Below are 71867 nucleotides of genomic sequence, written 5' to 3'. Positions count from 1 at the left end.
GAAATGGACACCCTGCTGTGACATCCATGACTCATCATGGGACACAGACTTGGCAGAAAGGGCAGAGCTCTGGCGCACCCAAGTGGAGATGAACTGTGACTGCAAAGACAAGTGCACCACAAAACCTGCTGGTTTCCATTTCTGTTGCGTGAGATACGCTCACTTATGCATGCATATGTCACAAATATTCATATATAAGTCATGCAAAAAAGCCTCACATAGCATGTTTGAGGCCTTCTATAAATCCTAACTCTAAGCACAACATAATACTGTGTAGCTTCTGGCATGTGAGCGCAGCAAAGAGGGCCCGAAATGTAAATGCACACACGCATGGAGACACTCTGCTGGGCTGTGTGCTTGGGTAGTAGAAAGCTCTGATGACGTTCATTAATCACGGTGTTGAGGTTTTGATGCCACAGCAGGAACGGCTCATGGATAAACTATACTGCCTTCATCAGCTTCACTCCAGCCCAGAGCTGGAAGAACACTCAGCCACGAGTAAGACGAGTCTTTTGCAGAAGGACTGAAGCATTGTGTTTGTTTTTCTGGAACATACCACCCAGTGTGATAGTGTTATTGGTGTTTTAGCTGCTGTTAAACAGCAATGGTGATCTTACGAGAAATAATATATGCTTTATATACAGGTTTTAGCTGAACAGGCAGTAGTGGGATCCGTTTATCTGTATAGAATAGATATCAGCTTGTCCTTCATTGATAACACATGGCTTATTGTTTGTATTGGGCTTCAAGACTGAAGGGAGGATACAGGGTAAAGTGTAATTACACATCTTGAGCAAATTTAAAAAAAAAAAAATTAAATTTAAAAATCAAGGAGGAACTGAAGGAAATTATTTAGATTGTTGCACCTGTTTCGCTGTCTCAACAGGTTGGACTCACAGCTTAGTGGTTCTTGTCGTATTCACGTATCCTTATTTGTGCTGTTTAGCCTGTATTTTTATTATTTGCATAATAGGAATCCCTCTCATGAGAAACACAACAGAATTTATTCTTTAATTTTTCATAAAGCACCATGAAATATCTTATGAAAATGATTGTGGCTGCCTGCCAAGTGCGATTTCTAACTCAGGTAGAGGGGTAAATTGTACGTAAAATGCTGCTTGTGGAACCAACGCTATATTTTTGTAAATGATGCGTGAAATTAAGTCCATCTGATGATTTGCTGCTTATAAAAATATTGATTACACCTTTTTGGCTTCATCTCTCTTTGACTGTGTGACTATCCAAGATGTAAATGAAGATGTAAATTTACACAAATTTCATTTACGAGAGCGCGGGTGGAAAAGAGACTCAAACTTTAGTACCACATTCAAGCTAGTTTTAATAGGCACATTATGAAAAGTAACTGGGTCAATGAAAAAGATGGGGGGAAAAAAACAGGTTAAACATTGCTCTTCTACTCTTCATTTCCACCAATGAAAGCACAGATCATTATAACAAAGTGGAACACAGAAACTTGCGTGTAAACAGTTACTACAGCAGGGAGGAAGGAGGAAGAAGGGAGACGTAATGGGAACATAACATTTACATTTGAGGAGATTTTTTTTTAACGAATAAGCAGAAGCACATCCTGTTGCTGACTTCTGAATGAACTTTTCCCACTGGCATATTTACAATGTAACATCCAGCTACTGACAGAAACATGCCTCATAAAAAGAATAAGCAATTGCCCAACACAATCTTTCTAGATGAAAGGAAAATCAATTTTGTTTAATTGATTTTGTCACATAGTAACAATTAAGATGTAGCTCACCCTGCTACTAACAACGGTGCAAACGGTTAGCTACAGTCAGCTTTTGATCTCCAGCAACTGTCTAGACTACCTGCTCTCCTCGCTGGCCTGACAGCTTCCTACGCTGACATGAGGTGAGTTCAGGTTTGAACCTGTTTTAGCTTTGAAGCCTTGCTCGACTGTCAGGGCACAATGCACGTTGCCTTTCGAAGAGCGAGATAGCCTGTAACAACATCAGTGGGCAGGAGACGGATGTAGGAGAACTCCTCAGAAGATGTGAAGCGCAGCTTTGTCTGTGGGTCTGTGTAGTTTGCCTGAGGAAAGACAAGAGAGATTACTCAGTGTGTTCTTTGTACAAGACTTGGCTAAAGTAATACTGTCCAACTTAAAACATTTTTTTTAGCAGAACGGTTACTCACAGGGAGTCCAGAGATGTCTGAGTATTTCTTGGCTGGTTTTAGGGATGGCGGAGCATCAATGTTGTAGTCTACAAACACAAAAGGGTCATAAGATGAACTACAAATTTGAAATGTACTGTTATCTGCACTATTTTCACAGAGAAGTGGCTTTTAAAGTCTCATCAGTCTCATTACTAATGCAGCAATTCTCAAACTACTGCATTAAAGATGAGAGTCGCTGCAGGTGGGATGCAGATGACTAGAGCAAAATACAGAGCAAATCTTTGTTGGACAAAACAAATCCTTTTTTTTTGGGGGGGGGGGGGGGGGGGGGGGTAAGTGGTAATTTGTGCTTTTGCTTTAAAATGGCAAATCATTCTCTTTTTATTTAAAATGTCAGCTTTGTTAGTCACATTTTAAATACAAAAAAATGTGTTTTGGTATTAATTCACCACCATTTAATAAAATGGAAATGGAGCTGGAATTGTTTATAGCTGACAAATGCAAAAATGACTCCAGTTAAAAGAAGAAACTCACAGTTGGGATCATTGAGCTTCCAGGGTAAGGTACGCTCCAATGCCAGAATCTGTTTGAGGTTCTTCCAGGTCCGGTTCTTTTTGCCTGCTGCTGCTCCGCCAATTCCCGAATGCTGCCAAGATTAGAAAAGCGGAGGGAAAAAAGAAGGAGAATAAAAATTTAAGGAGAAACAAAGGAACAGGATGAACTCAGATTCATGCAGACATATGCACCCACCATGAATGTGTGGTCTTTAAATGGTGGAGGCTTTACAGTGGACTCTGTGATGGTGCTGGTTGGACCGCTGTCCGCCGATCCCACGGCCTTCACCTCAGCCACCGTCTCTACTGTTGTCATCTGATAAGACACAACAGTTAGATATACAGCAAACATGTTTGACTTAATTCACATGTTCAACATGTTATGCATAAATGGCAAAAGTTGGCTATACCCAGCTTAGACTGAAACCTCAGGTGCTTACAACAAGAAAAATAGTTTACAATCATACCTGAGCAGGAGTAACAATGCAAAAGAGAATTTGTTTTTTAAAAAAGAAAATACAAAATACAAACATAATCTATGACAAAAAAAAATTATATCAGGAATGTCTCAAAATCATTTTTACACAACTAAAACAAATGAATAAATCCAAAAGTCTAAAAAACTTTAATTCACTGAGAGTTGTTAAACATCAAATTTACTAGAAATGCACTAGTTGATTGGCCAGGGCCCAGGACTGGATGATTTCCAGTGGTTAAGGCCCTTTTCGATGACTGATCAGCCTCCCACATGACCAGTTGTGAGCCATGGGTGCACACACAGACACACAATGACATGTCGTTAGCGTGGAAGCTCCTCACTGTGATCGAGGACATGAAGATCACCAAAGTTAACCACAGGGGGACTAGTATGAAAATCCTCATAACAACAAACCTAATAACAGGTGTCAAAGCTCAGAGCCTTGGTATGTGCAAAAGACCAAATCAAGTATGAGCAAAATATAAAAAAATGAGAGAGGAAAGAGAAAACGGATGATGTCCTATTGCCTGGTAAACATGCTGGAAAATAAGAAAAGTACATAACACTGGTTTTGTCACATAAATCTGTTGCAGCCGCTTTCTTTGGTAAACTAAAATCTGTCAGGTAAAGCTTGGTCTGCATCAGCTCATTTTCCTGTTAATCATCTGTACCCGTTTCCAGCAGCAAAGCACTTTATTTTTCGTTGTGTGAGTGAGAGAAGATCCTGTAGCTTGCTGCCGTTTGGGGCAACTATAAACTTTAATCACTTCTCTTATTGTGAAAATAATATTTAGAAGAAAAGAAGACTTTAGTTTACATGTGCAGTCAATTATAGTTCTGAGAAGGAAAATCGGAGGTCACAATTTAAAAATTGGCAATCCGAGTCGGTGCATTTCTGCCTTTGAAGTTTGATCGTGCTGATTGTTGGTTTGTTTGTTTTTTTATGGACATATTTTTTATTATTACCTAACTCTTGGTGCGAGTTTTTGATAATGACAAAAAGACGTTGCAACACACCTGAGGTGTTTTACTGTGCCTCGGTTAGCTTTTACCTGTGCCTGGGTTGTTGCTGTAGTAACCACTGGCTGCCCTTTCTTCTTCTTGCTGCTGTTCCCGGTGATCTGCTGAGTGGCTGAAACAGCGGGACTGCCGGGACGTTTCTTCCCACGGAAAGCGGCGGTGCTGGCGGCTGGCGGGGGAGTCTTGACGGTTATAGGGATCTGAGTTGCCATAGGTGGTGATTCTGGAGCAAAGTACCTATAATATATAATTATAAACGTTGTTTTCTCCCTCGGCACTTAGCATGAGCCAACCACTATCCTGATCGTAAACAGCGTTTCACCCGGATGTGGAATCAATTCATTTCCGCCTACGTAAGCCGCTAAATAGTTGACATTAATATTTATTGATGATTATAAACTATACTGTGTTAACCACTAATTGTAAAAACATAACATATATATGTTATTAAAATTATATAAATAATATACAAATAAATATATATATTTATGTTACCTCCACCCTCCACATCTTCTTGAGCTCTTCTGTGAGCCCTTAGTACTTTTCCATCTCCTGGTGTTCCTTCTTCCTAAGGTTCCTCACGTCAAGTCAACTCAAAATTTATTTCTATATCACATTTAAAAGGCTAGTGTACATCAAAGTCCTTCACAATAAAACCGCAATGTGGGCAGAACAAGGAACAAATAGTTAAAATTACATTACATGGTGTAGTGCAGGCTGAATGAAAGTCAAACTAATTTGCATCGAAAGTGAACAGGTGAACGATTGAATTGATTCCGATGTACGGATATCAACTGGGAGATTATTCCAGAGTCTAGGGGGCAGCAATGGCAAAAGCACGGTCACCTCTGGTTTTTAAACGAGAACTTGGTCGCATTAGGAGCAGTTGGCTGGAGGATCTAAGTGCTCTCTTTGGGTTGTACAGATCAAGGAGATCAGTTAGGTACCTAGGGGCCAGGTTATTCAGAATTTTAAAAGTGAGCAGAAGGATTTTGAAATCAATGTGATTCCTGGTGGCATAGCTACGTTTATCACTACGACTGTCTTCTTCTGCTTGTCCACCACTACTATATCTGGTTTGTTTGCCATCACCATTTTGTCCATCTGTATCTGGAACTCCGACAGGATCTTACCTCGGTCTCAGCTATCTTAGCTAGAACTTAGAACTTAGACTTCAAACTTTTTTTAATTGTCATTGTGCAGTTTCTGGCACAGCGAACTTGGATAACAGGACCACAAAGGTGCGAAAGTAAAGAAAACAATATACAAAGAAGAAGAAGCAATATATGTGTATATGTGAGTAAACTATATACATGGTGTATGTGTAGAAACATTGAAACAGAAACATTGTGGGACTGTATACAAGGGGTCTGTGGTCATTTAGGATGGGGATGGTAATTCCACTGAGAAGGGGTGTCTCCCATTTTTGCCTCGGGACTTCCAGGTCTACTCGGCACAGATGTTCTTGTATACTATCCCGGCCACTTGGTTCTGGCGTTCCATGTATGCCGTGCCTGCTATTTCTTGTACCCTGCTGTTATGTGCTGGATTGTCTCAGGGGCGTTTTTACACAGCCTGCCTGGGTCTTGCCTGATCGTACTTAGGGCTTGTTCCTGTGCTGCCATGATTAGCGCCTCTGTGCTGTCTTTCAGTCCAGCTGTGTTTAGCGACTGGTAGGATTTCTGGATGTCAGCCACTTCCTTCATCTGCTCGTGGTACATACCGTGCAGGGTCTTGTCCTTCCACGATGGTTCTTCTCCTTGCTCCTATTCTTTCTTGGGTTTCTGCTGATTGAGGTATCCACTAAGCACACGGCCTGTTGTGGCCGTCTTCCTGATGTACCCATGGATGTTTGTTGGATAGTGGTTCTGACACGCACTAGTCCTCTATGCCCTTTCTTTCTCTTATCATACAATTTCAGGGTGCTGGATTTGGGGTGAAACCATGGCCAGAAGCTTCCTTGACTTGATGTCACTGGCTTCTATCTCCTCCTTTGGCCAGCTTATCATCCCAGAAGGGTACCTGATTATCGGCAGGACATAGGTGTTAATGCCTTAATCTTGTTCTTTCCATTCCAGAACTTGCCTGACCCACTGCACGTATTTGGTGGTTCCGGCTTTTCTAGCAGCTTCTTCATGGTTCCCATTTGCCTGTAAGTTTCGCAGACCTCAATGTCTGCAATGTTGCCTATTGATAGTGCAATCCCCTCAGTTCTGACTACCTTTCTTCTCTTTGTTACCATCCGACTGCACTTCTCAAACCCCAATGACATTCCAATGTTGCTGCTGTACATCCTAGTGGTGTCGATGAGTGAATCAGTGTGTCGTTCATTCCTGGCAAACAGCTTGATGCCGTCCATGTAGGTGCCTGATAGTTGCTCCATTCCATAGTTTGTATCCTTAACCACTCGTGTCAATGATCTCACTGAGCTGGTTCAGAACAGAACAGAATATGCAGAACAGCAGAGGGGACGTGTCTTTGGTAGATCAATTGGCTTGAAGTTGGCCTCTAGTGTTGTTCACCACATCCCCATTGAGTTCCTGATGAAGGCTGTTGGGGTTCCTTTGATCTTGTATAGTTCTTTTATATATTTATTAACTCCAAAGCTGTCTAACTAATGTTTCCCCTTTTAAACATTGTAAGAGCCACTTTGCATTCAGTTGAGCAGCCACAGGTCCTGTATCTTTTTGCAGCGTCCTTGTTCTTTAATAATGTAGTTGTGCAAGATTTTGCATTTGTTTGTTCCCCTGAAAGCCTGTGTTCAAAAAATGTTTGCATTCTACAAGTACAACCACTGGATATAAGGTCACTGGTGACTCAGAGGCTCTTTCTGAAATGCATGGCCTCTGAAATAAGAACATGTATTACTTGAAAATATGTGAAGTTCCCATATAATCAACACTGACTTTTAGAGGATGGAAAAATGACAGTGTTCCCCTTGCTGTGGCCTACCTTCCATATATTCCACAGAAGGACTTTAAACGAATAATAAAACAAGCAGATTTTACTGTGACAACATCATAGAGCCACTGAAGCTGACGCTGAGAGGAGAGATTGATTCCACCAAGAACATTAAAAGCCTACAGATTTTATGGTCACGCTGCTAATCCCGAGGGGAAATATAGTGTGGCCACACTTCTGTACATGGACATGAAAACGACACAACAAGAGAACTGGAGTCTCATAAACCACTCACCAGGTCCTTGCTGTGTGTAGTTACAGTATTTATTGCTTCACCAGTGAGCTGCCCTAATGGATGACATCAAGCTTCAATCAGTATGAAGCTCCAGCATTTACTCCATTTAACCTGTGAGCCTCATCAAACTCTTTTATCATTTTGCATTGTAATAATTCAGTTCACATGTATTTTTGAAATTATGTAGAAAGGATTCTGGAATCATGAAACAAAATTTCTCATTTACTCAGAAAGTGTAATAGTTTTTAAAAAGCTATGGATCTGACAGGGGGGGGGGGGGGGGGGGGGGGGGGGGAACCGAGACTGTAAGGTTCTCTGAATTAAGAATTTCAGTTTAATATTGTGCTTTCTGTGTTAGCCCTGTCATAGGCTGGCAACCTATCCCCCTGCCCTGTCAAGCTGCAGGTTCTAGCACCCCTGTGATTCTGTACTGGGAGAACAGATACCATGGATGGATGGATGGATGGATGGATGCCTGCAAATTAGTAGAGACTCTGTTAGTCTCCGCTAAGTATAAGTATGAATCAGCCTATTTTATAAGATGGAAAAATGATAATGTGTCCCTTTTTGGGCCTTCTCTAAATTCAACTTAATTCCTTTGAAGGATTTTAAAATATTGCTCATTATTTTCAACCCTGTACTAAAAAGAGCAGTAGTAAATTATTAATATTGAACATTTTAATGTTAAACATTACAACTATTATCACAAAGGGATGTCAGTACTGTTGTCAGTGTTCTTCTTGAATGTAAGTTAACATATCCACTGTATCTGAAAGAAGCCAAGAAACAGAATGCGTTATTATTTGATTGTTAGACTTGACTCTCCTAAAACCAATACCACCTTCAATATAGCTGTCAGTAGGCTTAGCAGTGACAGAAAAAATCCTGTCAGTGGAACATTGCTGCCACCATGTGTTGTTCAGGAGGTACCACACAACTGGAGGCAAACCATAAAGAATCCCTATAAAAAGGGGTTATACTGAGTGAAAATACATACTGAAGGGCGGCCAGGTGCCCAGTATACGTGGGACTGTACAGCATCTTTAATCATTGTGCCCCTTTGCACTCATTGAAACAATGACCCTCATTTTTATTAGCTCTAACTTGCAAAAATACATTTATGAGTTGCATCCAAAACTCAACGGCTATTATCGCACAACAGTTGCTGAAATAACAGCTAATAGTTATTGAATTATTGAATTAGAACCAAGGAATACACAAATGCACAAAGACACATGTACATACTTGTACATGTGTACGTAAGACCTTTAATGCAAATTTTAGGCTTTCTTGAATACTTCCTGTGGTTTCTTAGTGAAAGAGTTGGGAAAATTGCATTCAGATAAAATGCAGTACATTTGTTAAACCTTTAACTTGTATAATTTTGTTGTTTTGGGTTTTTTAAGTTAGAGATTGGAGATTTTTCAGAATAGCTCTCAGCAATAGTAACATGTCCTATATTGCACCACATAAATAGTCTGTGGCCCACATTCAGTTTGTTGGTATCCGGTCACCCTATTTAAGGAAAGTTTCTTTTTTAGATTCTCAGTAGACTCAAATAATAATGCTGCAAAGGGTTACAGTGAGTTTTTCGTGACCTTGTTTCATTTTACTTTGGAGGCTTTGATTACACTATACAAACTCGTAATCTTTCCACACTCAGATGTTTTATTCTCTATTTGAGCTCCAGATATGTTCGTACAAATTTCCAAAGACAACAGTATTTCTTTCTTTCTTTTCTCTTTTTGGCAATAAGATTACATGAACTGTGGGACTAGACTTTCTCTTATTTCCTAAGAAATCCATAGTACTGCTTGCTTAACTTTTTCCTTCCTGCAAAGATTTCTGCACCAGCTTACAGCCTCTTATCTTGAGTCATAAGGTTCTGTGCTGCTATCTGCTCTCATTCTACAAATTACATACAAACATATAGGCTGATGTCTGTACAGATTATCAGGCATCTCAGTCATGGTATGTCCACAAGAGCTAGGTCAACCGCAACTGCTTTAGATCTCCAAGCAATCTAAGCCCATTTGCTCTTTATCATATAATGTGGTTTCCAGGCATTCTCCCTTGTGAAATGATGCACTAACTGCTTGCAACCCCGTCACAGTATTCCACTGAAATTCCACAAGAAAGGAAATATATTTATGCAGCGGTTAAAGAAATCCAAAAATGTAATCGCCTTTACTTCCCATACATTTCATTGCCCCTCACATGTGCCTATCCAAGTGAGCATGGTAAAATAATAATAAATTTCTACTGAACAGTCAAGGGCACAATTTGACCCAACTCATTCAAGCAATTCTTATGAAATTTAGTTTATCACTATATGCTTATCATTCAGGGAGAATACACTGGGACATTGGGAACACTACATCAATGTTATTCACTTCACCTGATGGTGCTTTTAATTATGTTGCTGTTCAGTGTGTGTCTACAGCCTGAACTGGTCTACAGTAATCTACTTGTTGATCAGAGCATTATGCCATGCCTTGGGAAGTACATGCTTGTGCTCTTGTCATTCAGTCACTGTGTTTTACACAAACACCTTTGAGGGGGAAGTGCCTCCAGCAAATCCATCATTCTGTGCTGGCCCACCAGGGAAGAACCTGTCAGCATTTAGCCAGCTTACACAACAAAGATCTACCACATCCAAATTCAACTCGGTGCCCTCCGAGCTGCTGGGAAGACCTTGATGAACTCAAGCTGTGTGTATGTATTTTAGACACACACAGAGGAAGACTGCTGCTGCTCAGCTACTTTTCTTTCCCCGTCCTCACTGTGACTGGAGGACGAGGCTCACCAGGGAAATGCTGATTCAGAAGGTCTTTCCAAATGCCTCATTCATTTTTCAGTACTGAGACACTGCTGCTGCCAGCTACATCAATAAAGTATATCTAGAGACTCTACTTAAGCTCAATTGCAAACATATATGAATGTTTTATGGCTCAAGTTATGAGATGTAGCTGTGGGGCACTGGACCTGCACAAGCTACTTCTAATGAACACATCACCTGCTGTATTTGGTCAAACAGTCGTCTGGAGCAGCAGGGCAGAACCACCAACATCAAAGTAAAAGATTTGGCACCAGCTGTCAAGCGTACAGCCTAAACTCACCTGGGTGCCACACAGAGCTCTTCTTTTCAACAAGGAAAGCTGTTTTCTGTTGCTCTCAAGTATCCTGTTGCTAAAAAAAAAATGAGAAAAAACAAAAGCTTTTATTGGGGATTTTCTGGTGGAAAAATGCACACATGCTGTGAGCAATTTTATAGAACGTTGTGTAAGCCAGTGAGGTAGCTCTCTGCTCTAGTGGCTCTGTGTGGTATGGGAGGCAAACATGTAAGCCGCAACCTGAAGCAAAACTTATTGATCTATGTAAGCAGGCCATTGACTGGTGCTGGGTGTGTGTCAATGTCTCTAATGGGAATGGATAGCGTTTGTGTGTGTTTGAGCACAAGCAGGCCTGTACGCCTGCCTGGATGCTTCCTAGCTTATGTGCATTTGTATATATTTGATTATCACTTAGATATGAATGAGCGCACGTGTTGAAGCAAAAAAAAAAATGTACAGTTGAAAAAAAGGCTGCTTTAACCATCATAAGATCCGCAAGATCACCGGCAACCTGTTGTAAAGGTAAAGGTAGGTTTTGTTTATGTTTACATCTAACTTTTAATGGATTTTTACCATTTGGCATACACAAATGGAAATCATATAAGAGAATAACTCTAAGAACCAAAATGCATGACTTAAGACTTAACTTAAAAGATAACATCTTCTACTTTGTGAAATGATGCTGGGTTAGGATACAATAATCAATGCATATGCAAAATCTCCAAAGCTGGCCAATGTTGACTGTGGTATCAGTAGAAAGATGAATAAAACAAAACAAAACCACCCCCTTTCCCCCTTAGTTATACTTTGTATTGCATAAACAAATGCTTGCATTGCATTTAGTGTCATTCTAAGAGGTGCATCAGTGATATTTTAGCAGGTGACATTCTCCTTTCCTACTCCAAGGTTTGAGTTTAAAACAGCAGTGTCGTCCCCCCCCAATCCCACAGGCTTTAAGCTGGGTTTTTTTTGTTGGTTTATTTGCATCTCATGCTGATTCAGGCTATTTATCTGTTTGTTTTGTTTTGTTTTTTGGGTTTTTGGTTTTGTTTTGGGGTTTGTTTGTTTTTTTTTTTTGGGGGGGGGGGGGGGGGTTGCACATGTGAGATTTAAATATAGAAAAGAAAAAATAACAAGATTGTAGGAACTTTTTGTAAATGCATAATGACTAACACAAGATGGCAAGCTTGTCCGGGGAAAATGCAAATAGGTTGAGCATGTGTGTGTGTGTATCACATATTTAATCATTCACTGTGCTCAATGCTGCTTTTTGAATACACCGTGCATGTCCTGACCTAGAAGTGCAGCTGTATTGCTATTCACATCTCATCAAGTCGAGGCAGAGTGTTTTCTGTCTGTGCAGGTAGAGCGATGACTCATAAAAATGAGACTCGGCTCCTCGCTGACTTCATTAAGTCCAACGGGAGTTTGGCACCCGCGCTGACACAAACCAATTTGCATGTGCAACCCTGAGAGAGTGAACCAACACCATATCTTGCACAACATATGTTGACCGCGGTGTATCTTTCAAAATTACATCCGTGTCTGCTTTGCCAATGTGAAACAGAATTTCCCGTTGTAGGCAATGTGCGAGCAATAAATTGGTATGAGTTGAAGAAAATGAACTCACTGAGGCAGACAGCTAGCTCTGCCCAGCACTGGAAATGGTGTGAGCGCTCCCAACTGCTTCTCTTGTTCTGGTAATAAATTGTGACAAAAAAGGTTATGTTTTCAGTCAAGGCATCTAAACACTCTTGATGGAGCAGGTAATGGTGAGCAATACTGTTGACATCTTATTTATAGCTTCTTGTAACTGAGCGTGTCCCATTTCTCCCTTTTCCCTTTGCCAGAAAAGAAGCGCCCATTCACCTTTCTCTGCTTTTCCTTCTTTTTTCTGTGCAGCTTTTTATCCTCTCTATATAGCAATACATGAAAAGCCATTAGCTGGATCTGAGGTCTCACTGGATTGATGGTATGTGTGCAAGTAGTGGCCTATAAAAACAAGCTGAGGTAGCCCTCTTTTAAAATTACCTATTAGTGCTTCCCATCAGTTCATGACCAATTTGTTGTTTATTCCTATGTATTCATATAAAACTATATTTTATTAAAACTGTGACAGAAAGGATGAAAAATGTGAGTAAATGGCCTGATACAATATATTGCTTTCAGCAATATTTCCCAGTTGATATTAAACTTCCCTGCATCCTCAAGACACTATTAACTAACGTCCTGATGGAAGCAGCTTCTATTATTAGGGATAGATACGTTACGGATATATACTCACTGGTCATTTTCCTAATACCTATTTGGACCCTTTTTGCCTTCAGCGCTACTTTAATTCTTTGTGGCATAGACTCAACAAGGAGCTGGAAACACTCCTGTGTGATAGCATCGCACAGCTGCTGCAGGTTTGTTGGCTGCACGTCCATGATGTTAATTTCCTGTTCCATCACATCCCAAAGGTGCTCTCCTGGATTGAGATCTGGTGACTGTGGAGCCCATTTGAGTACAGTGAACTCACCACAGTGTTCAGGAAACCAGTGGGAGAGTTTGAGCTTTGTGACATGGCTCATTATCCTGCTGGAAGCAGCAATCAGAAGATTGGTACGCTGTGGTCATAAAGGGATGGAGGCAGTCAGCAGGCTATGGTGTTTAAGAAGTGCTCAGTTGGTGCTAAGGGGTCCAAAGTGTGCCAAGAAAATATCCTCCACAGCATTATCATCGCCATTCTTGTCTGACCTCTGGCATCAACAAAGGCATTTTCACCCGGAGAAAATGACTCACTGGATGTTTTCTCTTTCACACACCATTCTCTGTAAACCCTAGAGATGGTTGCAAAATCCCAGTAGATCAGCAGTTTCTGAAACAGTCAGACCACCTCCTCTGGCACCAACAATCACGTCACGTTCAAAGTCACTTAAATCAATTATTATTCCAAACTTTCTGCAAAGCTTTAGTTGAAAACGAAGGGCTTTCTGCATCTGCTTTAGGCTTTTGAATGTCTTGAATTTGGCTTACTAAATGTAAATGAACCCACCCAGTAAAAGATTAAAGAGCTTGTGCTGATGAACTAAGGGCTATAACAGTAAGTAAGGCAGGTTTTTAACATTGCAAAGTTTCAGAATGTATTTTTTCCCCTACTGATGAAACAGCAAAAAGGGTTTGCTTTTAAATTTTGCTCACCGACTGAAACCTAACTATGTAGATTTTGCATGTTCTCCCTGTGCCTGCATGGGTTGTCTTGCAGTCTGAAGTTGATTGCCTTTTCTCTGTTTTGGTCTTGTGACAGGTTGAGATAGGATCAATTGAGTTAAAAGAGCTGTTTTTTGAAGGAAACACAGTAGCTTTCCTGACAGGTGTGTTGCTTAAAGCTTCCTTCTTTGGTTAAAATAATAATGATAATAATAATAATTTAATTGAAATTTTAAAAAAAAAAGTCCATGCCTTGCAGATTTACAATACTCAGTGCTTTCTGACTCCTGAGTTGGACATTAATTTCAAATGAGAAACAGACATTTACTTAGTTTTCTTCCTAAATATGAATATTTCCCACAAGGGAGCTGTAGGAAGGAGAGGGCCAGTTAATACCGTGTTACAAGTGTTGCAGTTCCAGAAGTTTTCACAGGAATCACCCCCTGCTCATTTATACCGCGTGGTTAATAATTATAGGCTCATTACAAGCACCATCTCACTGATCTGACTTTGGGCTTATTATTAAAATCATTATTACTATAATTATGACCTCTATAATGTTTGTTTTATAACACATCACTCACGTCACACGAGCTCCAAAATGCATCATTCACACTAACAAGTAGGTTTCAATCAATGAAAATATGCGTAAATAAATAGTGGTGATCAATGAACTGAAATTTTCTCTTTTTTGGACTGTGTAAAAATAAAAACAGGGATCAGTTACAGTATTTCTTCCGGGTTGTGATAGTCGAAGGAGGGATGAGCAGTGATGCTGCCTGTGTTTGCTCCGCACATCAGCAGCCCTGCTCCTCTCTCTCTCTTTCCCTCTCTCTCTCTCTCGCACAGACCCAGGCAGAGGTTGTACGTCCGCTCCGGGAGAGAGAGCTCACACCGCATAGCGCTACAGCCGCCTGACACCGACAGTCCTACCGCACGCTCTTTTCAAATGGATGTCTCCTCCGTTCACGCCTTTTGACACCGGAAGGTGCTCCTGTAGCTGCGTGAGAAACACCTCATCCCTTGCTTGTTTTCTTAGGTAACTGCCTTCTCTCGACGACACAGAGAGAGCCATACTCACCCCCCTTTTCTTTCCATCGTTAGCCCGCTAAGCTAGCTAGCCCGCTAACTTAGCGGCGATACTTTGTATCGAGTCGGTATCAGTTTTCTGCCTGCGGACTCTTTGCGCCACGGCTGATTGAGGTGACCAGTCACTCTAGGTAAGGTGAAAATACTTGTTTTAACACCAATTGCAGTGATTGTTGTTTCCTCTCTTAGCCACATAGTCATTTTTGGAGGGTTGCTTCTGCCCAGTGACCCCCCTACGGTTATCTGGTAGCAGGCAAGCAGCCGCCGTTATGGCAAAGCGGGGCTTGTTGACAGAAGCAGCCGGGCAACAGGGATGCGATGCGACTCTCCGCTTAAGGCACAGATTGCCACTTTGCTTTCAGGTGAATTAACCGGTAGATGCTGTTCCACAACCGCACCGAAACACGCCAAGTGAAGGGAAAGCTGCTTCCCTGATAACGGTGCTCATAAATACTTTTTTTCTATCCATCCCGCGTTAGCGTTCAACCGTGACTGTTGATTTGTAGCGCGAATGGGCCACTGCCGGGGTCAGTGCTATCGCACACTTGCCGCATTTGACTGCAGCGACTTGTTTCCCCCTACTAACGGTCAATTCAAATGAGTGCTAGTTATCAAGTTTTCCTGACTGCTCTGTGATCTCACCCAGTGAGATCAAAAGAAAGCGTCTGTTTAAAGTAGAGCATAATGGTTACAGTGGAATGTGTATCTGCTCTTCCTTTTGCTCTTTTCCTCCTTTCTGAACATTTTAATGCTTCATTGTTGCATCACAACCCGAAAAAGATGATGTGTAAACCCGGAATTTAACCTCTGATTGGTCTGTTGTTGTGCGCCTAATAGAGGTCAGATGACTTTAGCTGGGAAAAGAGAAGAAAACTAGCCAGTGCAAATTTGAAGAGGTTAGTCACTTTGAATGTAACGCAGTCACTAAAAAGACTTTGTAAAGGGTTACTTAAAGCATGTGGGGCCTGATGTGTGCGTGTATGTATGAGTGAAAGAAGAGAGAATGTGCGGGCATTAACAATGCTGTAATTATCTCAGAGATAAGAAAATGGATCCACTATCAATCCTGCAAGACTCGGCAGCTCTGCACAGCAGAGCTGATGAAGCTGTAGGATTGACAGGGAACCAATTAAATTAATCTGTCATGTTCCTTAAAGGGAGAGAAAAGAGGAAGCATGTATTATTTATCCTCTCTCTCTCTCTCTCTCTCTCTCTCTCTCTCTCTCTCTCTCTGTGTGTGCGTGCGTGCACACACTCGTGTGGCATTGCCTGTAAGAGTGCAGATACGCCGTGTTGCTTAAGGGAAGCTGTGCGGTACCTTGTTCACTACCTGTAGCAGCGGTCCCATGGTGCAGGCGAGCTCAAGGCTTTGATCATTTTCAACAGGATTATCTGTGTGGTAGCGCTGACTACCAAATAGAAGTAGAAATAACCTGACCACATAGTGCTTGGCTTCCTTGAAATCTATATGGGAAGTTGAAGTTGTGGAATCATAACTGGGGTTTTGTGCCATGTTGAGGATCTTTGCCTCAGAGCTGAATATCTAAACTTAGGCTTGTGTTATAAGGCATGACTATCCAGCTCTGAAAGGAAATGAATCATGTTCCTCATTTCAAGGCTGTGGAGTCTGCATGATGTGTTTCCTGCCCTGTGTTGCATTGACTGTGTGTTCAGGCTGTAGCAGATTTGCATCCGTGTGTGTGTGCTTGTGTAACCATGTTTGTTATGGCTGACTTGAGAGTCTTTCAAACTGGGAACATTTTGGCCAATCTGTGGGACGTACAGCATTGGGAATATAACAAAAATAGTTTTTTAGTGAATGAGATTAATTGAGGAGGGGAAAAAGTGTGTGGGGAAAGTACGTCACTGTGGTTTTAAGTCATATAGTGAGTATGATATAGTCATTGCAAAAGCATGTTTTTACAAAACATCTAAATTATAAGGGACAGTTACAAACAAAGTGTCTTAACCTTTTCCCTATTTTTAATCACAGTGAGAAATTAGTAGCTCACGTTTTCATTGGCTTTGCTGCTGAGTAAATAATCTGGAAAGTGAAGGCGAAAATCACTGCCGTCCTGTTTGCGTGTTTGCTAGTGTTTGTCATCAAGCGTGGCTGTGGCGCATTTATTACTCCGAGCTGCTCTGGAACAATAGCTCTATTCTGATCTGTGTCTCCGGAGGGAAGCAGCAGCATTCGGGGACCCTGGCGATCTGTGTGCCAGTGAGGCTTGGTTTGGGATTGGGTTTCCACAGCCACCTGGAGCTCAGAGCACAGGAATGCCATTGTTCCTACTTCCAGACTAAGACCGGATCGCACACATGCACATAAAGAGATACATGCGAGAGGACTCATACCAGCCTGCCTGTTCCCCCCCAAAACCTGGGTCACCCTGCTTTGTTACATTGGCATTACTCACATGCACAGCCACCATGACCTGGCAGTGGCTGCTGAGCGTGTGAGTGCTTTAAATATCAGTGAGCAAAATTTATTGCACTTCCACTCTTTGTGCGTTGTTCATCTTGCTTACCACCTAACATAGGCCTGCAAAGTAGGTGAGAAGTATTTAATAAAGTGTAACTAGAACTGAAGAAATTGCCCAGTTAATCATTTTGTTATTGCTTCTCACAAGTTGGCAGTCTTTTTGCCCGTCATTGCAAAATTCTGATAGCAGCTTCTCTAGTGTGCACAACTGGCAGCCAAATCTGTGTCGTCTTTGTATTTATTTATTTTAATTAACTTCTAAGATTTGCTGTGCTGCTTAGACAAAGACGAGACATCACCTCAAGGATGCCATAATGAGCATTTTTCAGTGTTTTGTCATTTTCTGCTAAAACAATAAGTCATTTAAATATGCATAATGATGGTAACCGTTTATTTGCAAGAACAAGAAATAACTGGGACACTTTAATCATATGGATGCATATTGTCATAGACAAAAGCCACTGGCGGCGACAGATTTTGTGGTATCTGTTGTAGCTTGTCAAATGTCACTTTTGCTTTCTTTAATGGAATCTCGCTCTCACATGAAAAGGACTGCACAAACATCAGCTGTCAGTGCATGAGCTGATTACTGCCTGCTTACCAACCAGCTACTCCACTAAGATGGGTTTTGTTGTTAATAATGTTGTCTGATCACACTCACATCAGACAGAATTATCTCTACCCTCTGCAGCAGTTGGTTCTGGCATTGGCAGTGCAGCTGAAAGCTCATTTTCTTGTCACAGAGCAGAGTAGAGTTGCCATAAATTGGAATAACATCACCAACTTGGAGCTATTATGTATAATATATGTTTGTTTTTTGTGGTGAAACAAGTATGGGTTTTGTTTTTGTGCTGCCAAAAATCTAAAAAGTATTTTTGAAAAATAGACGATGGTGGTCGAATTAAAGCCAGTTTGAGCATGCTACAAGATTATTTAGCCTGTATTATATCTATCCCAATATCAGAGAGAATTAGCAAAAGCCGACACGTCAACTTGATTGAGGGGGTGGATCTAAACATCTGTTCTGCTCAAAAAAGGCAAGTGTGGCCCTGTAGCTAGTTTAGCTAGATCAGATAGCAGAGACCTAAATGGCTGATCTTCAGACAAGTAAGAGAAGCTGAAAACAGAGTGTAACGAGAAGGAGAGAGAGGGGATATTGGCAGCATTTAGCAGATTTTTTTCCCTGTTTCTCAGTCCTCTAGGGTTTAGGCAGACAAGTTTAGTTTTGTGCTCTTGTGTGTGTGAATGTGTGTGCTGGTGCTTGGCTATACGTGTGTGTCCTCTGGCTCTACAGTGGGTCACTTTAGGGATAGAGTTGCATAGAAGTGGGTCAGCCAGTGCCACCGGGGAGTCTTGCCAGCTCTCTGCTCCTATTCACCATTGAACCGACTGAAGGCCTACACAAAAAGTGTGCGTCCACATATGTAAGGATTGTTTCTGAGAATTACATGTTAGTGTGAAAATCACAGCCTTCACACTCAGCGACCTTTGCTGGATCAGCCATTTACCGAACATGTTCCTTCCTCGTTTGTTGCACTTTGACTCCTCATAAATATGCTTTGGTGGAAAAAAACTGTAACTGTGAAGGCAAAAAGAGCAGCACGCCTATATGTGGCGCAGTATGTTTAAACTGCATATAGGACCTCTACAGATGATTCAGAGCCTGTCACAGCCAGAGTGTCTCAGCTGGATGGACACAGTGTTTCTGCTGGCTTAATGATAAGGAAATAGGATTTAGCCCAGCATTCAGCAGAGGTTTATTTCAACTCCTAGCTGCAGTCTCTTGTTTTCTGCTCTGGCTCTCCTTTGACAAGGAATTAATGGTCTATTTCTGTTTTCATTTCAGTTGCGTATGTAAGTCTTCACAAGGTAGCACCAAAAAACCCAAATATTTGCATAGATGAAGACTTTGTTTGTCACGGTTTGTCGGGAGTCACCCGTGACTTTTATCAAATACAAATACAAAAGCTAGTGCTACAGTAAACTCAGTGATGCTTAAAGTGTTGCAAAGTGCTTTTTTTCCGTTTTGTGTTCCCCACAAGATGCTACAAATATCCATCCAACATAGCGGCTCTGTGTAGAAGCTTTTGAACCATGTATTTATGCACAATGTGACAGTGTGCTGTGTAAATGTGTTAATGGGTGTGGTAAACTCACAAAATATGATCTGCCAACTCTGCAGTTTTTCTCTCTGCATGGTTTGTTACAGTTCATTGAGTCTGGTCTATAGTTCACAACTCTTTTTTTTTTTTTTTGTTGCTGTTGCTGAGCAGTAGCGTTTAGTCAGTTAATTAATTAGTCAATAAAAATCAACTTAACTGACAATTACTTTTATTTATTCATAAGTGTATTTATTTTTCTGATGAGCATTCTAAACATTTACTGGTTTCATTTTCTCAAATATTCAAATAAGCTTCAAATATATTTGAAGCTTCTATTTGTTCAAATAATAATCTGTACAGTTTGAAATGTTTGAAAAAGTTTTTTATTATTGCTATTATTACAGAAATGTAACACAAAATGGCAAACTGGAAAAAGGCTGGTCAACATGTGGACCATTGTACAGCTAAAAAGCCAAAGATTTCCCTCATGACTTGGTGAAGAACAAAAAAAACCCTGAATGTTATAATTAATTTATCAGGTATCCAGAAATACACTAATGCAGTTTCATGTCCACTGCATGCACAACTGTTTGATTTTAAGTTTGCCATACACATCAACTTAAAAGATGTCTATGTCTATGTTGTGTTCGTCTTAAGTGGCGAAAAGAGGAAGCTGGAATACTGAGGCTGAAACAAGTCGGTTTTTGGGATGTGAGCGTTTATTGGTTTTAAGAAATTGTGGCAACTTAAACGCCTAATGACAAGTGCCGGTAGCCTGCTACTGTTTGCTGCACAGACAAAGTACCTAGCTTTAAAAGTCACCTTGAAAGTCTCAGTAGAATGAGCTAATACAGCATGCAGCAGCTCAGCATAGTCACATTGAGTAACAGTATATGCTGTTATCAGCTTTGCTCTGACAATTCCCCTCTTTGTAAAAGTGTCCTGTTCATGTGTGTCCGTATCTCGCTCAAAGCATCTGTTTCACTCTGAGATACTACTCGACAGAGGTAGTTTCCATGGTGACAGTCGTGCTCCTTGCCCCCCCCCCCCCCCCCTCCCCCTCCTTGCTCGCCATAGGAAGAAGTGGTGTACGTTCAATTACTGCTGACTCATGGAGAAACAGTAGTGTGGTCCATAATTAGACAGACACGTCTCTTCTCTGTCTGGCTTGGAACCAGTTTGTGTCCCTTTTAATATTTTACACTCTGTTTGTTTTGCGTGTGTTTTGGCTTCTGTATTCGTCTTTCAGAGTTGTTTGTTTTGTTAGACTTTTCTGCTAAGGGAATTTTCTAGACAGTTTTCCCTGCTTGTTTTGACTGATTATGCTGTTAAAGTTAGAAAAAGATTTCTGTAAATTTGGTTTAAAAAAGTGGGACACACTGATGTAACATGATCTTCTAAAGCTGTCAGGAACTTAAGGAAGCTAGCAACAGGGTTTTTTTTTTTCTTTTTCTGTTTATAGCATGAATCTGATAAGTATGCACGTTTTTCCTGTAGGAACTTTACAAATTATAAACACCAGTTCTTCTTTCACAGTACACAAGTTAGACAAACAGTGCTAGCTTTTAAGTCCTTTCATGCAAATTCTCTCAGCAGTTGGAAAGTAAATTTAATTTGCTGGAGTCCTAGTGAAAAGTCCAGAGCAAGGGAGAACCACTTGGAGAAATAGTTTTGCACATGTGCAAAGTCTAATTTGAGAGAAATACCAGTGCAAACCTGAAAGCTGTAACTCCCTTTAGGGCTATCTGGCCTCTTGTGAATAAGGGAGGACTTATTTAAGTAGCTCCTTCTTCTATCAGATTAGATACTTATTTGCGACAGTATTATGACAGCACGACACAACCCACCCAGTGCTTCTAGGGCTGGGTAGGTTTTGTCAGGAAGCATCTGCTTAGCCAAGCACACATACAGTCTATGTCAGGGGTGTCAAACTCAAATACACAGTGGGCCAAAATTCAAAACTGTAACAAAGTCGTGGGCTAACGTTAATATTTATTGGAGAAAAAAAAATCTTCCTCCAGATATAAGAATGAATCTTTTCTTATGGACTCAAACAAGTTTTGCTGAAAAACTGAATATGGAACAAGCAAAGCTTAATACTAAACAATATATATATTAGCTGTATAATACCAGTAGGCCAGCTCTAACAGTAATTTGGTATGGCTTCGCGGGCCAAATGTAATTAGGCTGCGGGCCAAATTTGGCCCGCGGGCCAGAGTTTGACACCTATGGTCTATGTTATACACCTCAAGTCCACCACTTGGTGAGCATGTGTAGGTGGTGCACTGTAATGTAAGTTCTCAGCATGATCAAAAAACAGCCAGGCACTTGGACATCTGCATGGATGCTTGTGTTAAGTGGACTATAAAAAAACTGTACTATAATCCCTGCTTAAGTCAAAGGTGTTAACCCTGGATCCACTGAACTCGTGCATTTTCTCACTGAAATGGTTGAAAGTTCTGTCATCCAAAAACTAGCTCAGAGAATCTCTAAACATTTTTATACTTGCTGAAATTAACCAGGGAGAAAATCTGTCTTACAGTAATGAAACCCACAGCTGATGAGCTCAAAATGAAAATTGACTGAGAAAATCATTCTGACTGCTTCCAAGAGCCCGGCAGATGAGTGCGTGCGCATGACTGCTACTCAAGATATCATATTTCATGTTTTACTTACATCCGAGAAAAGGCTTCAGTCTTATCGTCCACTTCTAATCAGGGTACTACATTAGAGTCAGTCCAGTGAATCTCAAGCACAAAATAGGCCTCACAGAATAAGCGTTTTAAATACTCTTGAGCAGTCTAAGAGTATTTTGTGTGTGCACGGTAGCCTAGCTAAATTGTGTGTATAATTGACCTCTGTGGGGATATTTGTTTTCAGCATTTAATCAAGCCTCACTGTCCTGGAGCAGCTGGCAGCTACAGTCCACTGTACAGAGTAACTCCATTTCTGTAGTCTGTGTAGTGCCTCATGGTCTGCAGTACTGGCTAAAGCAGGGCCTGTTTGTACTCGGATGACAGCTCTTAATGTGTCTTTGTTTGCAGCGCTTTGAACAGTTAAACGAAAGATCTTGTTGTGGAAAAAGTCACCCTCCTTAAATGATAGTGATTAAAAGCTTTTAGTCACTCTTATTACCTGACAACAGCAACCAATGAAACAAATATCAGTTATCTCACACTGGATGTGGGTAAAGAGGTTACAATTCAAACAAAAGTCAAACAAAATGTATAGAGATAACAGATGGATTGCCAGTGACTACAGTTGGAATACTGTAGTCACTGGCACTATTAGTTGACTGTAATTAATATTACTGTCAACTAATACTGCCAGTATTAGTATTAGTTGACTAATAACAGTATTAGTTCATACTTTAATTTCCTTCAGGAATGTAGATTACAAATGAATTGAAATTTGCTGCCAAATATGCTTGCTGTTTGAGTGTTATATAGTTAATTGCTGAGGAATCTTTTTAAAACCCTGGGGTTTTCTCTGTGTGCTTGTATATCTTGTGTAATAATGGGTGGGGGATATAATGTTTGCTTCGTGACATATGAATATGGTTATATGAGACCTCAGGCAAGCTGTTTGGTGGCAATAAAAAATACTCAAATGCTTTCGCTTTTTGAACATTTAGCCTCTAATTTTCATTGTGTTTGCCTGTAGGCTGATGTTTGTCTTGGCCAAATTATTCAAGGGCAGCACAGGTAGTAAAAATATAAATAAACAAAGGCAGTCTGATACTGCTCTTCATATTCTTCATTTAAATGTTTTCAACTCCACTGGGAGTAAATTGTGCTTGTTCTTGGCTTAGTTTCCGCATGTTTCTACAGAAGGACACTACACTCTCAAAGGTGTGACCGCAGTGCCATTCTCAAGGTTGTATAAATAATTAATTGATGCAAATATAACTGAAGGCAACATTTGTGTCCTATATGGAAATTTGTCTGTAAGTTATTGGTAAGAGAGAGAAGCAGAGGAGGGCAGAAAGGACTGACACTGCTGTGGAAGCTCTGTGCTCTGTCTTAGCCGTGTGACAGAGTGAGCTATCTGCCTGGGGCTCACCCTCACGAAGGCACAGCTCTCCCCTCTGCGCAAACATACACAAAACTGTCCATCTCTGCCTCTTATCTAGTGTGTGCATGTGTGTGGGTCTGTGTGGTTTTTTTGTGCTAGGTCTCTGAGTGAGCTTGTTGTAGACCAGGCACACTGATAGTCATATCAACAGTTAGTCTAGGCTGATGGACTGCAGAACTACTCGTCCATTGTCCATTGTGTGTGTGTGTGTGTGTGTGTGTGTCTGCTAAGCTATCAGAAATTGCATTTCTACAAGCCACGAATGTCAGATGCACTGTGTTCATGTATCTTGGGAATGTGTGTGTTGCATGTGATGCAGTATAATCTGCCACAGGCTTGGATGTGGGTCACTGTGGCTGCAGCTCCACGGGTCAGAGAGAGACAGCAGCAGGGATGCTGCCTCTGTACTTGCTGCGCATGGGCTAGCCTGAAATATATTTCACAACAGTAGAAAATAAAAGAAGAACCAAGCTGCACTTGAGATCTGATTTGAGTTTTCTTTTTAACATAGCCTCAAGCAAAAATACCATGGTATTTTTAGTTGTTCAAGCCGTTTTCTGTATATTTACATGATTAAAAGTGTTACTTATGGGCACCTAAATTTCTGTGTGGTAGATTTTACAAGAATAGAGTCTACAGAGGCATACTGAGATATAAATAGAGATGAAAATTTACATGACTTCTTAATAAGGTTAGATATGAAAGAGGATGACCAGATTAGTCATGCCTGCCGCTCATAGTGGATTTCACCTGAAGTAATTAAGCCAAAGTTATTGCTGAACATTTAGAACCCACAGTGAAACTTATTGGAGGTTATGTAGTGTGACGAGGGGTGTTAGGAGTGAGTGTGTGTGTGTGTGTTTGTGTGTGGGTGGAGGGGCTATTGACCTCATGACAGAGTTGGTTAAATGAAGTATTGATACTGCTAGCTTTGTTAGTGTGTGTGTGTGTGTGTGTGTGTGTGTATGCGAGTGTGTGTTTATGTGTGTGCGCATCTGCAGAGTTGTATGTGTGTATTCAGATATATTTACTCTGTGATGGATTGTGCATTTTGCAGATGCCAATAGGCAGTAGTGTGTCATAGATCAAACAACTTGAGTTGGCCCAGTGGTGTTAAATTTGTCTGAGGATTATGAGAACAAATCATGCAAACAGACAGGCAGGTTATGCGCCAATCCTAGAGAACGATTAATAGAGAATGTCTTGGGGGCGATTGTGGCTCAAGAGTTGGGAGTTCGCCTTGTAATCGGAAGGTTGCCGGTTCAAGCCCCGGCTTGGACAGTCTCGGTCATTGTGTCCTTGGGCAAGACACTTCACCCGTTGCCTACTGGTGGTGGTCAGAGGGCCCGGTGGCGCCAGTGTCCGGCAGCCTCGCCTCTGTCAGTGCGCCCCAGGGTGGCTGTGGCTACAATGTGTGTGTGAACGGGTGGATGACTGGATATGTAAAGCGCTTTGGGGTCCTTAGGGACTAGTAAAACCGCTATATAAATACAGGCCATTTACCATCTTCATTTTCTTGTTTAAAAGTTGCTTTAGTGAAATTTTCACTTTATTTTGTAAAAGGTTTGCTTTTTGCTGCAGCCTGAGGCCATAGATACTGCAACCCACATCTTTACAACACAACATTGTTATCATTTTAGTGACTTTTTCACATCCTTTCAACACCCCCCCCCCCCCCAAAAAAAAAGCAGGTAGTGATAGCGGATGTCTTGCTCTCCGGTTCTCTCCATCTTTTCTGTTCACCTAGTGACCGAAAGCAGAGAGCAGCAACACCTACACAGAGGCTGTGCACTGTCAGAGGAGGACATTAGAAGGGACAAAATGTCTTTGTTAACTTCCTTTCTGAGATGATTTCTTTCATGCATCTTAACCTCAGACTCTTTAGTTTATGTGTTTTCTAATTTTTGTCAGAAAGTGGTTATAAAAACATGAATGTTCGGATTTCAGTTATCGCTATTCTGGATCCGATTGTATTCATAACAGCCTTACTTCTATGGACCAAACATGCTTTTCCATGCCACCTGTGCTGTTTATATGTATGTATTGTAGAGAAGGGATCTTTTTTATGCCACCAGAACTGTTTAGTTTTCTGCTGTTTTTGTGCTGATTTGCACTTCCTTATGCTAAGAGTAAGTGAAGCCAACTGCTAAAAGAGAAGAACATTTGTGAGTGCAGTTCAGTTGTTCTCAATGCCAAAAACACAGCTGCAAAAATACAGTCAAATTGGAAGTCTGCTGCTAACATTTCCAAAAATATTTTCATCCAGTAGAGTTGTTAAAAACACGGCGTAAGGAATCAGTCAACAACATCACCAGTCCAACATCCCTGCTGTTGAATTATTTTCTACAGGGCTGCACTGTATTGTCAGGCAGAGCTTATTTTCAGAAAGAGAGAGAGAGCGAGAGAATGGATAAATGAGAGGCAACTCTCTTAATGTTAGTCATATGGTGGTTGGAAACCAAAATTATTTTGACCGTGTGCAGTCCACTTTTGATCTTGATGCCTAGGTTGCTTCGAAATGGTTGCTTTGAAGACAGGAACCAGGTCTGCAACCACTTGCAGTCAGTTGCTGTCTTCAAAGCAACTTGTGTGACAGTGTTAAACTAACGTGGCAACAAGACAGAGTCAGTTTGCTGTCAGTTTGATATTGAATGGAACTAAGTTGGCAGTTATCTGCAATCTCTTGTGATAATACAGCAGTTGTAACTGATAAATTGGCAAAAATTGCATTTCAATTGGAAATTTCGTACATTCTGCCCAAACCAAAATGAAATGAGCGCTTACCAGTCTTGATTTTATATAGGAACAGAACCACAACACAACAAGTTGGCAACTAGTTGAGTCGAGTCTGTTTCAAAGAAATGTTTCTCACAAACTGCACTTATCTAAACAGACTGCCTCACTCTTATTGTGATGTGTTAGCAGTATGTTTGCATTTTTGAAGTAGACACCAAATATTGGCAACCCATCACCAGTCTGTCCTTCAATGATTGTGATCAGTGAGTGGGGCTGCAATTGGTTTCAGGCAGGTTGTCTCTTACTAGGTTACCTGTATGCTTGCATTGCTTGCACTCCAACAGAAAAAAAAGGCAACCACTGAGTCACTAGTCATAAGGAGTTTGCCATCCTATTTTTACTCTAGTGTGACTGAATCATAAGATAGAAATGTGTTCTAAATTTCATAAAGTAATTATAAATACTTCTCATTTTTCTTTTCAAGTGTTTCCAAAGATATTTTTCCAGAAATTACAATGTAGTTGCAGTGAGTGTGGCTAAAAGCCAGCTCATGTGATAGGAAACTGCATTAAATCCACACTTTGACTAAACCACAAAAGCAGTGCATTGCACGTGGAATTGCTGGGAAGTCTGTCTTAGATTGGTGAATGTTGCCGGGAGCATTTGTGCACACAGCTGGGGGTGTGCATGCGCTTAAGCTTGATCCTGTTAGCACGGCGGCTGGCTAGAACAAGGGCAGGAGGGAGATAGAAACCAAGAACAAATCACAAACATGCAGATGTTACCAAGATACACAGAGATGGATGGGGAAGTTGATGATAAATCTGGCCTGTCTAATCACTCAGGACACAGAAGAGGGAAGGTAGTGTGTATCTATGCTGTGTTCTTTGTCACTACTGTTAACAGTCTTGTGGCCTGGTGCTTTGTTTCCTGCAATCTCTGCCGTCAGTAAACAGGAAGCAGATCTCTGTCTTTCTGTTACTCGCTCTGTCCTTTTCTGTCTGTCCTTTGGTTCCTCTTTCTTCCTCTTCCTACACTCGCCTTCCTCTGCAAGTGCAAGCTGTATGTGTGGAAGGAATAGGCATGTAGGTCCCAATGCACGTCATTAGTAAGGTAAGCAAAAGAGGCAAAATGGTGAGCTGTGTCATCCAGGATAAGTATGACATGTTCAGGGATGTTGGGCCAGCTGCTTCTTACCTATTTTCTCCTCACGCTATTCTTGGCATTCCTGTTTTTCCCTCCTGGGCTTCCCCGGGAAAGATGTCAGAAATGGTGAGCTACGGCTGCAATCACTTGTGATAATGTTGTTGTCATCTTTTGTTGCCTTTCCTCTAGTCCCTATTTAGCATTGATTTGGTTTTTGTGTGTGTATGGTGTGCTTCAGGCCCTGTAAAGCCTTCCTTTCCCACACCACTTGAACCACGAGGTGATTGACAGAGCAAGAGGTCAAAGGGAATGCTGAAAGGATTTGGACGGAAGTTGTAGTTTGTTCAGGATTGGCACAGCACTGTTTGTTGTTGCTAAGACCAAAGATGCCATCTTTAAGCTCCCATTGTTACAGCATATGCTACAAACAGAGTCGCATATCGCACGCACGCACGCACGCACGCACACACACACACACACACATTCTTCATGCTCTTACTAAGCTATCACATAGTCTAAAAGAAGAGGCCATTCTTCCTGTCTATGAGTGTCTCCCCTCTACTCTGTGACTTTCTGTGGCAGTCTGTGGAGAGAGGGGAACAGTTAGGTCTAATGCTTAGACATGGCTGGTTGATCACAGTGTGCTCACACTGAGCTTTGGGGGATTGTGAAAGACTGATTTGACTGTCTGTTAGTTTTAGCTGTACCCACACTACACTCTAAATTGTCCAGAACAAAGGTTGTTCCAGAGCTCCTCAACCTTGTTTGGCTGCAGCTGTCACACTTAAGCATGCCAGCTTTATCTTGCAAGGTGTCATGTTGGACCTTATGATATTCTCTTTCTGCAAAATGTCTTGCTTACAGAGAGAGAAGCTTTTATGCTTGCGTGCAGAAATCTCTTCATTAGTCCGCACATGAGCACCTCCTCACCTCTGCATTTGTTAGTCCGCCTGAGTCACTGGTATTTTGGATTTACGACAGGAATTACGTCGGGTCAAGCTGAATGGAAAGAGGCCTAAGTGGGAGAAGAGACTGTTACACTGAATTAATAACAGAGGGTGTTCTGTAGGGACTGAGATAGAGGCAAGAGTAGGGTGGGATGAAGACACAGCCTTTTGGCTCCTATCCTGCATTCTCTGGTTTGGTTCACACAGCTGGAACAAAGAAGAAGGGAGGTGTACAAAACAAAGGAATGGCAAAGACTGCAGAAAATTCGAAATGCACAAACCTTTTGCCTCCTGATACTGATTGTGGTGTCTGTAGTAGGAGATCTGCCTTCACAAAAGCTTACCTTTGGGAGAGGAATTTCTTTTGCCAAATTCACTCATTGACATCCTTCATATATTAGTACTAAAACACCAACTTTCAACTGTACTTTAAATTTTTATGTATTTTTTATGTACATGGTGCAATTTGTTCTTTCTTTCTTTTTCTTTTTTTTTTTTTTAGCAGGAACTCCAGCAACAGTTGAGGGAAGATGAACAATTTTAATATTTGACCAACACGTTTCGGCTTGTGGCCTTCATGAGGGTCATCATGACCCTCATGAAGGCCACAAGCCAAAACGCGTTGCTGGAGTTCCTGCTATGTTATTTCTTTCATGCTCTCCATGCACCTTGGAAGCAGGTGAAGTTGTGCCAGAAAAAAAAATTTTTGCTGCTTTTTTTTTTTTTTTTTTTTTTTTTTTTACAATGCATCAGCCATAATCAGATACATTTTTCCATATTTTTATGTAAGGCCTTACAGCGATAAAATTAGCTCACTGCAGTAAAACTGGCTCAGTCACATCTGGCTCATGTGCATAGCAGTGTCAGTGCTACAATATATGCAGGCCGTGTTTTGGAGTTATCTCATTTCCGAAGGTAAAAGCTGGTATGATTTTGGTGCAGCAGGAAAAAATAAATGGCTATATCCCCAAACATAAATAAAAAAGTTCCTTACTATAAGTACACATCACACCTCTTAGCATGCAACAAAGTGGACACTCACGGCATAGACTTCTCTTTCTGCTCTCTGGATTAAGTGTAAAGTGTAAAGTGTGCGTGTTAGTCCCCATAGGGAAATAGTTCCTCTTCATTTAACCCATTCACCCAGTGAAGCAGTGGGCAGCCACCAATGCAGCGCCCGGGGAGCAGTGTGTAGGGATGGTACCTTGCTCAGGGGTACCTCAGGGTAGCCGTTCAGTGGAGTCGAACCCCCGACCTTCCGATCATGGGGCCACCACTCTACCTACTGAGCTATCCCTGCCCGGATTAGGGTTCCTGTGTTGGCTTACATAATGTCAGATTTCACTGGCACAACTGTGTGTTTGCCAGTGTTTGGACGGGTCCTTGCATGCTCACTTTCTCTGCCTCATACTTCTGTCCATATGTAAGCCAAAACAATGTGCCACTATATTTTATGCCTTGTGAACAGTGTGTTTGTGTTTGTGTGTGCTTCATTTCTGAAATGGGGCATGCCTTGGTAGCAGGAGTATCTATTACGAAATCATTTTGTGGTTGTAAAGGTACAAAGTCAAGTTTACATTTGTAAAAAACAGTCATTCAAAACTTCATGAACACTGAGGCTAGTTTATTATCATGAGCGTAACAAAGGGCACTACTGCCAGACACTTTTCTCACAATATTCATTCTCTCATCATCACTGCTGTGCTTGCTGTCTGCCGTCTTGGGTTTTGTGGTTTTTGTCATCTTTTTTTCCACCCAGACATGTAGAGCTCATAAACTCGCAGAGAATGAGACAGGTAGAAAGCATTCTGACTTTAAAAAGAGCAAGAGGTTTGCACAGACAAAGACAGAGAGCGTTGCTATTTGCACTGCAGTGTTGTGTGGTCATGTGTGAGTGTGTGGTGGGTGTTCTGTAGTTTTATTTTGTCATTGTCAGGGGAATCTGATGAGTATTTTTAGAAGCTCTTGCTTGTCCTGCTTCCAATTTGCAGATGAATTACATTCCACTCAAACTTCATGGAGGCTCATTTAAATCATGTAAAGAGTGAGAAAAGAAGGGCAGACAGAGACGGCTTACGACGTATATGAGAGATAAAGTAAGAGAGAGATGAGGATTGATGACTCACCCAGAAGGAGACAGGCAGACACCTTTGGTGGCCACGACTCTTCTCATACTGAGGCATACCTGCACTGCAGCACAGCCTCCTCACACTCACTAATGCAGAAGTGTGTGGGCTGGCAGGAAGAGATTTATGGTATGGCTGCTTTTGTAATACAATTCCTCAATATACACATATATACACTGGCTGGCAATATGAGGCCCCAGTGGACCAGAATGATGACTTGGCTTTAAAGTAGGCCAAGGGCCGGATTGAAGGACACGCAGACCCGCATACACACAGGCCCACTCTGAGTCATATTCGCTCTCATCTCTGCTCTCTGTGGACTTTTCAAAAATAGCAGATTAATCCAGTGAAATGAGCAGTTCTGAGAATTCGTCAGATGCCTATCCCTGCTTCCCTCCACCCCATCATCCCCATCATCCCTCTGTTTCCCCGCTTGCTTTTTTTTATCCTGCTGCAAAGCTGGCGGCGTCTTTGGTCATGTTTGACCTTTAGATTTCCGCTGGAAAGAGGAACGATGATTGGTTTATGACATAATAAAAAGAGATGCGGACCTTGGATGCCAATTTTTAATTGACTGAGAACTTTCCAAAGTCCACTATACTGGCACGTTTGACTGAATCTTGGCTCATTTGCATAATTTGCTGAGTGGGAGCTTGCCCTGTGAGATTGTGTCGCTAACTTTGTAATCTTGCAGGAAAGAATAGCACCGTTGTTGTACATGCAAAGACAAGAAGTGTGTTTTTGGCTTCCTGTGGTTTTTTCATAGATCAGAAAATGTCTCCTTTCCCAGGCATTTGAAAAAATACTCTCCCTATGTACGATGCATGAATTTTGAAAACAATAAATAAATGAAGAGCTGTTTTAAAGCATTTCCTTATTCTAGTTTCAAGATTGCACAAGAGTTTCCTCTAGCCAGCATGTTTGGTGTCTTTTAACATCCTTAGCACAATAAATATTTATTCTAAATTTATTTCTCTTTTCTCTTCAAGGAGCATGTATGAGTGACGAGCAAAAGAGGAAGTGGGATCTCTGAAGCTCCGCCCCCTCTACTGGTGGAGCACCCTGCACATCTGACCAGAGACCCCTTAACTCACTTTGAAAGGTACGAATTAAGGAATGGCTACACAAAGTGATGCAACAAAGAACAGTTAACACAACCGTTTTTGTAGATAGGGTTGTTCATATTGAAACCTAAAGGGCTGAGATTTTTTTTTATTGTACTGTGTATTGAACTGGATATATTAAACAAATTTACCGGTTCATGCATATGCAACTTTTTCTTTTTTTTTCTTTTACTGACCTCAGCTCCTCTATGGTGACCCTTTCTTTGTTTTAATAAGCCAGTCTATCTTCTGGCTGAAAAATCCAATTTCTTTAACAAGAGAAGTTCAGTGGATAAAATTCAGTCTAAATATAACCTTTTAACATCGCACCCCATATGATCCTGATGTATACTACAAACTAGATTTATTCACCTACGGGCAAAATCAAAATGTGTGCTTAAACTATTTTTGAGAAATTACATGTTACATTGTCAAACATAAACCTCAGCACCCCATTAACAGCAAAGTGCCTCTTTTGATTTTGTGTGCTGACCCTTTTGATTGCAAATTAGGCACATTTGCATTCACTTTGACTCAATTCTGGTGCTCATGTTGCATTTCTGCTGCCTTTGTCAAAGAGGTTAGCAAAGTGAAAGGCTTTCCATTGGAGAGGTGGGTCTGCCTTGTTGTTGCCTGAGTGAAGCGGGAGCGGGGCATGCAATTCTTTGTAAGCTTCATGGTGGGGTCCCCATTTATTAGCCTCATTCAGCTGTGCAATCATGTAGAAAGCCCAAGTTACAGCAGCTATATTTAACGAAGAATATACATATCTACACAGATAGATACTTTATTGATCTCACAAGGGAAGCTACATTGTTACCATAGCAGGATAGAAAAAAAAGGTATAGTTTGAAATAAATAAACAAAATAGTTAAAGTGCCACAGGCTCATTGTGAGGGCAAAGTCTTTATATATACAACAGTGATTAAAAAAACCAAAAAAATAAAAATGAGGTCAAGTTAAAGAAGAGTAAAAAGAAAGAATGAGAAATGAAGATATAACAAGAATAATGGCTAGAGTATTATTACAACTGTAAAATGCATGTAGGAGAGCACTGCTTCATCCGATCTCATATCACTTATTTCTCTCATTTTTTACTATCAGTAACTCATTAATGCGTCATAGAAACAGCTTGTAACAGTTATGTAACTGTCTCGTATTGTCTTCATATTTCAGACTTTGCTATGATCTATTGTTTATGCTCTGTGTGTTGAACCCTTGAACAAATCTATGCCATTGTCACACATTATTATACTAGCACACTATTTGTATACACAAGTTTAAGTATTCTAATTAAAGTGTTGTTAAACAATTGTTGAAAAACAAAAATTAAGGGTCATAGGTACATAAGTAAGGATTGAAATCACCGATTAGTTTGTAAATTGCTCCTGTTATCAATTTTGTGCCTATAAATGTGTCAAAACTAAAAGAAAGTCCCCAAAATAGTGACGCGTGTCTTTGCAGCACGTTGCTCTCTTTATGACTATTTACTGTCTGGTGGCTATGTGTGAAAAAGGGTAACGTGCTAAATACAGAGATGAGTAAAATCTGAAAATCCAAAGGCAAAATGTGTCATATTGTGTCAGTGTGGGAAGTTAATGTTAGCAGAAGTTTCATTTGCAACACTAGATTAGTGTTATTGGCTTCTGTGGTTCCCTGTTCCCCCCTGTTGCTGACATCCAGCAATGCCCTTCTCTAAAATTTACAAAGCTTTATTATATCTGATTTGTTACCATATTTGAAAAATCCAAACTACCTTTGGCACATAACTCTGTTGGGATGTTTCTTTGATCTTATCAGCTGCTGTAACAGCAACTATAAATCAACTTTTATCAAGCTTTTTCTGTTCCAGGAAATTCAGTTAATGTGAAGATTGCATTAGAGTTTTCTTAAGGAATTTTAAACGACACTTAAAGCGCTGCTGTGTTTGGTTCTAAAATGAGAATGAGAAAGTCAGAACACTGATCATCAATAATGCTAAAAATCGTAACAATGGCATAACGATGAAAAGAGGGTTGCAAAAGAACCATCAATGCAACATAATGCAAGGAATGCAATGCAACAATACAAAGTATTTTTCCTGATTCCTTGTTGTTGTTGTTTACTCTTGTATGTCTGTGTGCTTTATAATACAGATTAGAAATTGTGTAACACAACAGATACTTTAATGCAGTGAGGAATCAGAGCCTAGTTAACCTTTGATTTTTTGTTATTGTGTGTTACCTGGGGGGCAGCTAAACATATGTCTGCACATTGGTTTTTACACTGTGTATGTATGAAAATTGACCAGTAGCTCCACAAAAGTCCAAAGAATATGACAAATATATCACATATTATGTGCTGGGGAAATAGATATGCTGACATTGTACAGTCTATTAAGAAGTCATGCTTAATAGACAGCAATGCAGTTCTCTTCCAAGTAGCTTCAGATATAAACTTTAAAGACATTTTCTTTCCTTTTTTTTGCCTAAGGTACTGTAAGACGTTTTACAGATGAAAGCAGCCACAAAATTGCGAGGTTGCACTGTAACATAGTCTTAGAAATATTAAAATTTTTCATATTTTTATATGAAAAAAAAAAATCAAAGCATATTGTTAAAGTGGTTAGTAGGCAGAGAAATCCAGCTGTGCTGTCAGAGACTCGTTAATCCCTCCTGCTTGGCATGAGTTATAGTAGGAATAGCAGCAGCTGTAATAGTAGAAAAGAGCCGCAAACATACAGGGGAGACCAGACACACAAACCCACTGGGCCTAATGGTTCAGACTTTAAGTATTACAGGGTGATTAGGGAGTTTCTGTGTGAGTACGTGTTAACACCAATTAACACACAGCCTGCGATGATGTTTTAATTGTGTAAACTGTTGTATTATTTGTGCCAGCCAGTGTGATCAAAGCCTCCACTGTGTGTACCTTTGCATTTTTGCGAGGCAAGTGCAAAAAAGTTAATAGTTGTTAAAAGATCATTTACAGCATACTAACATCAAATGGACCACCAGGATGATGCAGTCATTTATGTGTTCTTAGGTGTGTTGTGATCAATTTATTTTAATACGTGTACAAAAAAAGCTCCACTCTCTTTCCAACCATCAGGGGAACACCCCTCGTGACAGTAATGCATATTGATTTTGGCCAAAAAGGCCCCAGTGATTGGAGATTGAAGTATTTAATTCCACTTTGCTTGTGAGCCAAGTTTTGCATTGGTAATCAATTTTAGCTGGGACTTTTACGCTGCCATGGGCAGTTCTCTCTGTACTCCTCTTTGTATTTTAAACTGATTTTTAGAACGTTTAACAATGTTTTATGTAAGTAGTAGGGATGAATCCTCTGCGATAATATGGGGAATACATTTTTATGGGATATAAAAGGCATCTATGTTCCTTAGTGAACACAACAACTTGACAAGAACAGGCATGTCTGACATAGAGAGCTGGATGGCAAACTCTGATTTTGTAAAAAGGAAGCTATTTCAACAAACTCCAAAAAAAAAAAAATTCTTTGCAAAATATACAAGAAAACTGTTCCTGATAAACGTGGAAACTAACTTGTTATATCACTTGGGGCAAAAAGACACCACCATGTAAAACCAGGGTATGAACGTACAGGAGGAGGAGATACTATCAGGTGGTGATGTGCAGGTTGTGTTATACTTTCACTTAGAATTACAGGGAAAACTCCACCACCAGTATTTGACTTATGCTGTGTCACTACTATTACGCTCTAATGCTGCTTCTGCTTTCACCTTGTGGCGAAAGATTCACACTTTGAATAAGGTAGTTTGTCTTCAATGACAGTAGCTCATTGGAAAAGAAGGATGGAAAACGTTTTATCAGCATTTTATTTGTCCAATATTGTCAGAATGATCATTATTGTAAAATTACTTTAAATATTGTAATATGATTTTTGAGGCTGTATCACAAACCCCAATAGATAGTTTAGATAGATGCTGCAGGTCCCTCAACTAACAGAATCAGCTGTTTTTCACTGTTATCCACCTATGCGAAGATTCACAAACCAAATTTGGCTCTGATATTAATTGTTATATTTTAAGAAGAACTGTTCTGCGGTGCCTCTTCCTCGGTTCATAGGCCAGCTTTCTTGTGTCACTGGTTCTCTGTGGCTAGACTGTGTCCGCTTAGTCTGTATTTCATCAGGAACTGTTTATGTTTTGCATTTCAGACAGTTTATGCTACTCTACCAATTTATATTCATGCTTTAGGGACAATTACAAATTGCATTTGATTTACCTATTGTTCTAGATACACATTTTTTTTATCACTTTAATAATTTAGTTTACTTTGATTTGTTTTTGGAGGAGATACAAACCCAGCCTCAGGGGGTCACAAGCTAATGCACTCCTAGTGCTGGTCCCAAGCCCAGATAAATGGGAGGGTTGCTCCAGGAAATCTTTGCCAAGTCAAACATGCAGATCCATCCACTGTGACAAACCCATGGGAAATAAGGGAGCATCCAAAAATACTTTCTTTGGTTATTGGAAGGCCATGTTGGTCTGAGGTTGAACAGTGTTGAGGTTTATTTCAGTAATGGTACATTCTGACTAATACACTTCTGGGGGCTCCCCAAGGTTTAACGACTCACAGGTGTGGTCCCCTGAGAACTACATTTCTAAAGAGTGTTTTCTGCTTGCATTCCCAATGCCAGTAGGAATCCCAACATGATTAAATAGCCAGTTGGGAGTTGGCAGTTGGCATGGCTACAGCTAGGCTACAACCACAATAACAAGCCAGGGAGTACCATGATTGGAGGTGTGTCTTTGTTGTGTTTCATGGTTTAAAGTTAACAGTTGAGTTGGAAATGAGACATGCAACTGAAACCAATATAACTCAGCATTAAAAATGACTTATTTCTTTGTGTGCTAAGTTTACAGGTAGCTGTTAACTGTAGACAGAGGCTTCCTCCCTGTACTACTTACAAAAGCCAGTTAATAGATCATTTGTGCCTGCAGCTTATGTTGATCCGTGACCAAGGATTGTGTCCAAAAAATTATGCCAGATTTAATTTGCTTTGATTTTCATGTTGATGCCCCATGTAGTTTGGAGGAAGTGCTAAAGGTCTTTATGTCTTTAGAATTGTAAAAAAGGTTCCTTTGGTCCTTGTTCATTGTGACTTCAGGTGTTCTTTTTTCAGTGTTGCTAATCAGTGGGTATTACCTGGGATGTTTATTATGGACCTGCAGTTTTTTGCATGCAGAACTCTGATGGGTAGCTGACATCTAGTGATCTCTTAACAGCTGATGGTCCGTCCAAGACAGGTTTGACTTAACTTGGGAGATAGCTGAAGTTTCTGATTTTCTCCTAAATGCCAAAAATGCTTTTTGTTTCAGTGCATTCACTGCCAGATGATAGTTTACCAAAGCAGTGTTTTTAAACGCCAGGTACTGACTGCATTGGGTATTCCCTAATTTGAATTTCTATTTGTTTTCCTGGGATTTGGGCTTTTTTTCTAAGCTCATGATTTTAAATTCATTGTAGTTGACTGTCAATACTGCTGCCGGAGGCTGAAGTGCTGTTTTTGTCCCTGCTTTTTTTTTTCTTCTTTCAATTTTTTCCCCTTCATTAGCCTCTTCCAATTTTTTTCCTGCTTTTATTACTGATATGAGCCCTGTTTGCTCAGGATCGGTATTACCAGCATAACTTGTCCGATTTAGAAATTACCCTCGCACATCTGTGTGGGAGGGACACCTAGCACAGGAAAAGCAAGGTCTGTGTTTAGTAGGGCTGCACGATTTTGCATAAAATGAGAATCACGATTTTTTGGCTTAGAATTGAGATCACGATTCTCTCACGATTTTCTTTTCCAGTATAAATATTTATTGCACTTATTAACTGCACATCAACTTCGTAACAGTTGAGACTGAACATAAAAACAATAAATAAACATAAAAACAACAAATGTCTCACGTTTTGTTGTTGCTGCAACATGTTGTACTGCTTGAAATTCCGTCTCCACCGTTGCTCGACACTGCGTGTATAGAGCAGGTAGTGCAACAATAGAAAAATAGTTGCGGGACAGCACTGTGTAGCGTTTGTCTAGGGTGTTGATCATTTTCCTAAATCCCTCGTTTTGCACAGTGTTGATGGGAGCCATATCTTTGGTCAGGTGATAAGTGATAGCCTCCGTAATTTCTTTGTGCCTGCGGGAGTTCGACGTGTATAGGGAAGCGCTGTATAAGGTTCCCGTTATTGATGTTTGGGTGGTTGACCGGGACGGATTTTCTCCTGTCACTTTCTCCTCATCCCTGACGTGCTCTCCGTTGGTTTTCCCCTGCTAATTCACACGGCACAGCCTCTGTATCACGTGGTATAAGGCTCCGCCCTTGTCATTTGTTGAGAAGGAAGAGTGAGCGCTTGTTTTCATGCAGAGTACGTCCCGGATCAAAATGCGGTACAATCGTCGTCGTCGTCTTTTTTTTTTTTTTTTTTTTTTTTTTTTTTTTTTAATCGTTGTCATTTGGAAATGAGATCGCACATAAGTATGAATCGAGATTGCGATTTTCTAACGATTAATCGTGCAGCCCTAGTGTTTAGCTTGAAATAACTAACATTATGATGCCCAAAGGGGAATTCACACGCTACCCAGCAGTATGTGAAATGGTTCAAGTCAGCCCCACCTTTACCTGCAGGAACATTAACATGAACCTGTTCATGCATCAATAACTAAAATCTAGTTGTCATCCAAAAACAAAGTAAACATCAGAGTGAAATGGGTTATTCTTCACAGCAATTGCTTTTATTTCTGGTGCTTTAAAACATTAATAATACTTAAACTTGTGAATCTTATTTTATATTTTGAATGCAGGCCTTTGACATTAAGCTTGAATAATGATATGAGTCCTCAGGCTTATATGTGGGCTATTTTTTGACAAATATTGATTGAAATCTGTCTGGCCCCTCGGTGAAGACTGAACTATTTATAGGTTGTCACATAAAACTGTTGAAAGATACTATCATATATATCAGCCATTCCATCCTACTTGAGAGGTTTCATCTTGACCTTTATGTGAATGACTTTCCATGCTGTGTTTAAAGAAGCAGAAAAGAAGTCTTGATAAAATACCAAACACACGCAAAAAAGATTTTCTTTAACATTAGAAATTATGGATTAGGATTATTGACAACCTCTGCATTCCTCATGTACTGATGGTCATTCGAATAAGACTTTACGTCGACTTAATTGTTTTCAAACGTCTACCTGCTGTGCTTATTCAGAGAATGTTTTAATTTAAACCCTCTAGCAAAATGGAATCGAAAGCCTTTCTAAAAATCAATAAAGCATGCAAAGATTTTACCATTGTTTTGTGGCGTACGTGCTGATTAATTAGAGTGTGTAGAGTGTAAATGTGGCCAGTAATACCGTGATTTGGTAAAAAGCCAATATGGGTTTGCTCAGGGGAATGTTTTCAATAAATAAGGCCAGGAACCAGGCATTGATAATACTGGGGGATTGACTCTGCTTACACAAGTGGCTTAGTAGTACGTGCGGTCTGATATTTCTCAGCTCTGTAGTGGGGATAAAAAAAGCCCCAGGCTCCACATCTCAGGAAAACAACCAGACTATAGAACTGTCGGGAGAATGAAACTAAACAACTGAAGCAGGGCCTGTTTCAGCTCAGCGCTGCTGTGTTTAAGCACGTCTATTGGCTTGATTTAGATGTTGTTGTTGTGAGTGTTGTGAAATTGGAAATGTTGTGTCTGAGATGACGACAGTTAATCTTGACATCAGCTGATGTTGGGCACTCCTTTTCTGTACTCAGGTTAATCTTAATTATTAGATGGTCTGTGGAAATCATGAAATGTTCTCTAAGTGGCACCTTTTTCTTTTAGTGAGGTGACTTTCATGCTGAAATGCCGCGACGCTCACAACCATCACTGCAAAGAGAATAGCACCATTTTGATTTTGGTGTATTGATTTCTTTTAGATCGTTACTAATATCAGTATTTAGGCCAAAGCAAGGCCATTATCAATAATGCTGTTCAACCATATGTTATATATCATCTGTGACATCAACAAGGCATTTTCACCCAGAGAACTGCTGCTCACTCAATCTTTTCTCTTTTTCAGACCATTATTTGTAAACCCCACATGGTTTAGTGGGAAAATCCCAATAGATTACTGTTAAAGCAGGTATACCTAATGAAATGGCCGGTGAGTGTATATAAATAATAATAATAATTATTATTTTAAGCCCCTTTCAAAACAAAGATCACACATGAGTAAAAAAAATAAATAAATAACAAAACAATGAACAATAATGTCCACCAAGTTAAAATCATTAAGGATTCATGTGACATGTGGAAGACAATCAGAGTGAGTAAGCCAGTTTGCGGAGCTGCTTTAAAAAACGGATTGAATAAAATAATAAAAGAGTTTTTCTAAATAAACACCTAACACTGATCATTGAGACCCATTCAAATTTAAAATATATTAGTCTGAATGAAAAAAAAATTAAAAACTGAGAAAAAATGTAGAACATAAATCGGTAATCAATCCCAGAGCCTCGCTCATAACCTATTAATAACGCAGTCCTGTCCACCTGCAGAGCAGCTGCCTGACTCCTGACATGCTACATTAATAGAAAGTTGAACCTGTTTTAGTGCCTTAGAGTTTGTAGCTCTTAGTTCAGAAACTAGTTTAGCTAACTTTGCATGTATTTTCCGCTGGAGCAGAGAGCATCTACGCAGCAAACAGGATTGAGTTGACCTCCTCTGCCCTTTTCTGACACTGTTTCCATCCCCCTTATCTATTTCCACTGATGCAGCTGAGAGCATGTCGTGATTCGACGGGGAAAATGATATCTTGACTCATGGGGGATTTTTAAGTGATGATTGAATTCTTCGAGCTCTACAGGCTCGCACTAATATTAACTAAAACACTGTCACCAATGAATCTTGTGGTTAATTAATTATAGATTGCAGCCTAAACAAATTCTTTGTGTGTGTGTGTGTGTGTATGTGTGTGTGTTCTGGGTTGTTCATTAAAGTGTCTTGGATTTTGCATTAGTCTGAATCATACAATGTAGCCTGTAACTCATGGTGAAGAGAGCAACATGCCAAAGAGGTACAGTGCTCGGTATGTTTTTTAAGTCCACTGTCAGATGGGCAGAGCGTGTATTTTCTCTCCCTTTTTTTTTTGTTAACTGATGGCAGGTCTCTTTCACTCTCTCTCAGTCGTGTCCCAGTCCTTGGGTTTTTTATTTCCTCGACGGGATCAGTCTATATTCTGCAGTCAAGGTTATGATCTGGATATTAAGCGAACCCAGCTGATTTGCCTCAGGCGACTGTGTACTCCTTAGAGAAGCATGAAGACGGGGCTTCAGGCCACCGTGTTCTGTTTCTATTTCCCTCCCCTAATGTTAGCCTGAGCCTTGTTCTGCTCCAATTGAGATGCATTACGACTGTTCAGAAAATCAGCGCTCCCATCAGCGTTGTCTTGGAAACTGTTGAGCTTATCAAGCCTATATGACCCAAGGACAACTCGTACACCTGAATAGCACCGTCTCTGGTTTTCCTCTTAAGGAAGCTTCAAAAAGGCAGCATGTTTTAGACACTTTTAGAAACAAAATACACCTGGTTGTATATTATGATTTTTAAAAAACAAAACAAAACAAAACTGCTATACAGAGGGTCCACATTTGTCGTTTAACATATTTAGCAGGACAAACTTTGTGTTTATTAGTAACACTCATCATCTCTTTCATTTGCCCTCAGTCACGTACAGTATTATCTCCCTGCCTTCCTCTGAATATTCTTTTATACATATAAACATGAAATCCCTAGAAGGGAGGATCCTCGCTCGCAGTCATAAATTCTAAAGCGAGTGAAGTGCTGGATCCTCTTGCTGAGTTTTTCCAAATGGTTGTGAGAAATAGTGGTTGTGCAATCTCTAAAGGGGGATTAAGCCTGTGGAGAAAAGGAGAGGAGGGGAAGATGAAGCGAGACACAGAGAAGGATGTGAAGGAGGAAATTGTGTTTTTGTAGGGAAGTAGTGATGGCAACCGCTATTGAAAGGAGAAAACATCACTAAGAGAGAAACGGGAGGGAGTGGGGGTGGGGCGGCTGGGAACGAGAGTGCATGATGACCAGGATGGAGGTTTAAAAGAAAGATGGAGGAAGTGCAGTATGCTAATGGCTTAATAAGAACAATGGAGAGTTGTGGGTCTGTTTAACGTCATATGAAACCAGGCTGTTTAAAAGAGACTTCAAAGAGACTAGCACCCAACATAAACTAAACTGACAGACACTCACACAGAGAGGCAGAGCCCAGAGCACCAGGGGGACCGGAGGTGTCCTCTGCCATGCCTGATTAGAAATACAGTGAGTGGAGAGGCATGGCTGAGAGACAGCAGTAAGCAGGAGTGTGTGCGTGCGCATGCTTTTATTTAATGTATCTGTTGCTTGAAGCACTGCGGTCTACATTCTCTGTGATCAAATGGCATCTCCGGAAAGAAGCTGACATCCATCCGACAGCATTTTTGACATGATGCTGTGAACAGGAATATGTAAGTTTTTCTGTGATGGAAAGCTCCGATGTTGGTGTCCTTATTCATATAAGAGCTCTGCTATGTATGTGTTGCACCAGAAACAGTGAAGAGAGAAGTATATCCAAGATTCTGCTACATTGTGTGGTTTTGTGTTGTTGTTTCATAAAGGTCAAGCAAGGCCGACGCAGTCTAGCAGCTGTCAGTGAAACAGAAAGGACGGAGATTGCAGAGCGAGTACTGAAATTCAGCCTTCCTGCTAGTCCTGGAATTTGAACAAGTTTGAGAGGACGGAAAAAAGTGAGATAAACAGTCTTGTAAATTCCTTCAGGATATCCGGGGGAATCTGAATTTTCCAAATCGTTATTTTCCAGGAATCTACTAGGAACGATTTTATAACTGGCATGTTTTGTTTTATGATGGTTTTCAGTCCAAATTGTGACAAAAGACCAAGCTGGGTTTGAGTTTAAAGTGCATTACAGATGTGGTCGGGTCCTGCACTGTGGCTTACAGGAAAAAACAACAGAAGATAACATCAACGGTAAAGCAAATGTGAGAGCTATAAAGAGATACAATAACACATCCTATAGCATGGTGATTTTGTAAGTGCGCTCAGCTTTTTCACCAATATCGCTGCACAAACCTCTAGCACCTCTGCTGTGAACCATAACTAATGTTAGTAATGTGAACATACTGCACAGTTCAACACTCAGTACGGTAGCAGCTTTACAGAACGCAGCAACCCCTGTAGCTCTCCTTCAGTCACGCATGAGTGCAGACTGCCAGATGCCACAATGATCACCTATTAAACATTAGTTTCTTGTATAACTGTATATAAAGATGTTAGGGACAATAGCAAGACTGTATATAAAAGATAGACCTGGAGATGATTTTAAGAGTCTTGGGTTTGGCATTTTGCCCATTGTGTCTTTGGCGTTTTGGAGCCAGTTAAAAGAGAATGTAATGAATGATTATGTTATTATGGTAACTAATGCTAGAAAGGTTTTTTGCATCCACACTCACATATGTGTGCTAATTAGTTTTAACATCTTACTATAATACAAAAAATCTGTGCAAACAAATTTGCCACACAGATGCATTGTAGGCCCCTTGACGAGCTTTATCCATATCAGACATCATGGTGTCATTATGTGTCCTAGCAACCACTAGGCTAAAGTGGCCCATTTTTAGCATGCAGACCTTATCTAAGCGACCATCTAAAGTATATCAGTCTGCAGAGAGCATGAACAGGTCAAACTGTACAGTAGTGTGAGTAAAACAAAACTAAAAGATTCTCACACTCTAAATGGTTCTATTTCCCGCTGTCAGAGAAGTGCGGTAAATTTGCTTTAACACCACAAACATGATCTAGAAGTCCAGTTCTGTTACTTGATTAGCTGCAGTCGATTAGCCCGTCAGTAGCCACCAGTAACTAAAGGCAGCCACTGCATTAATTATGACTTAATTAGACCCTAATGGAACATAATTTGTTGGTTATGTAAAGATTCGCTTCCTGTACACATGCTGCCTTTTCAAAGAAAAGTAACGGAGACCAAACATTTTCTTTGTACCAGATTGTAAAGATGTTTATTTCTGGTATAGCTCTGGAGGTTTTAACATCCAAAGAGCTTCACTTCCTGGTTTGAGTATTTGTTTTTTCATCCCAGGTCAGGAAGTTTCCATTTGATGACAATTAAACAGTTTTTATTTGTTATATTACCGGTAATATTTTTCTATCATTCATACAGAAATACGACATTTACATTTTTATTCACATTCACATTTTTTCTGCTGTTTAGTGGCAATATTTAAAACACAGTTATTTTTCTACGTCTTAAAGTAGTCCTTCACAAATATGATAGATTAAACAGTAATGATATACACAAAACGTATTTGTCTGAAGTGTGTTTTATGTATAAATATCTATGATTTACACATCTATGTTAAGCTCTATGTTACTAGCTTACAATATCCCACTTACTATATCCTCACAAGAGAGTTTCCCTGAACTTGCTTTTCCCCTACAGATATTAAAAACAGATGTTTAATGTTTATTTTAAAATGTTTTTATTTCTTATTTTAAAAAAAATCTTGTAATTAATATTTATTTTGTGTGTCTGATGTTATCTAACGGAGCTGCAGAAGTGATGGTCAGGAAATGTTTCTAAAGGCTGATATGAGGTGGTTTGCAATAAGTGCTTTGTTTTCTTTTATACCTTACTCAAACTGAAACTGGTCGAGTGGCTAAGTGGGAACGTATAAACTGATGTAACATGTTACATTTTAACCTTGTCAAAAGTTGGTGGTGGTGCAGCAGTTCAATAGATTTCATTGGATGTTTTTTTCTCTCCCCAGGGGGTGAGAGATCACAGTTAAGCATGTATGTGCTGGTGGATGGATGCCCTGCACCAATTTTTTTTTCTTTCGCGTGTGAACCTGAGAGATAAAATCTTGCAAAGTTACAAAACGCTGTGAAGTAGAAGACAAGCTGACAAGACCTTTTTAAATTTACGCCTCCAGTTGAGTCAGCTTTTAATCCGAGAACAGTAATTTGCCCAACTCTGCTGGAGAGTACATTAGTGATGATTATTGATAAGATTTCATCAATACCAGTGTCATTATTGATTCTGCTAATAGGCCTTATTCTTTATCTATTTGCTTATCTATTCTTTATAAATTTTCTGTGTGAGGAAAAGGCCCACAAATGTTTTATTATTTGAAACAGAAGCAGGATAAAAACGGCTTTCATGTGTGCACTGCTCTGAGTCTGATGCCATAATTTCTTACTCTGGAGCTGCATCTGATAGATTAGATATTCTAGTTCTCGAATCCCATCCCTGGACTACATATATGCACATCATATACGGAGAGTACAGCTCTAACCTGAACACTAAAACTACTTGACTCACAGGAACAGAAGTCTGAGGAAAGACAAACAGTTAAATCTTCCCTCTTGTTTTCTGCTGTACACGGCACTTTGTGCTTCCAGAATCCTATCAGGTGGAATTTAGAAACGCTGCTCTGCAGTTCTCTTATTTCCCTGGCTGCTAAGCAAACCTAAACTAAGCTAAGCTAAGCTAGCTGTGCACAAACATCGTTTTTTTCCCTCCCGGGGGCACGAGAGAAATCACCGTGGCCAAATTAATTTTCTCCCTTCTGCTTGTGCTGCTGCAACCTGAGGGATCATTGAGGCAGAGAATCAGCCAAAGAGAAGGGAGATGGTGCTGAAGGAGAGAAGGAAAGGGGAGCAGTGGAATTTTAATGTGGCTGTGTCTTGTCTCTTGCTGCCTGCCAACGAAAAGCAATTACTATCATAGCTCCCCTCTCTGCTGTGTGTGTGTGTGTGTGTGTGTGTCCGTGTGTGTGTGTTTGTGCTTACCTTTGAGTGGGTGTCTGACTGCACTTTAGAACACAGGGATTTGGTATGTTAAAAGTACAAAGGGTAGATTGGCTCATATCCTGCAGGGTATTTGGGAACACTGATATACTAGATGGTTGTTGTGTAGAACTGGACAGTAGTTAGAGTGTTGTTTAGATATCGTAAAACATTGGTTTTTAAACTTTTTGTGCCCAAAGGGCAAGACAGATTTTCAAGTCACACCTGTATAACAGCCTCTGAGTGTCATCTGAGATGTCATCAGTTCTTTTGATTGCATTTTTTTGCACCACCTGGACCTACCATACAACACCTGTAATATTCTAAAAGAATGTGTCACAAGGTCCTCTGGAATGCAACTTGCCTCCAACACCTTATCAGACACATTCCCGCAATCCAACAAACAGTTTAGCTTCCTTTGGTTCAAATCCAGCTCTCTTTTTGAAGCGGGCCAAGCGACTCTCAAAAGGGATGTTTGGTTTCCAAGTGCCTCCTTAACTTGCTTGGCATGTCAACCTTAGCCAACTTCTTCTAACAGATGACGCACGCAGGCCAGAGGGCAGGGGGTTGACACAATGAAGCTATAAGATGGCCAGCTTACAGGACACCATCTACATGCAGTTTTCATTTTTCCCTTTTGTTTAGCTGTGGGGTCCTTGGCATTGGTTAGTTGTGGCTAGCTTGCCATAAAAATGAATTCCCCCCCCCTTGCTGTCAGGTTTTGATGTGTCAAATATTTGTAATATGCACCATCTAGAAACTGTACAAACAGACTTTTCTGGGATTTTGTTTTTTAGTTTATTTTTTAGTGGATAGAATTTGTCAACACACAGGAAATTAAAAATTCATTTGTTTGTCTTTGTGCAGTTGTGTAATGCAATATTTATGTATGGTTGTCACAAAATCCCAAGGCACACTTGGACTTAGTACACTGATGTTCTTTGGCAGCCCCATTCTGGAACCACTGCCTTTAAAAAACAAAAAACAAAATCGACTCTATAAACAATTATAAACGTTCATTGTTCTTAGATTTATTGCTTTGTTTCTCCAGTAAGACAGGAGTCCGTCATTTTGAGAATCTCACTGAGTGTAGAGACGACCACTTAGAGGGGCCCTGATAAAAAGCTTGACAGATAGGAGACAGGAGTCAGGCAGACTGATGGACAGGTGGAAGTAGAGCTGGGCGATATGAGATTTTTTCATATCACGATATGTTTTTTTCATTTCAGGCGATAACGATATCTATCACGATATAAGCCAAATAACTATATTTGTAAGATTTAAATGTGCCGTTGCTCACAAGTAAAATGTGAAATAATCAGCAGCTTGTTTTTATTTAAATATTTATTTCCCATAATAAGTTCAACAGGGTAGATGTACTTAAGGAACATGAGACTTTTTCAGATAAATAAAAGGCAAATATTGCAAACTACACAAAAGACAGCCGCTAAAGCGTTTAAGTTTCAAAATAGAACAAATGAAACAGACTAAATTGTCAATTCCACTTAGAAACAAAATATTAATTCTAAAAATAAATCTTAGTTTGTTTTACAGAAGAACAGACAAAACTGACTAACTTTTGTCAATATCAAATAAACTGAGAACTAAAAGGAAATTCTCAATCTCTCCTTGTTGTATAGCTTAGCTTTTCAAACAGTTTTAACAGTTACTTTAGTCTGACAAAAGCCGAATGACGAATTAGCGCTTCCAGTCAGAGACTGAGGCTACGTCCACACGTACACGGGTATTTTTGAAAACGGAGATTTTCCGTTTTCGTTTTAAAAAATAATCCCGTCCACACATAAAGGCAGAAATGAAGGAAAACGCTGCTATGAACATGCCAAAGCAGCAGGTGGCGCTAGATTCCTAACCGTGCAGAAATGTTGGCCAATCAGAAGTCTAGAAGCCTCGGTGGGAAAAAGTAAACAAAGCTGCGGCATAGAAGCAGAACCGAGTCGTATGTGTGGAGGGACAGTAACTGTGTGTATATGTAAGCATTTAAACACTGCAGAGAGTAGAAGTAACAGTATTGTAGAAATTCATTTCACCGAAACAATAACGTGGCGCAGTGTGACGCATGCACCAGTTTATTGTATTTCCAGACTTGCTTTCGGCACAATTTACAGTGCACGCTACTCTGTTTTTTTGTCAGACTTGAAATAGCCGAAATACCTTCACACTACGGAACTTCTATGGCTCTTCCGTTCGACAATCTCTCCAGCATTGGAACCATCATCTGTTTTCTCTTCGGTCACGCTCGGTTGATTTTTCTAGTCGGCACACTCATTTCCTCCATTACGCGCTGGCTCCATTACCCGCTGGCTGCTTCCCAAACAAACACACGTGGGGCTTGGCACTTGTGCTGTACTAACAAGTCACACGACGTGACGCTGCGGCTGTGATTGGTTCGGCTCTGCGCTACTTAATTTGGATTGGCTGACATTATTATTATTATTATTTTTTTTTTTAAGAGGACAAGAGCGGCGAGGTCTATCGCGATAGCTTAATTTCTCTATCGAGTAAAAGTTATATCGCGATACATATCGTTATCGTTCTATCGCCCAGCTCTAGGTGGAAGTGTTTCCAGCACTCTGAGGCTCAGAGCTGCAGGAAGGCTAAACGCTGAGTGGACTGAGTAGAAAGGTGGGAAAGATATGAGAAGAGTTGCCTCCTCTACCATGCTTTCAAAGAAACCCTCTGATGGTAACTACCCCCCACTTCTCACTCTACATTTTCAGGATGCGGAGGTTCGCCTACTGTAAGGTGGTTTTGGCCACTTCTCTGGTCTGGGTGATGCTGGACATGTTCATTCTGCTCTACTTCAGCGAGTGCAACAAGTGTGATGACAAGAAGCCGAGAGGACTGCCCGGGAGAGACGGTGAGGGTGTATCACCACACAAACCCATACACAGACACATTTTTATGGCACTGTCAAGCATCAAGTTTGAAAAGCTGAATATGTATCCTCTGTAGACACCATGTCCAGACCACGAGATGGGCCTGGTGAAGGAGGGAAACCTGTGGTGATCCCTAAAGAGCAGCAGGAGAAAATGAAGGAAATGTTTAAGATCAACCAGTTCAACCTCATGGCCTCGGAGATGATTGCTCTCAATCGTTCGCTGCCTGACGTCCGCCTAGAAGGGTGAGCTGCCTCTCCCAGCAACAAGTCCTGTGTTTTGTCATGATAATAACAATAATACATCTTTTATTAGTGTTATTGTTTTTAAATGGCATGACCTATACAGTATAGCAAAATTAGGTAAACTTTAGATAGGAGATTTAAAGAAATGTCTAGTAAAAATGTCATATCTTAAAATGGAATAACATACAAAAATAAATGTAGGTTAGAAGCACCTCTGAGTATTCATTAGGAAGTTATTAAACTTTGATACTCGGAGAGCAGAGAGGGTGTGGTGCCCTCAAAGATCTCAAGGGAATTTGAACTTCCTGAAAAACAGTCAGGAGTTCCTAATTCGGTATTCATATTGTATGAAGCAGGGCCTAAATATCTTCTTTGTGTTATGTTGTGTAGTAAGTATAAACATAAATCATTATATGTTAATATTAATAACAGGAAATTGTACATGTCAAATCTATCCAGTGCCACCTAAACATCGCACAGACAGCAGAATGTTTTCCAAAGATGTATGATGTTTGGGTTTTGTTTGGGTTTTTTTGTGGTGTTCACAAAGCTTCCCACAATTCATATTATTATTTTCTTTCCAGTTTCAACCAGCTTCTGTTTTTCCTTTTTGCAAATCATTTGAAAATGGTTTTCATGGAAAAAAAACATTTAAAAGACAAATGTTTTTGGAGAGCTTTCACACTGTGTTAAAACAAACTCTGCTGAGCACCATTTGTGTTGGTTTCAAAACTGCCAGTTGAGCTCTGGTGAGAATCAGTGTGCAGGATTTCATGACAGTAGATACGGTCATGTGAAAAGGAAAGTTTACACACGGCTCTGTGATTAAATGGCTTATAGGACCACCTTTAGTTGTAGTAACTGGAAGTAATCAGTTTTTCTATGACTGTATAGGTTTCTCACATCAGTGTTTAAGAATTATTGCCCACAATGTTGCTTCAGTTCATTGATGTTTGTGAGGGTTTTTTCACAGCTGTCTTAAGGCCCCACCACTGCATTTCAGTCAGGTTGAGGTCTGGACTCTGACTTGATCATTTCAGCACCATGATCCTTTTTTTAATGCTGCTCTATTGTAGATTTGTTGCTGTTTTTGGATCATTGTCCTTTAGCCTGACCCAATTTGGGACAAGTTTTATCTATCACACAGATGTCCTCACATTTAACTCTAGGTTACTCAGTGACTGCAAGGTGCCCAGGTCGGTTAAAGCAAAACAAGCCCAGCTGTGCTGATAGTTGCTGATGTGCTCTGTTTGGTTTTCAACAACATAACGTGACCATTATGGTCAAACATCTCCTCATTTGGTTTGCCTGTTGAAAAGATATTGTTCCAAAACAATTGTGTGGGTTTTTTTCTCTCAGATGCAACTTTGCAAAATTACCGTATTTCCCGGACTACAAAGCGCACCTGAATATTAGCCACACAAGCTAAAATCAGGGGAAAATCCTGTTTTGTACATACATTAGCCGCACCTGACTAAAAGCCGCAGGTGTTTCAATGTTGACTTATCATATGTAAGAGAATATGCACAAAGGGAATTGTCAGGAAAGAGATATTTTGAAAAACAAGTTATGGGTACATATTTGCATAACTTTTTAGGTATATGTACAAGTAGCGGTAATTACAAGTAGGAAACATGTACTGTGCTTCATAAATGAGTAACAAATGTAGTACATAACAATAACCTACAGCACACCAGAAAAATAGATTCGGACTACCTTTTAGGCTCAGGTGCAGCGACACGGCTTTAACAAGAAGAAAAGTCAGTCATTCACCACCATCTTCCTGCGCACTAAAACCACCAAAGTCCTCTTCTCCAGTGTCGGATACGAACAGGCTCAGGATGCCTACGTCATCCACTCTTCTTCTCTCCTTCGTTGTCACTTTCAAAACAAAAGAAATCCTCGTTGTCAGTGTCAGAGTCGAACACCCTCAGAAGGGCCGTGGCGGTGTCCTCCTCTTCATCATGCAGCAGTCCAGCCCTTCGAAATCCGTTGGTGATCATGGATGTTTTCACACTTTTCCACGCTGTCAGAATCCACCGGTGGTGTTGAGCATAACTTGCTTTTCGCAAGTTTATCGCCGCTCGTCATCCACGACTCCCGCTGAACGCATAGCGCTACTTTGAAGTTTGTTTTTCACGCTACTTGTACAGCACTATGTTGCCTGGCGGATGGACATGTGACCAACATACCACTCTTGAACCCCGATACTGTGTGTCTGATCACATGCCCTTCCGCCAGGCAACGTAGTGCCGTACAACAGCGGAACAAACAAAACAAATCGTCTTACGATATGACAAAAATCACGGACAATCCACAGAAAAGCCGCACCTGACTAAAAGCCGCAGGGTTCAAAGCTTGTGCAAAAAGTAGCGGCTTATAGCCCGACAATTACGGTAAGCCATGCTGCAATGTTCCCTTTAAAGAGAAGCAGCTTTCTCCTGGGAACTAAATAAGCCATACTTATTTAGTCTTTTAGTAATTGTGCTGTCATGAACTTTAACATTCAGTATGCTAACTGAGGCCTGGAGAGTCTGAGATGAAACTCTTGGGTTTTTGCCAGTTTCTCTGAGCACTGGCACAGTTTGACCTTGGGGTGAATTGGCTGGGTATCCAGTCCTGGGAACATTGTACACACCTGAATGCTCCAGATCAACAACTCGAGTTGCTCACACTCACACTTGCTGATGATCAGTTAATCAAGTGCACCCATCTGCTATTTACACTCTTAATTCCTATGGAAGCAGTGAGGGTGTACCTAGTTCTTCACAGGATTGCGTGTGAATACCTGTGAAAATGTTCTTTTTGGGACTGCATGTGGTTTTAGAGCGATTCATTCATTCAAGGCTGCTGTTAAATCCAGCTGATGGTAAAGTGCTACCAGAACAGTTTTCATTAGCACATCACACAGGGATTTTTGTCTGATTGCTCACGGTCACAAAGAAGTAAAGCAGAGCCGTGCTTGTGTTTATTATATGTGTTGTAAAACTGCTTGACATAGCCAACCTAACAGTAATTGTGTCTTAATATTGCAATCAGTGAATGAAAGCACCATTCTGAGCACCTTTATTCTGCAAGGTTTCTGTAAAGTCATGAATGAACATGTGGTGACTGTGGGCAGTCATATTTACACAATTGCTGCCCATAAATAAATCCTAAACCCTGTCACAACAGCTAAAGCATCATTTTAGTGATGTAATGTTTTTTTCAACAACACTTTTATAATATAAGTTATGTGTGTAATTCATATATCATGTGAGCAGAATTTCAATGTTGACTGTGTCTGTGTGTGAGTGCAAGCGGTTTTAGGTTGAAGGTTGTTCAGTCTTCAGACAGGCAGACGATGTGCATCCAGCCAACAGCTGAAAAGATATGTAAAGGTTAGCTCAGGGAGGTGGAAAGCAGCCCCCCGCCCCACCCCCCGTCTTTTTTTTTTTTTTTTTGCTTCAGTAGAGGAACATGCATCAGAAATGAAGGTTTTTGGAGCGATGGAGAGGAAGACTGACTGAGAGGCGCAACAGTGACAGGAAGGGGCACATGCACAGTAGACAGGCAGGAGAGTAAGAGGACCTTGATCCGTGAAATGGGTTTTAGTCTTTGAGCGAGAGTTGATTACTAGGTGTGTTTTCACTCAGCCTTCCCCCCGTCTATCTGCTTTTCCAATTAGTAGATAAGACGGAGTCAATATCGTGCAAGGGAACGTGTGGCTGCGTGTGTGTAGGAGTGCATGCATTTGTGTCTATTTCACTGCGTATTTGTGTGTGGATCAGCAAGTTTAGGGAAACTGGCTGAATTCATCACAAATGAGGTTGTCATTAGCTGATACTTTAAAGGGGGGAAAAACTCACTTATGGTTTTTTAAGGCCCGAGCACTAACAGTGCGAAGGCCATATTGTAATTAATTTGTTGCATTATTATGTTTCTGTCAAATGAATCTGGGGATTTTACTTTAATAAACTCCTCATAGTTTAATGTAATCATCTTCATATTTGATCAGTCTTGAACTAAAGACTTTGGTCATGCTAAATTGTGAAGCTTTTGACTTTCTTTTGATTGCCGTGTCCGTGATGCAGTGGTGAGTTTTAGTCATTCAGCATTAAATTTTAATGTGTAATTCACACATAAATTGTCCAACTAGCCCCAAGCTTGACGTGATTTATAAGAGTTCATATATGACAGTATTTAACATGTTTTACACTCTGATCGAGGCAGGATCAGCGCATTAAATGTTGACCAGATAACCCTCAAAGAGTTGATGTTACGTTATTATGAGGGCTGTGAGTTTTTATTAAATGGTGGATCCGCTGGTGGCATTCCAGACTTTGATGTGCTGCCACGAGGAGCCAAAATAGTATAACTGAAATAGCTTTTGTTCAGTCTGTTCCAAACTTGACACTTAATAAGATTCAGACATCTATATCCCAATAGTCAATGATATTTTGAGCACCAGCTAGTGGGAACAGGAAATGTCAATTTTACTTTGATGAACTCCTCACAGGTTCACCATATTCACCTGAAAGGTTCTGCGAGTAAACTTCAAGTCTTCAGTTCAGCTCAGCTTTATTTCCATAGCACCAAATCACAATAGTTACATCAAGGCGCTTAAAGCCTTGATTATGCTTTAGTGTGAAGATTATGGCAGTCCACCCTAGGGCCATGGAAATTCTCCATGAATCACCTTTCAGGCAGTTTATATTTAATGGCTTTTACACGTCAGTGTGGCAAAATGGCTGTTTTGTGCCACCTACAATATTTCAGTGAAGCCACCCCAGCACCATATTTAATCTGCATTTATGTTGTTTTGTCTTAAGATAGACAAAAAGCCTGGAGCTTTGAGCCTTACCTTAGGCCCAACAGGAAGTCAGGCATTTTCAATGTAACATGCAGTCTTGGCAGAATTATGACCATTTTCTTGTCTTGGACTTTAACAAACTTGTGCAAGAGATTTAATTTGATGAGCTTTATATTTTGTCAGGTCACTCTAAAGGGCACCATGTAGTCGGCCAAGGAAATGATCTGGATCTTTTTTGTGCAGCAGGCCTCATGACATCCACACGCCCCGGCCGAAGATCGCTACTTTCTGACGTTACGGTCACGCCTGTGTGTGTGTAATTCTATATGTGTCTGGGTGGATTTACAGTATGTGAAAATACTTTTCATGACCACACCTTTCAGAAAAGATTTTTTTTTTGGTGATGACTACATTGTTGTTTTTGTTGTTTTTTGAGAATGCAGACTTTTATTGGTGTGTGTGTGTGTAATGTTGCAACAATAATGCTGTTTAATTAAAGCCAGCGCGCACGCCCATGTTTAAATATCCCCACAATTCCCTGCTTGAAGACGCAGCCTGTAACTCATTAGCTTGCTTTGCCGTTGCCAAATGTTGCTCCGCCACCCTGACTGTTCGAGTGCACAGGGCTCCCTACAATTGCTCTTTAAAAAAAAAAATGCTAATACAAATAAACATGTTTGCAACTGGCTGTGTATAGACACACGGTCTTCTTTTTCCTCTGCTACACACCAAAGATCATGCCTTAACTCATGTTTTTTTCATGTGAGCGAGAAATAATGAGCCGCCTTAGAAAAACATTAAAAGACTCAAAGGCTGTCTCTGTTTTTTACAGTGAATCATCTTGTGTGCTCATCGACCTCCCTATTTTCGAGCATACGAACATGCACACCCCAAACACTGAGAATTACTTCGTGTTTTTAACGTGCTCCACGGGCAGCTGCAGGAGAGAATACACTCTTGACCTCCTCTCCTCTGTCGCTCTTGCATTCCTTGAGTCAGAATCAACCGCAGAGAGAGCGAGGAAGCATTCCAGCGCTCAGGATGATCACAAGCAGGAGGGGGAGTTATAAAGATGGAGGAAATCAGATCCTATTCCATTTGGCTCTTGTAAGAGCTGAATTTGTTAGAGGAAGGATGTCGGGCTGCTTTCAGTTTCGTCCTCCAACACTTAGAAAACACTTAGAGTGTGAGACAGTTTTATATCGGGCTTGCATGCAGGTGTCATGGCAGGCTACGATTTTTGCTTGACCTACAGATGTGTGTACAGATGATTCGGTCTGCTCTAACTCTAACCAGGTGACCCACAAACCCATACTTAATATATGTTATTCACAGGGATTTTCGTGGAACATGTTGCTTAATTTTGGTAAACATAAACCTGTAAAGAAATTACTTAAAAAAAGAATATTGTATGTAGTATGAATAGGTAGTCCTCTATGCAGCATTTACTGTAGTCTGTGTAACACTGAAGTAAAGCAGTCAAGGCCAGCAGTAAGGAGTTTTAATGTGACCCCTAAACTGATTTTGATGGTTTTTATAAACTCAAGGCAACCTAAAACATAGTGGAAGAATTTCTGGAAATTCATTTTAAACGTTTATTTGTAGGAGCGGGTATCTGTGCTGCTTTGCAGCTAGTGCAATAAAACGTTATGAGCAAATAAAGGCAGCTACAGTGAAGAGACCGTGTTGGAGTAGCTACATCAAGCAAGAAGGCTGACAAGAAGACATCGGAAGGCTGATTTTCATACTGAACTGAAATCAACCTTGAAATTGTCAGATTTATTTAAACGGTGCAAACTTAGTGCCTAAATCCTAAAGCGTCAGACATACAGGCCAGAACTCAGCCGACAAAAGGTCCAATCCAGGGGACTGGATTGCTTTGCGAACTGGAAATTGCAGATAAGAAGAGAATAACTTTTTATTGTTTTGCACCAGGAAGTATTTTGTCATAAATCATTAGAAATGGATCAAGTCTTGAGGGAGATTGTCTGAACTGTTAATTTAATTGGAGCCAGAGGTCTGAATCATCATCAGTTTTACAGCCTGACAAAGACATTACCTATGGCCTGCCATGCCGCACTGAAGCGGGATGCTTCAGCCAAGGAGCCGTGCCCACACATTATTTTGATTTACGACAGGAGCGTTTCTTTGTAATGACAGTGGACTGACTGAACGTGAATCATCTGTTTTATAGCTGGATGGTTCATTAAGTGTGAGCCTTTTCAAAATATGTTTGGACTTTTTTGCACTAAAAGAAAGGGGCAAATCTGGGGGTGTTTTTTTTTTTTTATATATATAATTGGGTATTATGCAATGTTTTTACTGAGATCAAAGATCAAACTGCGTATGTGTGAGGCCCAGCCATGAACAGAAATAAGCTTGACACCTCGCCTAAGGAGTGTATACCTGACAATTTGACCATTTAAAATGAAGTGTTTCTCTGGAAATACTGTGGAGAGATATTTAAAAAGATGTGACTGTCTTCACTGTGCTAATATTTGTCGTCTTGTGCCTGTTGTCCTGTGTTAGACAACTGCATCCTTCACTGTCTCTCAGTAAGAGAGTTTGATGTGTGCACTCAACACTGCAACGAAAATGACTCGCACTCTAATTAATATCACTAATCAAGCGTGATCATGCTGACCCACTAATTCTGTCTTTCTCGGTCTAAATCTGGGGATTTACGCTCGGATACTCGTTTATTATTCACTCTCAGTTTTCTTTGAAGTTGATTACGATGATTTTTCACAAGAAGCAAAATAATGATCTGAGTGATTTTAGGACTGTCTAATGTGGTTTAGTTGATTTTTTTTTTTAACTCTTATATAAAGTCGATGTAGCTGCAGCTCTCACAGTCGCACAGAGCCCGGATTGTTATGTGTCTCCTAGGATTTTTCTTTTTCCTTTCTTTGTTCGGTCTCTGCAAGTTCATGTTTGTCTGTTTAAAATCAAGTCTGCGTTTTCACTTACTGCCTGTATTGTTGCCTTTTTTGAAGCCTTGTCTGCTTTTAGTTTTTGATGCATCTCGCACACCTTTTCTTTTTGCTCCTTTGTATTTTTTGTTGTTTCTGCTTCATGTTGTATGTTCAGCTGTTTCATCATTTGTGCTGTGCAGTTATGCCCTCTTGAATGAGCTTGCCTTGTGCTAAGCAACTTTGTATCATTCTACACACAAAGCATTTGGTGACATTGAAGCTTTTTGAAATTTAGAACTAATTAAAATAAGCAGACTGTAGATTAATAACTAATTTAAAATATAATTCAATCTCTGAAATAATGCCGTCTGTTTTATAGATACAAATTGTTATACATTGTATCAACCTTTTTCTAACCAGTTCCAAACTTTTTGGCCCAAAGTCTTTTAGAATACTGTAAATAAATGATGTACCAAGCTACTCTGACATCGTTCATTAGTTTTTCTTACTTCTGTTTTGGGTTGAGCGTTCTACTCTGAGCACCTCCCGAACAGACACCAGACACCATTTGAGCTCGTTTCTGCCTCTTCTGTCGGGAGTCTCATTCTCTCAGTCACTACCCACTGCCTGTGGCCTTAGGTAACAGTAGCAGCGTAGATCCCTAAATGGGCCAGACAAATATAAAATAACATCATGCTTGTTTGACCGTCACTTTAAACATTTGGCTTAGACCATTAACTCATGAGGAACATGTTTAATGAAGTATTAAACAACGTGAGACAATCTATTTTCTATTCTCTAATAGACTTCTTTTTGTCCATTAGGTTTATTTAACTTCTGCATTTCTGACTTCACTTTTCAGACCAAGAGTCTACATCTAAAAAAAATTGAAGGAGTTTCTTTTTGAATCATATCTGTTGTTCCAGAAGTAGATGAAAGCTTCAGGTTGATATCATATATTCTGTGTACAAGATTCTGGCTTTAATATCATGTCAGTTCTACTGTATGTCTTCTGGACCAGTTCTGTTGTGGCATCTCTTTGAGAGATGCAGTTAGTTAATAGCATGTCTCTGGGCCTTCTAAGTTTTTCTTTCTGCTTTAATTCATATGGGTAGCAGACCAAACTTGCAACCAAAGATTTATATATGTAGAAATATGCTTGTAAATATTCTTGTATTCTTGCAGCATGGAGTTGACCCTTTTGATTATTTTTTCTATGTTTTTGATTACTCGCTTTAGGTGCAAGAACAAGTTATACCCCGATAATCTTCCTCGCACCAGCGTTGTGATTGTATTTCACAACGAGGCGTGGACCACGCTGCTGCGAACCGTCCACTCCGTGATTGACCGCTCTCCACACACACTGCTGGAGGAGATTGTTCTGGTGGATGATGCCAGCGAGAGAGGTAAACTCACACACACGCACAGTAACACTCACTGCAGATAATTCCTTCAGTCTCTCTCTAGTTTGAGGCTTAGCCTATTTTTTAGAGCTATGATTTTTGCTGGATTCTGCGTAGGTAGATGTTTTTGCACATGTGTGTATGTGCCTGTGCTGGTGCCCAAGAGAGAGTCAGTGCATGTATGAGGGCTGTGTGTGCCACTCCACCCTGTGCAATACTGTTAATCCCTGTTTGGGGGAGATTAGGTCTTTAATTTGCCAGACGCAGGGATTACACTCTGTTATTACCCTCAATCCCCCACCCCAACCAACTACCACCAGCAGAAGCAACCTTACGAGACCTCAGGTTAGATGGTGCAGGTCACGGATTGTGTGTTTATGTTTGCACTTGTGTTCAAGCTGATGGAGAAGCTCCTAGCAGGTACAAGAGGTATCGTATGAGAAGGCCACATACGTGAAAGAAAGCACGCAAGCGCACAGTTATCTCTGATCCCTGCTGCTACAAATGGAGTGGGTTGGAGGAACAGCTTGTAATCCAGCTTTTGTTTTGTAGGCGCCTGTTTTGCATTCTTATCTGTTTATATATGCATTTATTAGATTTCCTCAAACAGCAGTTGGAGAGGTATGTGAGAAAATTGGAAGTCCCCGTCAGAGTCGTGAGGATGGAGCAGCGGTCCGGGCTCATCCGCGCACGCCTCAAGGGAGCGTCTATCTCCACTGGCCAGGTGTGTGCGCATGTCCACATATGAGACATCCACAGCAACTGCTCTCCATATTGTGTTTGCACTGTAGATTTGTCTTATGTTTTCCCTCCATGTTCTCAGGTCATAACCTTTCTGGATGCTCACTGTGAATGCACAACAGGATGGCTGGAGCCTCTGCTTGCCCGCATCAAACAAGACAGGTAAGGCACACAAACACGAAAGATACGCAGACCATTGGCAAGCCTGGAAAAGAAAATCAATAAAGTATTGTTGAGCCTGCAGGGGGCTTGCCCTTTTGTTTATCTTACGCTTAATTACTCATTCTCTGTTTACTGCTACCCGTAAGCAGGTATACACACACACTCACACCAGCACATGGAGAAAACGCACAGGGTTTACAAAGGTGTAATGAGAGATGAGTGACAGCTGGTGAGAAGTTGGTTCTGGAGGTGACACATCTTGCAGATGAGCTTTTAGCCTTGGTTGATGTCCACCCAGGGTTATGAACAGCAGGTTGATGTACTGTGTTTGTGTGCTGATGTCTTTCTGTTTACTGTAGGAAAACAGTGGTGTGCCCCATTATCGACGTTATCAGCGATGATACCTTTGAGTACATGGCAGGCTCTGACATGACATACGGAGGATTCAACTGGAAGCTCAACTTCCGCTGGTACCCTGTCCCTCAAAGGGAGATGGACCGACGCAAAGGAGACCGCACGCTGCCTGTCAGGTGGGTGGTACACACAGCAAGATGAGTCTTTAAATTTCATTGCTATTATCCTTTTCATACTTATAAAACAGACTGACAGCAGTTTCTATGCTTCAAGTTAAGTCTTTTCATTTTACCAAAGGACATCTATGACCCTGGGCTAGTCCTGACCTAACTAAATTCTGCAGAGAGGCCCTTAAATCTTACCCTTTGATCCATGTAAACTATTACTTTTGCCATACAGTCACAGCTGATACCACAGTCCTCCTACTGCAACCCTCCATCCTTTGAAACAGTTTGCTCCATCTTTCAACCTGAAAATGAGTCCGACACTCAAAAGCCACTAAATTTGGTACACCCCATCAGAATAGGGAGAAAGGGTGATTTAAGTGACTTTGAAGGAGTATCTGCTAAACCACCATCTGGTTTACACAATATAGAGCAAAAAGGAGAAAACGGTGAGTTTAAATTATCTGGGGAAAGTGCCTTGTTGTTGCCAGAGGTCAGAGGAAAATAGACAGACTGCTTTGAGCTGATAGGAAGGCAACAGTAACTCAAATGACTAAGGTATTTTGGAAGATATGCAGAAGAGCATCTCTGAATGAAGCAGATGAGCTGCATCAGCAGAAGACAACACCGGGTGCAACTCCTGTCAGCTAGGAACAGGAAACTGAGGTTACAGTTTGCTTGTGTTCACCAAAACAAGATTGGAAGATTGGAAAAATGTTGCCTGGTCTAATGAGTCTCACTTTCTGCTATGACATTCAGTTGATGATAGGATCAGAATTTGGTCTGAACAACATGAAAGCATGGATCTATCCTGTCTTATATCAGCATTCAGGCTGCAGGTGGTGATGTAATAGTGTGGCAGATGTTTTCTTGGCAAACTGTTTTCCCTTTAGTACCAACTAATAATCATCAAAAACCAAAGCCTACATGAGTATTGTTGCTGATCATGTCCGTCCCTCTATGACCACAGTCTACCTATGCTCTCATCACTGCTTCCAGCAGTTCACGATAGTATATTGCGGCATTAAAGCCAAAAGTTTATTTTGTGCAATTGCATATGGACACGTTTACACACAGGAAGCAGTTATCTTTTCCAAGTTGCAGTTGATGAACACAGGTTACCGTTTCAGGATACTAGTTTATTTCTGTATTTCACACTCGCTTTTGTCAGGCACAAAGACACAGAAACAGCACAGCGGTTGAAAGCAAACAGCAAAGTGTTTTTTTTTTTTTTTTTTAATCTTTCTTATCATGACTCAAAGGATAGATAAGCCTCATCCCGTTCATAGATGTTTTAAACACTGACACCTGCTTTTACGTAGAGAAGGAGCCACCCAGGACCTCTGCTCACACTGTGAGCTCCTGGCTGCCCAGTTCTGCATAAAACTCACTGATTGTGATATGTCGCCTAAAGGCCTTTACATTCTTTAATCAGAAACACTTAGGCACTGCGCCTAAGCCTTCCTATAGCAGACAAAAATCCTGAACTCTTTATCTTTTTCAATCCCTGTTTATTCTATGGCTGCTACAACAGTGTATATGTTACCATTCAGTTTGCTGCTGCAGTTCATCATAAGAGGTTCTCAAGGCAGGAATACTGAAAGAATAGAGTGAACTTTCCACTTCTGTTCAATGCAAGATGTTTATGTAAGATTGTGTTTTTTGTTTTGAGGGGCTTTTTTTGTTGTTTGTAGACCTTGGAACTAAAATCAAGAGCTTATTTTTGCCTGTCTATCATCTCTTTTTCCTGCTCTTGTTTCTAAGCATGCTTGATGCCAATATTCAAGGTCACACACACACACACACACACACACACACATAATGTAGCTTATGTAACACCCCGCGCCCCCGATTTCGGTTGTTTTTCTCAGTTCTGCTTGACAAAATTTTCCTCAGGGTGTCTTTTAAGTGGCCTAAAAAACAAAACTGGGTTGTTGTGTCAGGGCAGAAAATTAATTTCCACTAATGACACGATTTACATAAAAACCCTGTTCTGCCACAGAGCACTTTCACATTATTGCACGTATGGAGTTTGCAGAATGAAAAAAACTGTAACGAATAATGCTGATGTGGTTTCAAGCTTCCACGCGTGCATTTGCTGGGGGAATTTCTCTTCATTAGACGATGCAAACTGCAGGTCTTTTGCTGTCACTCTCTGAGGAGCTGCATATCTTGACAGCAGAGGAGGAAATCAGCAGCTAAGCTAGTTATTATGGGCTCATCTACCTTGTAATTTACGGCAATGTGCAGAAGTCTACTCACTTGGGAAGGTTGTATTTGCCACTGTTGGACTTTAAAAAAATACAACAAACAGAAAAGATCTGAAGAAATTCTCTGAACTTGCTAAATGTGTCATTTTGATATTGTATGCTTCAAACACAAAGCTGAGTATTACCTGCCTTTTGATGCTTTATACAGTGGCAGTGTTTGTTTATTTCAGTCTTGTGATATGTTGAGATGATGAACCACGCTTTTATGTACGTAAGGGCCGGTCCCTGTTTAGATAAATGACTTTAATTAGAATCCAGGATTTGCTGTAAATTAGTGGGTTTTCTTTGTTTTACTGCGACGTGTTTGAGTGTCGTAGAAAAAAGTGATTTATTGTAAGCTGGGGCATTTAGAAAGCTTTGATATCTCTTCAGGAAAAAAGGAAAGGATACATAGATCTGTTGTGTTGGCTTCGTCGTTATTGTCTTTTGTTATAAAGCCACATTTTACGAACTGTTTGACGAACTGTTTTTCCATTTCTGGGTTGCTTATTATTTCCCGCTCTTAGCCAATTGCTGGTCATACACCATCAATCTGTGCACGTTCAGGATATGTTTGTCTGTTTGTGTTCTTGTAAGAGATTTTAAGCAAAAGCGAAAACAGGCAGTGGAGAAGAATAAGCTCTAAAGAGGAGGAAGCCGTTCTGTAAGCGGGAGGGAAAATGGAAAGCGGTCTCGAGGCCGTTTAACTCTGACATGACTGTCACAGCAACAGAGAAGAGAGGAGAAAAAACAGGAAATCAGCAAATAACAGGGAGTGAGAGGAGTGAAATATAAAACCCTGATGGAATGTGTACATACTGGATGACCTTTAAAAGGCCGGCCGTCAGTGATTTAAGTGGCACTAACCTGCCTTTCTCCTAATTTACCTTTTCTCTGATGTCTCTGTTCAGGACTCCCACCATGGCAGGCGGCTTGTTCTCCATAGACAGAGATTATTTCCAGGAGATTGGCACATATGACGCAGGCATGGACATCTGGGGAGGAGAGAACCTGGAAATCTCTTTCAGAGTGAGTGAACACACCCACTGACAACTGACATGACTCTATTCTTCCATTCAGAAGTGTCAGCTAGGGTTCAAAAACACACACAGATGTTACACCTCTAGATTGACTTCACTGAATAAATTGTTGACCTGACTAAGACTTCGTCAGACGTCATCCCGGCTGGCGTCGAGTCAAATTTATTCAGACTGGCACAGCACAGCCGGGACCAGTCTGCGTCATCCATCTCCCAGCTGAGTTCACTGGTCTGTCTTAGCTCGTTCAGCGCCCAGGACTTACAGTGTGTCTACTCTGCAATTTATTCTCTAAATTAGTGTTGACAAGGCTTGTTTCTCATAGATTTGGCAGTGTGGCGGGACGCTAGAGATTGTCACGTGCTCTCACGTGGGTCACGTCTTCAGAAAGGCGACGCCCTATACGTTTCCCGGAGGAACGGGACAGATCATCAACAAAAACAACCGGCGTCTGGCAGAAGTTTGGATGGACGAATTTAAAAACTTCTTCTACATCATCTCTCCTGGTGAGTTTTGCCACATTTTGTGTGTTTGTGTGTGCGCGTGTTTGCGTTCATGTATGTGCTCGTGTGTGGAGGTTAATCTCTGTGACAGGTGTGATCTATCCATTAACCCGCTGACTGCGTGATATTGCAGTGGTGACCCAACAGTGCAGGATGGGGGGAGGCGGGGAGTAATTTCACGCTACAAAGCATGCGTTAACTTGCATGAACACACACACACACACAAGCTTGCAGCAGAAAAGCAACCAAAAGAGAAGCAGAGCTACTGAAATGAAGAATATTTTTAGATGCGAAGCACCTCATGGAACACATTTATACCTCTCTCACTTTTGTTGACAGGGGGCGCTCTTCTGTCTTTCTTACGCTTGTTTCAATAACCTGACCAGTTGTATAATAGAGGTCTTACAGAGCTGGAAGAAAGCATCAGCCCTAATTAGATCAGTTCCCGGGCATAACAATGAGATCATAATTCAGTTCTGTTTTATTGAGTTTTATTTATATATCACCAAATCACAGCAACAGTGGCCTCAAGGCGCTTTATATTGTAACACTACAGTAATAGAGAGAAAACCCCAACAATCAGACGGCCCCTATGAGCAAGCACTTGACAATAGTAGGAAAGGAAAACTCTGTTTAACAGGAAGAAACCTGCAGCAGAACCAGGCTCAGGGTGAGGCAGCCATCTGTTACGAGTTGGAATTAGACAAGGACAGAAGAGAGACACAGATTAATAATAACTAAGAATTAAATGCAGAGTGGTGTATAAAGAAATAGAGTGGAAAAAAGTGATTAAAGTTAAGAAGAAACACTCCAGCCCTAACTATAAGCTTGATCAAAAAAGAAAGTTTTAAGCCTAATCTTAAAAGCAGAGAGACTGTCTGTCTCCTGAATCCAAATTTGATGAGCTTTTAACCTGAATGGATACATGAAAGCACAGATATAAGGGAAAGTTATAGTTGTAATAGTGGCCCAAAGTTAAAAGACAAAGCTAATAATTGAAGTAATTGAGTGCATGATTTCCCATGGTCCCGTCCTGCTGACTGAGTATGTAAAGGTACTGTACTGAAAAAACAAGAAGTGGACTGTCTTGCTAGACGGGCCAGACTTCACTGAATTCAAGCCAAAGGGCCGCACCGTTTCTAAACACAATTCAATCATAACTCAACAAAATGATATGAGTAGCATCTCAGCGTTACAGGGTTTTTGTTTTTTTATTTGTAAGCATAAAACACATAAGTAGAAACTGGACCTCCACAGTGTGCTAGCTCCATTTTCGATGTAGTTACTATCAGTTATTATATGAAAAAGATGATTGACCTCCATTGCTCTTCATCAGGCACTGTTGTTGTCATTGTTGGGTCATTTTCAGCCCAGGTGTTACAACTTACAGTATTTCATGTTCTTTTCCAAAAAAAAAAAAAAAAGCGATTTAGCAGTTTTGAACGTTTGGCTGCTTCAGATCAGCATGTGGGTTTTTTCTGCTCAATCCTAACACAGTTTAAATAAAGCTTATACACACGGGGGGAATGGCAGCATGCAGTGTTTTGTTTGACCTTTTTGTGTGTGTGTGTCTGCGTGTCCAGGTGTGACCAAAGTAGACTACGGTGACATCACGTCTCGCACTGCTCTGAGGCAAAAGCTTCAGTGTAAACCCTTCAGTTGGTACCTGGAGAACATCTACCCTGACTCCCAGATCCCTCGGCATTATTACTCCCTGGGAGAGGTACACTCGCTCACACAAGCAACACTTGAATCTGTATGGATCAAACGGTGTGGGTGTATATTCAAGCAATGAACCTGCTTCCTGTGTGTTTGGCTCAGATCCGTAATGTGGAGACTAACCAGTGTCTGGACAACATGGCCCGCAAGGAGAACGAGAAGGTCGGCATTTTCAACTGTCACGGGATGGGAGGCAACCAGGTAACAGAGAAATAACAAAACGCTGTAACTACACATGAATTAAAGTGTAAATGTTGATCACTGTTGACATCAGAGTTATTCTCGGCACAAAAAGAGAGAAAGTCTGTGGGTGATGTGTGCAGGTTTTCTCCTATACGGCCAACAAGGAGATCAGGACAGATGACTTGTGTCTAGACGTGTCCAAGCTAAACGGACCCGTCATGATGCTCAAGTGCCATCACCTCAAAGGCAACCAGCTCTGGGAGTACGACCCTCTGGTAAGTGGAAGACATAATAAAAAACGCATTTTCTCAAAGTGATTCTGAAAAGCTGGTTAATATGTTCATCACCTGGACTGTTAGAAGTCATTATTATCATCTTATTATAAAAGCAGCCTGAAAAGCCTTCAGTTAAACCACAACACTACAGTTAAAGATCATATTTCTCCCATATTAGCTTCTCTTCAAAGTTTAAAATCTTCCTGTTCATGTATAAAACCTTGAACAATCAAGGTTTTGCCTACTAGGGGTAATTCTTATTTCTTTTTTCTGAACTGAGGGGTTTCTGTCAGATTTCATATTTATGCCTGCTTCCAAAATAAAACAACAGCCAATGAGGGTGATCTCTGCCTGTACAGCTTACCTGGGCTACCAGTGGGAAAAACATTTCTAATGGTCGACAGAGCATTTCTGTAGGTTTGGAAACTCTACATTAAGGGTACAGAGGAGGTCATCAGATGTTGTCTTTTTGTGAAAACTGGAAGCTGGTGTCAGGTGACCCTGAAGACTTCCTTAATTATGCAGCAACAGGCCTAGGATGCTGGGAGGTTCCCATGATGCACTTTGTCTTCTTCACCACTGCTGTATTTAATCATTAGTAATTATTAAACTCTGGTTCTCTCCCATAGTGTGTCCTTCGTCCTGCCTCTCTCTTTCCTTCTCCCTGACTGTTGGGGTTTTCTCCTGAATGCTGTAGGGTCGTACCATTATACTGTAGGTTTATAGCTTACAGTATAAACACACTGAGGTTATTGTTATTGGGAGTTGGTGCTATATAAATAAAACTGAATTAAATTGAATACTGTGAGCTCTCACAAAGGTCTTGACAGGCACAGAAAATAGTTCATTTACAGCAGGAAAACCTAGGACGTTAAATTCCCTTCCAACTGTATTTTTAAGGCACTTTAAAACAACAACGGCTGACACAGTGATGTATATTAGAAATAAATAAAATAGAAAGACAATAAAATATAATGGGCACAGCTCTGCTCTGCTGTGCTCTGCGACACACTGTCGACCTGTCCACGGTGTACTCTGCCTCTCACCCTTTGGTAGCTGGGATAGGGCACAGCCCACCCAGCACGATAAACAAGGATGGATGGACAGTAAAATGGAACTAAAGGGTGCAAAACGACACAAGTAAAAATGACCATCATACAATAAAAAGCAAATGAGATCAATGTGTCACACTGGGTCAAAGCCCAAAGGGTATAGACAGTATATTGTTGGGCAGTGTAGCTTCCTGTGAGGGTCCCGGGTCTGAAACCTAGTGAGTTTTGAGGTTTATGGACTTTGTAGTTTTATGTTTCTTGGTTTTGTTTGAGTTTACATTCATGCAATTTTTCCATTGTTCTGTTCTTAGTGTAGTTAGTCTCTAGTTTTGTATATTTTCTCTTTTGTGTCAAGTCTTCATCACCCCTCTTGTTAGGTTTGTTTAGTGTTCAGTTTTACTTCCCCCAGTCTCAGTTCCCCCCTGTGAGTTTCAGTTGTGTTCCCCACGTGTTTCCTCTCTGCCCCAATCACCCTTCTCTGTATTTATAGTTGCAGTCTTCCTCTTTGTCGTTGTCTGATCGTCTGTTTATCCCTGGTTTTGCTCTGTGTTCCTGTTCCTTTCCCTCATTAGCCTGTATTCCCCAGTGTAGACTGATTTTTAGTTCCTAGTTTTCCAGTTTTCCACTTTTTGTTTACCTTTTGCATTCAATACCAGCTCACTCTAAGTTCACCTGTGCCTGCGTCCTGCCTCTTCACAACATGTAGTCTCACAGAGCCTATTTAAATTGCAAAGACAATTTAGTCCATTAAGATAAGATAAGATAAGATAAGATAAGATAAGATAAGATAAGATAAGATAAGATAAGATAAGATAAGATAAGATAACTCTTTATTGTCATTGCACAGTCATACATAGTACAGTAGTACAATGAAATGGAAAAACTGTCCTACGTCGGCACTACATATAACACAACACGACACGATATGACACATCACAACGTAACAAACAACACAACACAGTATATTAACTTAGTATAAAAAAGAAGAATAAGTGTATGTGTATTGCACACTGTTATTATTGCACATTAATTATTATTGCACCTTGTTATAAATATAAATATTATTGTTATCGTTTTAAACATTGTTACCTCCCCCTAAAAAGTCCAGGGAGGTATCCAGTCAGGTCAGCTATTTACATTGATCAGGGCTATTGCCCTGTTGTAAAAGCTGTCCTTGAGTCTATTTGTTCGGGACCTCAGCAGCCTGAACCTCCTGCCAGACGGCAGCAGCTTAAACACCCGGTGTCCTGGGTGTGTGCAGTCCCGTAGGATGCTGCGTGCCCTCTTGAGACAGCGAGTGCTGTACAGGTCCTTCAGGGAGGGAAGAGGATGTCCAATGATTTTTTGGGCCATGTTGATGACCCTCTGGAGTGCCTTTCTGTGTGCTGTGGTGCAGCTGGAGAACCACACACCGATGCAATATGTCAGCACACTTTCAATGGAGCAGCGGTAGAAGACGGTCAGCAGCTCCTTCTTCAGGTCCATTTTTCTGAGGATTCTCAGAAAGTGGAGACGCTGTTGGGCCTTCTTTAAGACCGCAGAGGTGTTAGAGCTCCATTGGAGGTCTGTGTCTATGTGCACACCCAGAAACTTGAAACTGGAGACCCTTTCCACGCACTCCCCGTTGATGCTGACAGGCTGCAGCTCAGACTTCCTCCTTCTGAAGTCAACTACCAGTTCTTTTGTTTTGGTGGTATTGAGGTCCAGGTTGTTGTCTGCACACCAATCTGACAGCCTCTGAACTTCAGCTCTGTATGCAGTCTCATCTCCCCCTGAGATGAGCCCCACCACAGTGGTATCATCTGCAAACTTGATGACTGTGTTGTCTGGGTGTGAACTAACACAGTCATGTGTGTACAGAGTGTACAGTAGGGGACTCAGTACACAGCCTTGTGGAGAGCCGGTGTTGAGGCTGAGGGCTGAGGAAAGATGAGGCCCCACTCTAACTCTCTGTACATGGTCTGAGAGGAAGTCTCTGATCCAGCGGCAGGTGGTGGAAGGAAGTCCAATTTCCAGCAGTTTATCTATTAGTCTGTCCGGGAGTATCGTATTGAAAGCAGAGCTAAAGTCAACAAAGAGCAGCCTGGCGTAACGGCCCTGCACTTCCAGGTGAGAGATGGTGGTGTGGAGCGTTGTAGCAATGGCATCTTCAGTTGATCTGTTAGCTCTGTATGCAAACTGGAGCAGGTCGAGTGTGGGTGGCAGGCAGGACATGATGTGACGTCGGACCAGTTTCTCAAAGCACTTCATTATAACAGGTGTTAGAGCAACTGGTCGGTAGTCGTTGAGGCTGCTAATGTTAGTACGCTTTGGCAGTGGCATTACCAAGGAGCCGCAATAGAAAATGCTCTGAAAGTTATAAAAGCTCATTCTGATTCTTTCAGAATGAGCTTTTTCCAAAGCTGGAAAATGCAATATAAACAAACAAATAGTCACATTGTTAAAAATGCAAATTAATGTTCAGGTAAATTCACATAAACACGCTGCTTTGCAGCAGTTTACAGTTAACTGTGAGCAAATCTATCAAAATGGATTTTAAATTAAAATATAAATAATGAATCTTTTCTAATCCCAGTGCACGTAATTCAACCTAGCATCATTTCTTGCCACAGTTTGGAGATATATCATCGTTGACTCGTTACCCAACCCAACCACAGCATTTACACCACAGAGAGCTAAAACTGAGCCTCATAGACTCGCACAGCAGAATTTGATATTCAAAGTATAACAAAGTCCATGTGCTGTTTTAACCAAAAAGACATTTACATGTTCCTTTAAATGAACCTTTCTAAAGAGTGATTTGTGTTTTTGTGCTGTGCAGAAGCTGACCCTGATCCACGTCAACAGTAACCAGTGTCTGGACAAGGCCAGCGAGGAGGACAGCCAGGTGCCCAGCGTCAGAGACTGCACGCACACACGCTCCCAACAGTGGCTGCTCCGCAATGTCACACTACCAGAGGTCTTCTGACCACACTCCTCACACTTCCAAATGCGCACATTCACACACACAGCGGCCCAGAATAAGAAATAAAGGCGAACGGATGTGATTTTTTTTTTTTTTTTTCCAGCACCAGGAATGAAAAAGACTTCCCTACACTGGGATTTGGGAAGGAAGGAGGACAGATTGGACGGTACTACCTCTGCCGGACGTCAGAGGGAGGAGTGCGTACAAGCCTCCTTAAAGCGAGAAGAGAGAAAAGCCTCCCTCTGAGAGAGACGATGGCTGTTGTTTTACATTCATTTTGTTTTGGGGGTTTTTTTAAAGAAAAAAGAGATTTTAACCGCGGAGAGTTGACTCGCTCACATGCGCGAATACGAGGAACTAACTGGTGGAGTCATCACAGCTTCCCCCGGACAAAGCAGTCCACCGCTCAACTCATCACTTAACGTTTACTGACTGCCTCTTACGAGAGTGTGTGCACTTATTTGTGTGTGTGTGTGTGTGTGTGTGTGTGTGTGTGTGTGTGTGTGTGTGTGTGTGTGTGTGTGTGTGTGTGTGTGTGTGCGCGTGTACTGAGATGAATGTATGCTTTGAGAAGGGGACTGAATTCCTTGTTGATTTTCTTTCTTTTTTCATGTTTGTTTTATTTAATTTTTTATGGATTTTGAAAATGTACTCCTGTGAAGAAGGTTGTGCACGTGTGCATGTGTGAGAAGCTGTGATGTGTGTGTGTGTGTGTGTGTGTGTGTGTGTGTGCGTGTGCGTCAGAGCCAGTCCTATGGTCTTGCAGCAGTGTGTGTCTCCCTCTGGTGTTACAGTTTAGCATTTCATCTTACAGGCTGACGCCTCCGTGCAGAGGGACGACGCATACACACAAAAAAACAAACAAAACAAGAAAGCGATCACGAGGACCCGACGTCTGCCGTCAGCAGAAATCTAGAGATAGAGAATTATGATGTTTGTGATATCTTAAGATTTCTATGTCCAGTTTTTACATGGCTTGTCTGTTTCTACTGTTTCAGTAACCCTAGTTTGTCTGTACGTCTCTGTTGTCTTTAAAGATATTTAACATAGAGCTAACACACACACACACACACACACACACACACACACACACTCAGAGGATACATGAGTCTGTTACTGATGTTCACTGCCTATTGTAGTGTTCAACCACGTGGATCTCCCCAGTAAGGCACTACATTGCCACACATAAACACACAGACAGACACACATGCTGTATACATATAGGAAAAAGGCTGCCTAAGCCTGATACTTCAGTCCATTTTTGTCATATCGTCTTCTCAATGACCTCTTAAAGAAAAACAAAAACACTCCAAGGGCTTCTTTCCTCCAGCGGAGTGTGTGGATGTTTGCATTTGTGTGGGTGTGAGCGTGTGTTTCTTCAGTACTAATCCCTGTTTACTAGAACAAACGGCACTCCGATTCCTCGCTATTGGACGAGCAAGCACCCGTAGCGTAGACTGGCAGCAGATTAGCATACCCCTGCTTCCTCCGCCGTACTAAAGGAGCAAAACGCTGTTATTTTTTACACAGAGCCGGGTTCCCTGCACTCCCCCTGCGGACATATCTACAGCAGGAACGTGGCACCGCTATGAGAATTAATCAGGGACAGAATAAAAGCTGTAGAGAGCCAAAAGGAGGGAAAGGGTTGAACTGTGTGATTACAGAGAGCACAGCAGATGACATATCTTAATCCATTACTACATTTCTCTCACTTGGCAAGCGCACCTGCAGCATTTCACTATTCATATCTCAGTCAGAGGTAGACAGCGTGTCTTTTTCATTTCCACTATCACGCCTTCTTTATTCTTATTCTTTGTTTTTTTGTTGTTGTTTTTTTTAATCGCTTCTGCCGCTGCGAGTCAGGGCACCAGAGGTGATTTCAAAAAAGGATTTTTAAACATTTCAGCTTCCTCCAATGGAGGAAGGGTTTACACAAAGGACACGACATCAGTTCATCTTCGCCATGGACATGGCAGTGAGTGGAGGCCATCAACAGGTTGTTTTTTTGGGGGTTTTTTTCATGTCTGATCGAGTGACTGTGGTGAAGACGTGAGAGTTTTTTTGATTGTAGGACAGACGGGGGAGCGTATCGATTGTTCTAAATTCGGGAGTCGGGTTAAGGGGTGGGTTTGAAATGAACTGACATGTCCAGGCTTCCACACTGAGCTGATCCAAATGTAGAAAATAAAAGTGAAAACGTTTACAGAAAACTTTGAGGTGCCTGGTGATTTCTGCCTCCTTCTGTCTCCACAGACGCACCACAAACCCTAACCCTTAATTACGTAGCCCAACCAATACTGAACTTTTACAATGATGTTTATAACCGAGAGTTTAAAAACATCTAGCACTTAATTAAAAAGTAAGTGTGCAGACGCTCAGTAATGTCATAATTACATATACAAAAATGGAGGTTCGTTGTCTGTGTCTTGAAATTTGTGTCTACGGTTGGTCTCCCCTGCCAAAACACATTTTTATTTACTTTAATATATTTCTTTTTTACTTTATAAAAAAGTGGCTTTTTTTAATTGCTTTGAATTGTGTATTGCAGTTTATTCTTATGATGCTTTTCCTGATCACTGGAATATTCCATTGCTCGCCATGTGCACCGTACAAATAACTCACTTGTGTGAAAAGGCAGGTAATAACTTGTGGGATCTTAAGCGCCAGCTGCTTTTTAAATTCCTCACGTTCCCCAAACTAAAATGGCACAGGAGTTCAAACTTTGGACACATTGCACAGTACTGTATTTTGCACAAACTGCTGTCCACAACGATGAGTTCACTGTACTTCTTACTGTTAAACTGAGGAAATCTCGGGTCCTGGTAGTCATG

The 71867-nt window shown here is 40.9% G+C and overlaps 2 protein-coding genes across 5 annotated transcripts; one reads left to right on the top strand and one right to left on the bottom strand.

Moving 5' to 3' along the window:
• Positions 1 to 1321: 1321 nt before the first annotated feature.
• Positions 1322 to 4537, bottom strand: ino80c (INO80 complex subunit C). Its single transcript, XM_086309991.1, has 5 exons — positions 4236 to 4537; positions 2902 to 3021; positions 2686 to 2797; positions 2170 to 2237; positions 1322 to 2064 (listed from the first exon to the last, which is right to left on the bottom strand). The coding sequence occupies exons 1-5, from the start codon at positions 4413 to 4415 to the stop codon at positions 1933 to 1935; spliced, it is 612 nt and encodes a 203-aa protein (XP_086166117.1). The 5' UTR covers positions 4416 to 4537; the 3' UTR covers positions 1322 to 1932.
• A 10001-nt stretch (positions 4538 to 14538) lies between these two features.
• Positions 14539 to 71451, top strand: galnt1 (UDP-N-acetyl-alpha-D-galactosamine:polypeptide N-acetylgalactosaminyltransferase 1). 4 transcript variants are annotated; one of them, XM_086311903.1, is made up of 15 exons: positions 14539 to 14743; positions 31396 to 31508; positions 48119 to 48258; positions 48354 to 48522; positions 57469 to 57635; positions 58229 to 58356; positions 58456 to 58535; positions 58895 to 59065; positions 62214 to 62331; positions 62665 to 62845; positions 64426 to 64565; positions 64664 to 64762; positions 64885 to 65019; positions 68893 to 69030; positions 69140 to 71450. In XM_086311903.1, the coding sequence occupies exons 3-15, from the start codon at positions 48120 to 48122 to the stop codon at positions 69149 to 69151; spliced, it is 1677 nt and encodes a 558-aa protein (XP_086168029.1). In that variant the 5' UTR covers positions 14539 to 14743; positions 31396 to 31508; position 48119; the 3' UTR covers positions 69152 to 71450. The 4 variants fall into 4 exon arrangements, with proteins under 4 accessions (XP_086168029.1, XP_086168028.1, XP_086168032.1 ...); XM_086311902.1 differs by having other exon boundaries at positions 14539 to 14924; XM_086311906.1 differs by having other exon boundaries at positions 14539 to 14924; positions 68893 to 71450.
• The last annotated feature ends 416 nt before the right edge of the window (positions 71452 to 71867 follow it).

This window comes from Aulonocara sp. 'chitande type north' Nkhata Bay, linkage group LG11 (assembly GCF_057382095.1).
Source record: "Aulonocara sp. 'chitande type north' Nkhata Bay isolate Kocher_YH1m ecotype deep benthic linkage group LG11, A_spYH_male_GT1.1, whole genome shotgun sequence".
Classification (NCBI taxonomy): domain Eukaryota; kingdom Metazoa; phylum Chordata; class Actinopteri; order Cichliformes; family Cichlidae; genus Aulonocara; species Aulonocara sp. 'chitande type north' Nkhata Bay.
The sequence above is the reverse complement of the archived record's forward strand: the minus strand, read 5'-3'. Positions and strand labels throughout refer to the sequence as shown.

Excerpts from the sequence above, each read along its gene's own strand:
- ino80c (XM_086309991.1), bottom strand. The coding sequence starts at position 4,415 with ATGGCAACTCAGATCCCTATAACCGTCAAGACTCCCCCGCCAGCCGCC. Across the intron at positions 2,238-2,685 it reads GAAGCTCAATGATCCCAACT|ACTACAACATTGATGCTCCG; the intron begins GTGAGTTTCTTC and ends TTGTGTTTGTAG. Across the intron at positions 2,065-2,169 it reads CAGACATCTCTGGACTCCCT|GCAAACTACACAGACCCACA; the intron begins GTGAGTAACCGT and ends GTCTTTCCTCAG.
- galnt1 (XM_086311905.1), top strand. The coding sequence starts at position 48,120 with ATGCGGAGGTTCGCCTACTGTAAGGTGGTTTTGGCCACTTCTCTGGTC. Across the intron at positions 57,636-58,228 it reads GGATGATGCCAGCGAGAGAG|ATTTCCTCAAACAGCAGTTG; the intron begins GTAAACTCACAC and ends TGCATTTATTAG. Across the intron at positions 62,846-64,425 it reads CTTCTACATCATCTCTCCTG|GTGTGACCAAAGTAGACTAC; the intron begins GTGAGTTTTGCC and ends CTGCGTGTCCAG.